Source organism: Zea mays, chromosome 4 (assembly GCF_902167145.1).
Source record: "Zea mays cultivar B73 chromosome 4, Zm-B73-REFERENCE-NAM-5.0, whole genome shotgun sequence".
Lineage (NCBI taxonomy): Eukaryota > Viridiplantae > Streptophyta > Magnoliopsida > Poales > Poaceae > Zea > Zea mays.
The window spans coordinates 65,095,757-65,167,845 of NC_050099.1; the positions used below are offsets into that span (position 1 = coordinate 65,095,757).

General features: G+C 45.6%; 2 protein-coding genes and 4 long non-coding RNA genes across 7 annotated transcripts; 3 read left to right on the forward strand and 3 right to left on the reverse strand.

Moving 5' to 3' along the window:
- The first annotated feature begins 942 nt into the window (after positions 1-942).
- On the forward strand, positions 943-6,483 carry LOC100281178 (uncharacterized). The gene is made up of 2 exons (NM_001154097.2): positions 943-1,941; positions 5,566-6,483. Exons 1-2 carry the CDS (start codon positions 999-1,001, stop codon positions 6,300-6,302), a joined length of 1,680 nt encoding a protein of 559 aa, NP_001147569.1. The 5' UTR covers positions 943-998; the 3' UTR covers positions 6,303-6,483.
- A 16,507-nt stretch (positions 6,484-22,990) lies between these two features.
- On the reverse strand, positions 22,991-25,754 carry LOC103632495 (uncharacterized). Of its 2 annotated transcripts, XR_002269106.2 has the most exons (4): positions 24,169-25,754; positions 23,788-23,868; positions 23,480-23,692; positions 22,991-23,381 (listed from the first exon to the last, which is right to left on the reverse strand). It is a non-coding gene; the product is annotated as an uncharacterized lncRNA (long non-coding RNA). The 2 variants fall into 2 exon arrangements; XR_004857751.1 differs by having other exon boundaries at positions 23,008-23,381; positions 23,480-23,868.
- A 1,849-nt stretch (positions 25,755-27,603) lies between these two features.
- On the reverse strand, positions 27,604-29,430 carry LOC103655317 (inosine triphosphate pyrophosphatase). Its single transcript, XM_008682095.4, has 8 exons — positions 29,425-29,430; positions 29,207-29,275; positions 29,038-29,101; positions 28,946-28,955; positions 28,737-28,768; positions 28,538-28,650; positions 28,089-28,165; positions 27,604-28,005 (listed from the first exon to the last, which is right to left on the reverse strand). Exons 1-8 carry the CDS (start codon positions 29,428-29,430, stop codon positions 27,885-27,887), a joined length of 492 nt encoding a protein of 163 aa, XP_008680317.2. The 3' UTR covers positions 27,604-27,884.
- Positions 29,431-36,997: 7,567 nt separating this feature from the next.
- On the forward strand, positions 36,998-39,281 carry LOC109945519 (uncharacterized). The gene is made up of 3 exons (XR_002268725.3): positions 36,998-37,123; positions 38,101-38,279; positions 38,446-39,281. It is a non-coding gene; the product is annotated as an uncharacterized lncRNA (long non-coding RNA).
- A 98-nt stretch (positions 39,282-39,379) lies between these two features.
- LOC118476912 (uncharacterized) lies at positions 39,380-41,590 on the forward strand. The gene is made up of 3 exons (XR_004857752.1): positions 39,380-39,799; positions 41,154-41,341; positions 41,428-41,590. It is a non-coding gene; the product is annotated as an uncharacterized lncRNA (long non-coding RNA).
- Positions 41,591-50,303: 8,713 nt separating this feature from the next.
- LOC103632930 (uncharacterized) lies at positions 50,304-50,801 on the reverse strand. The gene is made up of 3 exons (XR_556225.2): positions 50,716-50,801; positions 50,502-50,627; positions 50,304-50,390 (listed from the first exon to the last, which is right to left on the reverse strand). It is a non-coding gene; the product is annotated as an uncharacterized lncRNA (long non-coding RNA).
- Positions 50,802-72,089: the final 21,288 nt, after the last annotated feature.

Consider the following 72,089-nt stretch of genomic DNA (forward strand, 5'->3'; position numbering starts at 1 on the left):
CATGTGTGTGTTATAGGGCTTTCAGAGACCTCCCGTTTCAGTTGCCACACCTGGAGATGTGTCTGGTCAAGACAACACATCGACTTCTTGGGTGAACAGCCTTTTCAACACCCAGAGTCCAGCCGGAGGAAGTGGTTATAACTCCAACCAACCAGGTAACGGATATGTGTGACAGTTCGTCAAATGTGTTTGATTTGGAACTATGTCAGTGTCCATGTCAAAGACTATGTGTCAAACTATGTCAGTGTTTAATTTGGAACTGTATGTTGATGTAAAAGACTTGGTACAACTATTTGGGACTATGTGTTCGTGAATGTGAGGTGATGTTTGAGAATTTGAATACTTATGTGAACTGATGTATGTGAATGTAAATGTGAATGTGAATATGTTGTTGTATATGAAATATGTGTATATATGTGGTTGTATGAAATCTGTGTATATATATGGTTGTATATGAATACTTATGTGTATATGTGGTTGTAAATGTTAGAAATTTACAAAAACAGGATTTTTTGCCACTGCTGAGTATCATTATGTTCGACGGCTAAGCCGTTGGACATGAGGTTGTATTATGTTCGACGCCTTAGTGGGGGCCGTCGGATATAAGAGGAGTGGGCTCCACTCACGGCCGGTAATACTGTTACAGAGGTTAAATGCCGATGGCCTCTTCGGACCGTCGAAAATAGACTTATTTCCGATCCGTTACGATCGAGGACAGGTATCGTTAAAAATAAGTTTGGGCCGTTAGAAATAGACTATTTTCGACAGCTTCACACTTGCTTTGGCCGTCGTAAATCTACGGCTTTATTGTACTGCGTTACTAGTACTCAGCTGTCACAAGCTGGAACACGTTTCGACAGCCTTTTCGTCGTCTTTTTTCCGGACGTGGTGATAAGCCGATCGATTATGGTTATAAAGCCCATCACCCGAGCAGGAACCCACACCACACCACCGCCGACACACTCTCGCTCGCTCTCGCTAGCTAGCGGGAAACTACTATGGCGTGGGCGTCTCCGCGCGGCACAGCACCTCAGCTCCTCCTCGTGCTGTCGCTGCTGCTGGCCGCTGCCAGTGCCTCCCTGCTTCCCCTGAGCAATAATGCGCCCCCGCCGAGACTTCCGCCGGCGGCGAAGGCAAGGGAGGGCGGCGCCTCGGTGTCGGCGGGGCTGCTCTCCACGCTGCGCGAGGCGCTGGACGCGGTCAAGGACGTCACATCCATCATCTCGTCGTTCCCCATCGGCGGCATCCTCGGGGACGGCGGCGGCGACCTCCGCCTGTCGTCCGCCGTCGCCGACTGCCTCGACCTCCTCGACCTCTCCTCCGACGAGATGTCGTGGTCCATGTCCATGTCCACCGACTCGAGCGGGGCGGGCGGCGGCCGCCTCGGCACCGGCGACGCCCGGTCCGACCTGCAGTCCTGGCTGAGCGGCGCGCTCGGGAACCAGGACACCTGCAAGGAAGGCCTGGACGCGACCGGCTCCGTGCTGGGCTCGCTGGTTGCCGCGGGGCTGGACGCCGTCACGTCGCTTCTGGCCGACGGCCTCGGCCAGGTCGCCGGCGGCGACGACGCGACCGCTCCGGCGTCGTCGTTGCCGCCCTCCTCCTCCCGCCGCGGCGCCGCCCCGCCGCGGTGGCTGCGCGCGAGGGAGCGGCGGCTGCTGCAGATGCCTGTGGGGCCCGGAGGCCTGGCGGTGGACGCCGTGGTGGCGCAGGACGGGAGCGGCAACTTCACGACGGTGGGCGCGGCCGTGGAGGCGGCGCCCGCGCAGAGCGCGGCGCGGTACGTGGTGTACGTGAGGAAGGGCGTGTACAGGGAGACGGTGGAGGTGAAGAAGAAGAAGTGGAACCTGATGCTGGTCGGCGACGGCATGGGCGCCACGGTCATCTCCGGCCGCCGCAGCTACGGCGACGGCTACACCACCTATCGCAGCGCCACCGTCGGTGAGCGCACCGTGTCTACTAACTGTTCCTCCCCCTCCTCCCTCATGCACTCCAAATAAAAATAACTAAAAATTTCATGAAAACTAAGGGGGTGTTTGGTTTATAGGGACTAAACTTTAGTCCCTCCACTTAATTCCATTTTAGTTCATAAATTGTTAAATAGGGAAACTAAAATAGAGTTTTAGTTTCTATATTTAGTAATTTAGGGACTAAAATAGAATTAAGTGGAGGGACTAAAAATTAGTCCCTAGAAACCAAACACCCCCTAACTCGACCACGTTTGGAGCGAGAGTCCATTTAAACGTTAGACAGTCGTTTGAAAACACGCTCAGCAGGACCGACTTGATGGCTACTCCACGAATTGAATACGCGAATAATGCAATGCAATCCGTTTAATTCTTCTCCTGGGATGAGCTCACTACAGTAAAGCTTACACATTATCAGCTTTAAGTAACTGTTTACTACAGTACTAGGCGTATATGGCAACGTAGAAATACGGTCAAGATGTCATCATTGCATTGCACAGCGGTATATATATTGCTACGACCGACCGTACGCTGCGGTGCACGTCAGGTGTCACAGATCACCACCTGCAAGCAGTACCACGGGTCGGTGCGCGCGGTACCAACCCAACCGCGAGAGTGTGGTGCTGACCGCGCCGTGCCAGTACCAAACATTGATCCATAGAGATTAGGGAAGCTCCCAGCCCGGCGGCCGATCCAGTGCCAAATTCGATATAGAGGTCCTATTCACACACAAATATATATAATTATACATATATCATCGAATATTTGACGTATAAAAATTATTATGCACTGTTTTAAAGTTTATAAGATAACAGATATAAAATATAGCAAAAACACTTATTTGTTATATGATATCATTAAAAATATCTTCTAACATTTTGTGATACAAGTGCATCGCTTATATCATCGAGATCAATCTTATCCAACAATTTTTTTCGATTTAACCTCTCTTGAGTTATTGTTGACTATAAATAGTTCATATTTTTTTATTTTAAAAAGCTTCTCTCTACCAAGCAACCATCATATGTATAGTTTATAATACTCTCTCTATATTAAAATAAAATTTGTTTTGCTTCTTTAGTGGATTTATCATCATCAATATAAACATAAAATTAAGAGTTAAACCAAATATTATTTTGAAACGGATGAAGTATTCATAAGTAATTGAGACATTAGTTCAACAATATAAACGAGACTAGTCGATAACTCGATAACACATCGTTTTTTGAGTATTTATGTCTATTATAGATAGATTTAAAAAAATACTAGCGTCCAGTAGCTAGGGGACTCTTTTTTAGGGGCCCGGTACGGCCACACCCACGACACCCCTCAGGGCCGGCCTTGGAAGCTCCATGCATGCATGGTTTCGAAACTCGGAGGTCCTTTCCATTCCAGCCTTCGAGAGGGAGCCTCTCTGGCCTGGCCGGCACGTACGTACGGGCTTGAACGTATAGCAGAAGTAGTTTACATACACAGGGGGTGTTTGGTTGCTCCTGCTAAAGTTTAGCCCGGGTCATATCAAGCGTTTGGCTTTTAAATAGGAGTATGAAATATAGACCCAACCAACTGAACTAGATTCGTCTCGTCTTTTAATCTTCGGCTGACAAATTAGTTTTATAATCCGACTACATTTAATACCCGGAACGGAGGTTTAAACATTCGATGAGACAGGGGCTAAATTTTAGCGGGGTGTAACCAAACACCCCCATATACTTGCCGGAGGAGTTGATGCAGTGTCACGTTGTTTTTAGTTACCACCTGATGACTCGTGAGCCCTGTCATGCACCGTCTCGCCCGCACACGGGCAGCTGCGGCGCACGCAGTTCCCGCCGTGCTGCTGTAGCTAGCTAGGTGCAACTGTGCGAGTACGGCCGGCGACCCGGAAAGGGAAGGAAGGCTCCACGAACAACTGTGCCACTGGCCCACTGTGCAGCAGTGCAGTGTATACATTGAAGCCCCGCCACCATCCCCACCCCCCGGCCCCGCCTAACGTGCAGCATTAACACTGACCGGACGACCAGTTCTGGATTTCAGAGTGGTTGGGACGCTATGCCATGCATGCATGCACGAGTTTAAATGAACCCGGCACCTCCCGTATCCAACTGTCCATGGCTCTCCAATCTCCATGCATGAGCTGGGGCTACGGTGGGCCCGGTTGCTCGGCTTGCCGCGGAGACTGCGCATAGTTTCCGCCTCTCCGGTCAAGGGCCAGCCGGCACCCTACCATCCTATCGGGCACGGGCACAAGCCATCTGCTGAGTGCTGAGGGGCCCAAGAGCTTTGAGAGGACGAGGATTCACATCATCCATCGTCTGGCGTCTTCTTGCCAGCCGCGGATCGACCGTCATCCTCTCCAGGACAGTCCGGAGTCCGGACGACCGCACCGACGCAACAATGATACGTACTCTATCATCTTCCTGCACAAAAAGATGCCGTTGCTGCACTGCTGTGCTGCTTGCCTCGCCTGCTTCTCGAGCCTGCGTCAGCTGGGCGCCAATATAATTCCTGAGGGTTGGCTAGCACTGGCAGCACAGCAGCATGCATGTGCAGGCGCTGCTAGTCTCTGTCTGTCTCTCGCGTGATCGCGTCTCGCCCTCTGAGCTCGGCTCGGAATCCCGTCGTCCAGTGTCCAGTCTCGGCTGTCGGCGGCTCTCTGGTTCTTGGAATTCAGTCAGCATGCATGACCGAATTAAGGGGTGTTTGGTTCTGTGGACTAAAGTTTAGCCCGGGTCACATCAAGCGTTTGACTTTCAAATAGGAGAGTATAAAATATAGACCCAACCAACTGTACTAGATTCGTCTCACTTTTTAATCTTCGACTGAGAAATTAGTTTTATAATCCGACTATATTTAATACCCCGAACGGAGGTTCAAACATTCGATGTGATAGGGGCTAAATTTTAGCAGGGGCAAACCAAACACCCCTTTAATTTAGCGTCCTTGTCCATATGACCTGTGTGGGCCCCTTCGTCTTTCCTGTCAGACGAGATCCATTCGATCGCCTCACTCACTGCCTGTTCTGTACTGTGATGCGTACTCGAGGCCAGGGGTGGCAGGCACCCACAGCCACAGGTGCCGGCCGAGAGCAGAGCACATGCGCATGCATGGCATGGCATGGGGACTCTGAGGGCATTTGTCGACGACCTGCCTACTACTTACTTAGGGCTTGTTCGGTTACACCAATCCAGAGGGGGATTAGAGGGGTTTAAATCCCCGCATAGTCATTTTTGACTAGGAGGGGATTTAATCCCCTCCAATCCCCCTCTGGATTACTGTAATCGAACATGCCCTTAGGGGGTGTTTGGTTCTGTGGACTAAAGTTTAGCACGGATCACATTAAGCGTTTGACTTTCAAATAGGAGTATGAAATATAGACCCAACCAACTGTACTAGATTCGTCTCACTTTTTAATCTTCGGCTGAGAAATTAGTTTTATAATTCGACTACATTTAATATCTCGAACGGAGGTTCAAACATTCGATGTGATAGAGACTAAATTTTAGCAGGGGCAAACCAAACACCCCCTTACTGTACCTGTGCAGCTGTGCCCCTGTGCCAACCATCAATCAATCTGACGCAATTCCGATCGGTTTTGCAGCTGTGAACGGCAAGGGCTTCATCGCGCGGGACCTGACGTTCGAGAACACGGCGGGGCCGGCGAAGCACCAGGCCGTGGCGCTGCGGTGCGACTCGGACCTCTCCGTCTTCTACCGCTGCGCCTTCGAGGGGTACCAGGACACGCTGTACGCGCACTCGCTGCGCCAGTTCTACCGCGACTGCCGCGTCGCGGGCACCGTCGACTTCGTCTTCGGCAACGCCGCCGCCGTGTTCCAGGACTGCGCGCTCCTCGCGCGCCGCCCGCTGCCCGGCCAGAAGAACTCCGTCACCGCGCAGGGCCGCCTCGACGCCAACATGACCACGGGCTTCGCCTTCCAGTTCTGCAACGTCTCCGCCCACCCCGACCTCCTCCTGCAGCAGCAGCAGCAGCAGGCCCAGTCCAGCAACAGCAACGGGACCGCGACCACGCAGACGTACCTCGGCCGGCCCTGGAAGCCCTACTCCCGGGTGGTGTTCATGCAGTCGTACATCGGCGACGTGGTGCGCCCCGAGGGCTGGCTCGCGTGGGACGGGGACTTCGCGCTCGACACGCTCTACTACGGGGAGTACGCCAACACCGGCCCCGGCGCCACCGTCGCCGCGCGGGTCAAGTGGCCCGGCTTCCACGTTATGACCAGCCCCACCGAGGCCGGCAACTTCACCGTCGCGCAGTTCATCGAGGGCAACATGTGGTTGCCGCCCACCGGCGTCAAGTACACCGCCGGACTCACGTCCTGATCCTCTCTTCAAACCCTGATGGATGTAGGCTTTAGTACGTACGTGTACGTAGTATTTGCAACCTTATACTCCTAGCACTTTATATGCTAGCACAATAGTCCTACTACATGCATGGTACCTCGTATCTGTGGAGGAGAATGTAAGGTGGGTTGATTAGTTGTTTGATTGGGCCTTTTTAAACAAAAGTACTATGTGGAAATGGCCGAGATTTAAGTCTGTTTGGTTCGTGGCTAACTACGCCACACTTTGCCTAAGGTTAGTCGTTCAAATTGAAAAACTAGAGTCTGTTTGGTTTGTTACCTAAGACGCCATAACGTGCCTCTGCCTAACCTTAGTTCTTCAATTCGAGCGACTAAGGTTAGGCAGATTATGGCGCCTTAGCTAGAAAACCAAACAGGGCTCTAACCTTAGGCAGAAAAGTTAGGTAAAGTGTGGCAAGTTAGACAGGAAACCAAACATACCCTAAAATCATCATATGTTCTAGAACTTGTGACTTCATTCATGTGCTACCTGACTGATAGACAAGCCGAAACTGAGAATGGACAAAGCTTGTCTGAAAAAAGACTGAAAATCTGAAACGGCCTGACCAGGGAGAGCTTGTAGCCAAATCCCCTGTTTTCCAGGCTACTACAAGTTGTGATGAAGTCCTGCGGTCTGTAAAGTTCTTCCTGCGTCAGCAAACCAGTTCTTCAGTTTCCAAAAAAAAGTTTTTTCCACCCTAGGTATCTCCTAGCCTTTTTACTACTTTTTTCAACTCATAATATGTTACACTGAAGAAGAATTCCTATACATCAACACATGTCAGTCTGACAGCATACAAATCAATACAAACAAGTGTACAAATGATGCACTGTATAGGGATTATGGTCAGCATCACAGCACCTTGTCTTGTCCCCGTGGATCAACATGCTCCCAACAACGAGAGGACAGGTATCCCCTCCCTCTGGCCACGGCCGACGGGCGACTCCCCTCGGAGCCACCGGACGCTAACCCTCCCCTGTTGTGGACCCGCAACACTCGGTGTAGGTGCACCATACACGATAAAATGTTAGATAGTGAACTGCAGCGTCTCGTTAAGTGTATCTCGTCCAACTATATGGCAATGTATTTATAGGGCAACCGGAGTAGATAGATCTAAGTACAGTTATATCCCTGTTAACTGCTATATTCCTAGAATACGCTATGCAACGGGGTATTTAGGCCTCGTTTGGCAAAGCTCTGCTCCATGATTCTCTAGCTCCGAGAGCTAATTCTTTAATAGAGTGATTCCAAATGATTCTCAAGTAGAAGTAAATCTATTTGACGAAAACCGTTTGATAAATTGTGTGTGAAGTGATTCCTAAGGGGTTGGAGTGTGGGGAGCAGGTTGGGAGCAGCGGGAAGCAGGTTTTTTTAGCTCTCACTCTCTAGTACAAAATGAATACTAGATTCACTTCACTCTCGCTATGGAGCAACTCAGTTTTTAGTCGTTTGGCTTTATAGAAGTGATTCTCGCTGGGAGCAGAGATGTGAGAGCTCTGTCAAACGCCCCCCTTACAGCTTGACACCTCAAAGTCAAATGCACCAAAACATCCATACGCCCTCTAGACCGACTGGTGGTCCCAACAAGGTGAACCCACAACCTTATGGTGGGCCCGCGGCTTTTGCCTCCGTTCAGGGTGTCGCTTATCCGAACGTCTTTATCTCCGTGGGCGGCGATAGCGAGTGCCCTCCGCACCACACGATCCTAAACGAAGGGCGTCGATGGATAAGTCTTCGGCCTTGAGATATCGCCGCCCTGGCTTGTGTATTGGACTCTTGCATGATTTTAGTAAGTCTTCATTGAGTCTTCTAGTGTATTTTTGAGGTGTTGCTCCCCTGACTTAGTCCAAGTCTACACTGCATCTTTTGAACTATGAACATAAATACTAGCAAATACATTAGTGCAAAGGTTATATGTTGATCATCAAACACCAAAATCACTAATCAAATAGACCAAGATCCATTTTCCTTACACATAACACTACCTCTGATCCTCATATGAAGTCTAGCATTCGCGTGAGCATATAAAGCTACCTTGTTTTCATATCCTTATTTCATTTCGCATAGATATATTTTTAAAGTTATATATTGTACTTGTTTAAGTTTTGAATTGCAAGCTGTTTAGATAGTTATAGAAGTACGAAAATGACATGGGTGGTGCCGGTGTTTGGACCATGGGTCGTTACCCAACTAGTAAATTATGCTGCATGACCGAACTCTAGATGGTGTGCGAGTAGACACAAGCAATTATTCTGGTTCGGGCAACACAAGGCCCTACTTCCAAAAGAGGGAGATGAGACTTATATTACTCGCACCGAGGTGCCTGTAGTAGGGGTTTACAAACACAGTGGGAGAGGAGAAGTCTCCAAGTCCCTAGAGATGGTTGAGCCAAGTGCCAATATCTAAGACAAAGTGGAGAGTGAACGTCTGCCCACATGTTCTCCTGGTTTTCTCTCCCTGTCTCTTGGAGGGACCACTACCCTATTTATACATGAAGGGGAGTGTCCGCAGTGAAGCTGGGTGTTGTATCCGAAGGAGAGATGTATTGGCGTCTGCAAGCCGACGTGACGGTGAACTGTGTTGTTGACTTGCGCCTGCTGATTTCCCGTAGAGAGCCGAGACAGAGACCGAGGGGTTGTCCGTACGCCTGAGCCCTCGAGGGAGAGGCTTCCCATGCCGTAGTTGTTGTAACAGCGCTGGGGTATGGGCTAAAGGCTGCTTACGGGGTGCGTCAGCATCCTAACATGGGATGACGCCAAGATTCCCTGCTGTGCTTATCGAGATCAGAGCACCTGCTCCGTCGAGGCGGAAATCTTCCTGAGGTGTTAGCCAAAACCGTCCCTTGACGTGCGCCACAGTTGAGTGGAGTGGCTGTCTGCGGGATTCACGGCGTAGTAGGTGGCCAAGACTGAGCTCGGGCGAGGCGAAGAATTCGCCCGAGGGTCGAACTTGACGTCGGGTGAGGCGGAGAAATCACCCGAAGGCTGGACCCGGGGTCGGGCGAGGCGGAGAGGTTGTGCCATCGGACTGAATACTGCTTCGGGCGAGGCGGAGAGATTGCGCCGGAGGGTCAGTCTGCTCGGCTTGTCGTATTAGGTGTCCCATCGGAGGGTGGTAGGCGGCGTGTACTGTAGACGTAATCATGTTGTTGCACCAGACATGATCGCCGTCTTGTCAGTCATTGTGCTCTGCTGCCGCAGCGTGGGTTGGCACACACATTAAATGCGCATGTTCTCTTCCTGTTTTCGGGTGTCCCTGTCTTATCTGCCTGAGGATGGCTCGGGCGAGACAGACTGAGTGGCAGTGACCTTGGGCGAGGCGGAGTCCTGCCCGAGGTGGGAGAATATCGAGGAGATGTCTCGGTTTCTATAGGTAGCTCGGTTGTCACCTTCGGGAGTTTCGTCCTTATTTCTCTGGGTGCGTTTGCTCGGGGAATAATTTAGGTATCCCTAATTATTACCTCCGACATGTGGTAAGTGGTAATAGCAAGCTTGACCTGTCACCAACAATCAAACTTACATATTTAAAAAAAAACTATCAAAAAATTAGACATGGTTTGAAGCTTATCAAAAAATCGGGTCACATATACATCATGTGCTGGCTATTATGAGGGGCTGTGGGCTCATTCCCATGGGAGATTCAAAAAAAAAAGTAGCTCAAGTTGAATCAGTTCATGTTTAGAGAGGTCTACCATCTTCTATGTGGAGTGGTGAATCTTAGGATCCACCTCAATAGAGGTGTAGGTTGCCAACAAGCAACCAAACCTTAGAGAGAGAAAAAAAATTCAGTTTGTCCCTTTCCCTCACATTGGTTTGGTATATCGACACTTGCATTTACATGTGTGTTATCTGCTAGCATAGCCAGGTCTCTGCGGAAGCGCGTTGTTGAATGACGAGAGGTGGACATGATCAAGACTCCAACGGAAGACCGCCCTAACCTGCGGTCTGCGGATATGCCACAACCCAAGCAAATCTCCATGATAAAACTCCATGATCATCGTTTCTGAAACCGTGATAAAACTTGTTGTCCAGCTCGGTTGGTTGTCCTCCGTGTCGTCACGGCCACCCACATGAGACACATGGGTATCAAATTAATACGATAGCTACCGCGCGAAAGAGATGGCAAAGCACAAGAGCAGAGGCTGCTGCAAGGGAAACATCAGTACAGTGCTGCGTTTTAATTACACCGAAAGAATTTATCTATAACTTGCTGCCTAGCTCATATCCATATGGGTCTATAACTCTCTCTCTCTCTATATATACACGTTCCTGAAAGAAAAAGACATGGGTCTATCATGCATGTACTGAATCGAGAACGTTCCATGCACTCTCAAATATATATGAAACACACCTCCTACGTACGTCCTACTACCACTACCAGTCTACCACCGCCCGTCATTTGTGTCGTCTGGGCGCCTGCATCAGCTGCACGTGTGTGTGTGGTAGGCCGGGCCGGGGCATAGCGCCGGGCAGAAGCAGAACGCTTCGGCGCCGCAAGCTGCGGTCCAGGAAAAACAGACGACTTTTTTTTCTTCTGTTTGGGGATGCGCCTGATTGCATGATTCGTGGATGGTAGCTGTGGTCGGCCCGCCTGAATGTGACCTTCGTCACGCAGCAGTCACGCGATCCATCCATATATATATATATATACTAGGTGAATACCCGTGCGTTGCAACAAGACCACTACATTGCAACCTTTAAGCACAAGGGATTTGCCACTTACAACGAGGCCAAAAGCTCCAATGTCCGGGAACAATTCAGAAGAGGCGAAAATCATAATGCAGAGTCCTTCAGACGGGCAACAGATTATTGGCATCATTGGTAAGTACCAAATGTCACAACACAACAATGTAGCAACAGAGAATACAGACCTGAGTCCTGAGGATGGTATCCTTGTCCACCTTGGCCTTTAGACTTTGTCATGGACGGTGCAGTCGTAGTGTGAGTTGGATTGTCCCAGCTGTTCCTCTCGGGCTTCGCAGCCGACCTGCTCCCCAGATCAATCATCTTGGAGATACCAGCCACCAGCACCCTAACCTTCTTCATGGCGGTGCCTTCCCTAGACAGTCGGCGTGAGCTAGGCGATGGGGACGCCTGGGATTCAGTGGGCACGGGCGACGGCGTGGGAGAATTTGTCACCACCTCAGCTCACCCTCCTCCTCTAGTGCTGCGCTTGTTGGGGCGAAGGCGAAGACGTCACCCTCCGCTCGAAGTCTTCGCTGCAGCCGCTGGTCTGGCAGAGACAAAACAGGCACAGACACCCTTCGCTTGATCGGCACCAGATGAAGACCGGCGACGACGTCATCCCACAGTGCGGCCTCGTCCAGCTCAGAGGCCCACGTGCGATCCGGCCCATCGTAACGGGCCCTGCGTGGCCGCCGCGCGTTACAGGCCTAATTTGTAAAGGCATCCCTGTAATTACAGTCTGTAACCCCGCTTTATGTGAATATTCTGGGGATAACCTAGGTAGCTGAGGGCACATGCGTCCTTAGCACAAGGCGCTGGGCGCTCAGGTACCTATAAATACCCCCGCATAGTGCCCGTGAGGGGCCAGATTAACAGAGCTATTGCCTTCTAGCACGTAACCCTGTTATCATCACTGTTCACCCTTGTTGGCCACCTTGCGACTGAGAGCAAGTGCCAACATTTGGCGCCCACCGTTCGTGATACGAGAAAACCACCCGCGATGGCACCCAAGAGAGCTAACCCGAAGGCTGACGAGGTTGCGAAGGCAGCACTGCTCGCCGCAAGAAAGGGCAAGACCCTCGCCCTCACCCAATCCACCCACCAAGAGGCCACTGAAGACAATGTTCCCCGCACCTGCGAAGACGACACTTTCCGCACCTGCGGCCCTGAAGGACAATCGCAGCCACCCCCAGACTTCGCCCGCTGGAAGGCGCGGACCTCACCGAGGATGGTGAAGTCCTCGGCGTCTCAGCGGAAGAACAACTACAGCTGCGCGCCCTGCGCCTCAAGAACCGCAATCTCCAGAGGCAGAAAGAGATACTGGAGGCCAAGCGCTAGCGTGTGTCCGCACTAGCCAAAGTGCGGCAAATGATACGCGACGAAGAGCAGAAGGCCCAAGACCTCGAGCGGGAGATCGCGCTAATGCAGCGCGAAGGCCACCATGGCCTGCAGCAAGGACCACCCCTCCAGCAGCGCGCACAACTGGAAGACACGCGCGAAGGCCACCTCGGCCTACAGCATGGGCCACCCCTGCAACACCGAGCACAACCGGAAGACCCGCGTTTCCCCTAGCGCGACCACACCTTCCAGCACGTCGCGCCATTCCAAGGGGTCAACTATCTCGACGAGCAAAGTCCCCTGGCGCCACACCTGCAAGTGACGCCTTGGCCAGCTAACTTCCGAGCAGGGACCTATCCCAAGTACAACGGCAGCATCGACCCGGCGCAATACATAATGAGTTATCAGGTCGCCGTTGCATCCGCCGGAGGAGACGACGCCACAATGGCGAAGTCTTTCATCATTGCCCTAGAGGGCCCAGCTCTCACCTGGTTCACCAGATTGCCTCCGCTGTCCATTGATTCCTGGCGCAGTCTCAGGGACAAGTTTCTGCTCAACTTCCAAGGGTACCGCCCAGACACTGACGCCTTGGCCGAGCTCTCGCTTTGCAAACAGCTGGAAAAGGAGACTCTGCGGGAGTATTACCGCAAATTTTTAACACTCAAGTCACAGCTGCCCTCCGTTGATGATCAGATCGCTATCCACTACGCCATCAGTGGCCTTCGTGCCGGCGTCCTCTACAGCCACTGTATCAGAGATCCACCCAAGAACCTCCAGGAGCTATATCAGCTCTTTGAAAAATATGCCAAATCCGAAGAGCTCCACCAGCGCAAGGTTGAGTCGCAGCGGAAACCCAAAGATGCCCCACAGTCCAGCCGCACGTGGACGAGGACTCCGCAGCCAGACTCCGGTCGAGACGGCCGCAATCAGCAGCAAGTGCACAACATCGCCAACCAGCATCCCGCTGCTGACCCCCTCGCCGCCAGGAATATCCCCCCAGGGCCGCGGAAATGGAACTCGTGGCAGGGGCCGAGGGCGTGCGCAGCCGCCGCGCCGATTCTACTGCCTTTTCCACGGCGAAGACTGCGCCCACCAAACTAAAGACTGCCCCGAAACGAAGGCCACCAGAGACAGAATGGCACGGGCACAGCCAGCCGACAACCCCAGAATTGTCGCGCACAATTACCAGCAACCCCTTCCACCATATATCAACGCTCCCGCCCCGCATCCACCGCACCACGCTTACCAACACCATCAGGAAGTACAAATCGTACCTCCTCCACCCCCACCACCACACCAGCAACATCAAAACATCCCCCATGCCCCAAAGCAGGAAGACTTCGCCGATCAACCATATCGCGGAGTCATTCACATGATAACTGGGGGGTCCAGCACGGACTTCGACACTAAGCGGCAGAAGCGGGACCACTACCGCAACATCAACCATGTCGCCGTCACTGGCCCAGTCGTGCAGACAAAGTGGTCCCACATACCGCTGACCTTCGACGCACGAGACGTCGACCTCCGCAGCGCCCCCCACATCGACGCTATGGTTATCAATTGCAGCGTGGCAGGCTGAGACCTACACAAAGTCCTAGTCGACAACGGCAGTCAGGCGGACATCATATTCCTCCACGCCTTCGACCGCATGGGCATAAGCCACAGCCTGCTCAAGCCTTCGGACAACCCGTTGTATGGCTTCGGCGGCAAGGGCACCTTTCCCGTCGGCAAAATAGAGTTGCCCCTCTCCTTCGGTGTAGCACCCAATGCCCGAAGTGAGCAAGTAACTTTCGATATCGTGGATATGGTATATCCATACAACGCCATCATGGGCCGAGGCTCCATCAATAAGTTCGAAGCCGCCATTCACGGACTGTACCTATGTATGAAGATACCAGGTCCGCTAGGCGCCATTACGGTCTACGGCAACCAGCAGACGACACGCAACATAGAGCGGGACTTCATGCCCGGTCAGAGAAACATGCACTGCCTCACGGCCCAGCGCGAGCTCCCTGCGCCCGCCAGCTCAACCGATAAACAGCACGACAAGGCACAGCTGCAGAGCCAAGACGGGACCAAGACTGTCCCCCTCGATCAAGCCACGCCCAAGCAGACAGTCATTATCAGCGAAGACCTCACCTCGCATGAAGAAGAGAGACTCCTCTGCTGCCTGTCCAAGAATAAAGATGTCTTCGCCTAGTCCGCCCTCGACCTGGTCGGAGTCAGCTGATCCATAATTGAGCACAGCTTGGGAATTGACCCTTCGGTGCGACCAAAAAAGCAGAGGCTTCGCAAAATGTCCGACGAAAAGACAGAGGCCGCCAAGGCGGAGGTGCACCGCCTCCTAGAGGCTAAATTCATCGAGCCAGTGGCTTACCCCACGTGGCTCTCCAATGTTGTAATGGTGCAGAAAAAAAAGCGGGAAAATGGCGAATGTGTATAGACTTCACCAGTCTCAACAAGGCCTGCCCAAAGGACAATTTCCCATTGCCGCGGATCGACAAAATAGTCGATAGCGCGACCGGATGCGAGGTCATGTCACTCCTCGACTGCTTCTCCGGTTATCACCAGATATACATGAAGGAGGAAGACAAGGCTAGCACCAGCTTTATAACACCCTTCGGCACATATTGCTTCATCAGAATGCCGGAGGGACTCAAGAACGCTGGGTCCACCTTCTCCAGACTCACCAAAACAGTACTCGAAGGGCAGGTTGGCAGAAATATATTTACATATGTGGACGACATCGTCGTCGCCAGCAAGAACAAGGAAGACCATCTCGCCGACCTCGCCGAGACATTCGCGAACATGCGAGACGCACGACTCCGCCTAAACCCGGAAAAGTGCGTCTTCGGCGTTCGCCAGGGCAAAATATTGGGCTACCTGGTATCACACCGCGGCATCGAGGCCAACCCAACCAAGATCCAGGCCATCGTAGACATGTCGCCTCCGCAGTCCGCCAGGGACGTCCAGCGTCTGACGGGCAGATTGGCCGCTCTCAACAGATTCATCTCCAGGTCCACCGAGCGAAGCCTCCCCTTCCTCAAAACACTCCGCGGTGCAAAGGACTTCGCCTGGGGACTAGAGCAAGCAGCGGCCTTCGCCTCACTAAAACAGTACCTGTCGGAGCTGGCCATCCTCACAAGCCCCGACTCCTCGCTCCCCCTATTGCTCTACGTCGCGGCTTCGCCGCATGCTGTCAGCGCGGCACTAGTGCAGGAGCAGACAGTTGAGGGCGTGGTCAGGCAGTGCCCTGTTTACTATGTCTCCGAGGTACTGACATCGTCCAAGTGCAACATGACAGAGCTGGAGAAGATTGCCTACGCAGTCGTTATGTCTTCGCGCAAACTGCGCCACTACTTTGAAGCATTCAAGGTCCGAGTCACCTCAGACAGGGGACTCGGCGAATTATTCAGAAACCCGGAGGCATTGGTGAGGATTGCCAAGTGGGCAGCCGAACTATCCGGCTACCACATCAGCTTCGAGCCCAGGACAACCATCAAGTCACAAGTCCTGGCAGACTTCGTCGTCGACTGGACTGGGCCAATAACTCAACCAGACCCGTCCACAGAGAAGGTTTGGACGATCCATTGCGACGGCGCATGGTGCCATGCGGGGGCAGGCGTCGCTGCAGTCGTTACCTCGCCAGCCGGGGTCAAGCACAGATATGCAGCACGCCTCAGCTTCGCTCTGGAATCCGACAAGTGCACAAACAATATAGCAGAATATGAAGCAGTATCCTCGGCCTCCGCAAGCTAAGGGCCCTCGGAGTCACCACTTGTATCATCAAAACAGACTCCAAGATAGTTGCCGGCCAGGTCGAGAAAGACTATGCAGCAAGGGACCCCGCACTTATGCAATACCTCGCGGCCATCCGAAGTCTCGAGAGACAATTCAAGGGATTCACCTTGCAGCATGTGGATAGGGCCAAGAACGAGGAGGCCGACGCATTGGCCAAGGCCGCCGCCAGGGGCGAGTCCTTGCCCTCCGACGTGTTCTTTCATACCATCGGCACGCCAACCGTCCGGAGCCCCGAAGGGCTCCAAATAACTAATGACAGCGAGGGCCACCACATAGTCAACCTAATCATGACCGAGGACTGGCGGGCACCAATAACCCTGTTCCTACAGGGGTACTATCATCCAACCGACGTCAGCGAGGCCAAGCGCCTCAGACATCGAAGCCGGGACTTCGCACTGATTGAAGGCCAACTCTACAAGAAAGGGGTCAGTCAGCCAATGCTTAAGTGCGTCACCGAAACCGAAGGCATGCAGATCCTACGAGAAGTCCACAGCGGCACGTGCGGCTCACACGCAGGGCCAAGGGCCCTAGCTGCCAAGGTGATCCGCCAGGGTTTTTACTGGCCCACAATGATCTGCGCCGCAAATCGGGTCACAAGGTCCTGCGAAGCCTGCCAGAAGTTTTCTCCTCGGTCAGATAGCCCCTCGCAGTATACAAAGCTGATCGCCCATACATGGCCTCTCCAGCGCTGGGGCCTAGACATTGTCGGGCCCCTGCCCACCGCTCAGGGGAACCTTAAGTTCGCCTTCGTCACCGTCGAGTACGTCACCAAATGGATCGAGGCGAGGGCTGTTTCCACAATAACATCAAAGACTGCCCAAAGATTCTTCTGGCAAAACATTGTTTGCCGCTTCGGAGTACCGTCCGAACTAACAGTGGACAACGACAAGCAGTTTGACAGCCAAGACTTCAAGGATTTTTGTTTCTCCATTGGCACCAAGCTTGCCTTTGCCTCAGTTTATCATCCGCAGTCCAACGGGGTCGTGGAACGCGCCAATGGGAAAATCTTCACAGCTGTCAAGAAGATGTTCCTTGATGAAAAAAAGGGCAGATGGACCGATTTGTTACCTGAGGCAGTCTGGGCACTAAACACGACTGAATGCAGGGCGACTGGGTTTACTCCCTTCCGCCTTCTATACGGATCGGAGGCCATGACCCCGCAAGAAATAAAGCATGGGTCCCCGCGAACAATTCCGTCAGCCGTCCCCGACGTGGACGAGCCAACTTCAAAGGATCTCATTGACGGAGACCGAGTCTTCGCCCTACAGGCCCTAAACAAATACCAAGCCCAGACCAAAGCATGGCGCGACCACACGGTCATCCCGAGGGAGTTCAGCGAAGGGGACCTTGTACTCGTCCGAACAGCTCGGACGGAGTCCAAGGGCAAGCTGGAGCCCAAGTGGGAGGGCCCCTTTATAGTCAAGACAAAAGCTTCCCCCAGCGCTTACAGGCTCACAACGCCAAACGGCGAGGACCTGGAGCACTCCTGGAACATCGACAACCTCCGCAAATTTTTTGTTTGACTCATCAGGGCTGATTTCGCCCTTGTAATTCGCAAAAACAATCTTGTACCGGCCCGCACTCTTTTCCTCCCGGGGGGTGAGGTTTTTAACGAGGCGGAGCCATGTAATATATGTGTGAAAAATCCCCCGCAAAAACATGCGTCGAAAAAAGACCGCGACGACGGTCTTCGACATTCGACCAATACGAGGTCACCGCGAGGCTAAGCGCTAGCCACCCTCGCGTGCGACAAATCCGCGCAGAAGTCGCCTAAGGGTGCAACCGGACTAGCACAACAAGTGCGAAAAAACCGAAGTCTACCGCGAAGACTATCCGCGCAGAAGTCGCCTAAGGGTGCAGCCGGACTAGCACAACAAGTGCGAAAAAACCGAAGTCTACCGCGAAGACTATCCGCGCAGAAGTCGCCTAAGGGTGCAGCCGGACTAGCACAACAAGTGCGAAAAAACCGAAGTCTACCGCGAAGACTATCCGCGCAGAAGTCGCCTAAGGGTGCAGCCGGACTAGCACAACAAGTGCGAAAAAACCGAAGTCTACCGCGAAGACTATCCGCGCAGAAGTCGCCTAAGGGTGCAGCCGGACTAGCACAACAAGTGCGAAAAACCGAAGTCTACCGCGAAGACTATCCGCGCAGAAGTCGCCTAAGGGTGCAGCCGGACTAGCACAACAGGTGCGAAAAAACCGAAGTCTACCGCGAAGACTATCCGTGCAGAAGTCGCCTAAGGGTGCAGCCGGACTAGCACAACAAAAGCAGAAACGACAACATCAAACCGTCCGCGCCAAGACCGACTATAATCGCACCAGCACAGCATAACAAAACACACAAGACAAAGTACACAACGCCTTCGCAGGCATAGACAAGCGAGGGCACACAACTTCATCATACAAGCCTTTACACATATACAAGCGAGGGCATCACACTCTACATCGGCTCAACCTTAGGAATAATTCCCATCTCCCTATAATTAAATAACATTATCCTAAGCTCCTCACCCGCAAAAAGACTTCGCAGCTCCCCTTCCCCTGTACTCGCGGCGGCCGGCAAAGACAACAGTTCCTGCCGACCAGCCCTATTCACACGAAGCCGAGCCCCCTCCGCCCCACTAACCCTACGCTTCGCAACCGCCCTTCGTCGTCGGCGCCCGGTGCTAGGACCTGGCACATCTTGTGCGTCCGCGGCGTGTGGCGAAGCCTCCACCGCAGCCACATCCAAGGCCGCAAAATAATCCAAGTCCTCCTCCGACGACTCCTCAGTCCACTCAACCGAGCTCCCAGAGTCAGCAAAATCAAAAAACTCAGATGCAGATCCACCACATTCATTACCATCTTCCGCGGTCGAAGCCGCCAAAAATTTAGTAGTGGCGGTTGCGTGCGTAGGCCCAAAATCTTGAACCTGCGCAGCAACCAAAATTCAGCAACATATCCAAAATTCCCCAACCCTCTACACCGACTACGCCACCAGCGAAGGCCCTGACGCTGTGGGAGCCTCCGCCGTCGGCTCCGCCGTTGCTTCCGCCGTTGTTCCCGCCACCACCGTCCCGGGATCTTCAACATTCGGCGCAGCAGCTGCGGGGGCATCAGGCGCGCCTTCGGCGACCTTTGGGGGCAGGTCTTCGCCGGCCGCACCGGAGGCAGGGGCATCCGGTGCGTCTTCCGCAGTATCCGGGGCCGGCTCCAGGGCGACCCCAGACACGGCCTCCGCTGGGGTCGGCTCTGGGTCAGCCAGCGCGCTGTTCAACGCCCCGAAGTCATCCACCCGCTCGCCACGTGCCGCCTAAGACAAAACACACAAAATTAAGCAAACACACGCACAACCCACATCCAACAAGCGCCAAACAAACGAAAGCGTTACCTGAGCCCTCGCCGTCGCAGCCCGCTCCCTGACCACCTCGCGACCATGCGGACCCCACATCCGGTCGTAGATGGCCGCGGCGGATTCCTTCACTACGGGGTCTTCAACCTTATAGATATCTCGCTCAAAATCCTCATCGGCCTGGTCGAAGACCTCGAAGTGCCGGCACCCTTCGCGAGAGAGCGCGTTCATCGCCCCCTCGCAGGTGACCAGGGAGGCGTACGACATAAACCCCTCCACGACAGTGGGGAGTGCCTGCAGCTCCTCCTGCACCCATTCCAGACAGCAAAGTCCGGGCTCTCGGTCCGGCACTTCGAAGTCACCGGTCCGCGCACCCAGCTCACGATATGTATCCATAAGCTGCGTGCGCGTCCGTTCGGCCTCCGCGCGCGTCGTGGCCTCGGCCCGCTCCACGCGGCTCTCTAGGGCGATGAGCCGCTCCTGCAGCTGCTCGGCGCGCTCCCTGGCAAGATTGCCCTCCGCCCGTGCCAGACTGGCCTCCGCCTGCGCAGCCTGCGCCTTGACGAGGGCCTCGTTGGTCTCCCTCCTCTCCCCCGCCAATTGGCGCCGGAGGTCAGCCTTCTCTCCCTCCAGCGCAGCCACCTTGTCCGACAGCTTGCGGCACTTGCTGTCGGCGGCCGATTTCTCTCGGACGGCGTCAGCATGTTGTGTCCGAAGTCTCTCGACTTCGGCAGACACAACTGCCGTGAGGGCCCCCGACGCCGTGCGGTTGGCGAAGTCAGCCACCTGCACAACACACATAAGACCGCGGCCCCGGCAAATAATAATAAAAAAAACAACAAAGTCTGGCTCAGCGGACCTGACTCAGCGACTCCGCCACCTCCCTCAGCCGGCGGGACACGAGCAACTCCGTCGTCGAAGTAACCCAACCGCTGCATATCTTGCACGCGGACCGACGACATCCGCGACACGCCAAAATCAACAGAATCACCGGCGCGCAACTCCTCCGCCATCGAACTACTCAGCGTCTCCTCAGACGAGGCGGCGGCCAGCGGCGAGGGATCGGCCGGCGGCGTAGCGGCAGCGGAAGAAGAGGAGGTCGGCATCGCTACGTACCGTCGGCGGCGGCGGGCGGTCTGCTTCACCCGAGCCAGATCTCCGGCGAACAAGAGCACGGTGGGCATACGAGCAGCAAGACGGCGGGCGGCTAGGGTTTTCGCGGAGCGCGGAAAGTGAAGTTCAAAAAGCGCCGACCCCCGCCCCCTTTTATAGGCGGCGCGCGGCTCTTCGGGAAACCCGCAATCCAACAGGGCGCGGCGCTTCGGGAAACCCGCAATCCAACAGTACGCCGTCAATCAACGGTCACATCAAAAACCCCCGCGGAACCACTTCGAGCGAGGGCAGCGTCTCCGCCATCTAGCGACGTCTTTGGCACCAGATGACTTTGTCGAACTGGTCCCTCGGAGGGCAAATGTTGGGGCGAAGGCGAAGACGTCACCCTCCGCTCGAAGTCTTCGCTGCAGCCGCTGGTCTGGCAGAGACAAAACAGGCACGGACACCCTTCGCTTGATCGGCACCAGACGAAGACCGGCGACGACGTCATCCCACAGTGCGGCCTCGTCCAGCTCAGAGGCCCACGTGCGATCCGGCCCATCGTAACGGGCCCTGCGTGGCCGCCGCGCGTTATGGGCCTAATTTGTAAAGGCATCCCTGTAATTACAGTCTGTAACCCCGCTTTATGTGAATATTCTGGGGATAACCTAGGTAGCTGAGGGCACATGCGTCCTTAGCACAAGGCGCTGGGCGCTCAGGTACCTATAAATACCCCCGCATAGTGCCCGTGAGGGGCCAGATTAACAGAGCTATTGCCTTCTAGCACGTAACCCTGTTATCATCACTGTTCACCCTTGTTGGCCACCTTGCGACTGAGAGCAAGTGCCAACAGCGCTCGAGCCCCCGGCTTCGGCAATCAGCGGCGGGGCCAGGACGCGACGTTGGGTGGGGGAGTAGCGCTGGGGTGGGATTCTGGATTAGAGATGGTGCAGGAGCAGGAGAGGAGGCTGAGAGAGCCGTTATGGGAGGAGATGCCGGAGGAGTTATCGTGGGAAGAGATGTCGGGGGACGACCGTGGTGGTCCTTGAGGGGATGACGACGCACGCGGGGGCTGAGAAGACAGACGGGCGCGACGTTTCAGGGGGGAGGAAGGAGGCGCAACGGCGAGCACAGGTGAGGGCCAGGCTGGGGTTGGCAAGGATGGGACGTGGAAGCCGTGAATGGCGGGCGTTGGGAGATGGCAGGGGCGATGGTGAAGCAATGTGGGCGCCCACGTTACGTCCTTATAGAGTAGTAGATATTTTATATAATCGTTGTGCACTAACATTTTATCAAATATTTTGTATACGGTTGCAACGCACGGACAGATACCTAGTATATATATTATTCCGCTCATGTGTTCTCTCTACCGCGGAGCATATATATATATATATAGTGTTGATCTGTGATTGTGAAAGAGACCTAGCAATGGAGAATGTATGTACCGACGAAGCAAGTGGAGTCATCACTAAGTAAAGAAGCTAGATTTATGTTACAACTTGCAACGATGATGCCGAAGTAGGGTGAGCCGAAACGAATGCCACACTTCACTTTTCCAACTAACTGTCAAAATATCATCTCTCACACACACTGAACAATCAAAATTTCCTAGTAATCTTGAATCGCGTGAAGCTTTTAGTTCAGGTAGTTCTCAGAAGCGACCTCGCGACACAAAATTCTATTAAAAAACAGCGACCAGAGAAGAATCCCAAGGCAACCTGGAAAATGGTTCATGCTCAGAGAGCCACGGTCAACGGAGGTCCTCAATTTGCATACTCACAATCCAAGTCTACTTCTGAAGAATCTTCATAAGCCCTTGCTCCGTCACTTGTATTGATCCATTGTATAAACGAGAGCATCATCGTGTTTATGGGTTACTGCCACACAAATACATTACGCTCATGCCTCATGATATTTTACACAATTCTGCTTCACGTGACAAACATTTCTTAACAACTACTAATGAGGTCACAATATTGGAGGAGGCTGGTGATCAATCCTAGTGGCAAGCTTAGTTTAAACGAACTGTCGCGTCAAAGCAGAATTCTTTCCCTGGCTCAAATGCTGCTTCAAGTTCTTCGTAGCTCTGCTGAACACTCTACCAACTTGATGCAGTCAGGCCCTCCTGTAATACTTATATGAGAAACAGGTAAACATGTGTAAATAAATACATGCCTAATAACTGCAGCTTGGTACGACGCTTCCAATGTTTCATGACCAGAAATGACTACAACAATAGTAATATGCTAATTGAGTTGATTTTTATCCCCACAAAAGTTGGCAGCACCACATAATACTGAACCCCATATAAAATAGCCTCTCAGAAGCATAACCAACAATTTTACATTTAGATTCAGAGAATTCCAGAATAACAGATACCTTTCGAACATACTCAGCAACCGTGCTATTTATAATTTTCATTATGCCCGTGCGTTGCAACGACACATTATTTATTAAAAAATGTTAGAGCATAACAATTACATGAAACTAAAATGTTCAGATTAGAACTACACTGATTGTTCGCGTAGTGACCCACTAAGTCTAACAACACCTTGAGGGCAGTAATTGGGCGTCATTTTCTGCACCTGTTGCGAGATCATGCATGTGCACCTCAGGGGCATCGTCAGGATCATCAAATTGATAATGTATGGATAGAAAGAAAAACAATAGAAATAGCTAGAACAAAAGATATACAATAATATTAAACTGGATCTAGTCATGGGTATCCAAATGGAACCTCAAAGCAAGTGATTGTTAAGAACATGTCTCCAGGTCTCCAGGTGGATAAGTTCATCTTCAAAATCACCAAAACTTCAGTTGAGAGTAATGGAGGAAGCATTAGAAGGCAACAGATTACAATGGTAACAGAAGTAGGGAAATTTAAATCAGTTGATAATTAATGAACTAACCTCATCCTGTCTTTAGCCAAAAGACCATCCAAAGCTGCAAAGTCTTGAACCATGCCCTAAAGAACAGTGAGCTATCCACCTGGTATCAAATGAAACTCAAGGGCGTATGCTGAAGCAATTGTTGTTAGTAACACGCAAAAACAGTGATTTGATTATACTTACCATGCATGATGAAGAACCAAATTCAAGAAGTTCCATACAGAAACATGTTGCCTGGGACATCATATCATGTTAGGAAAATTTCAAAACTATCTAGATGACCACAACATGTCTGGCAGTCTAGAATATGTGTCACAAACTCCTCTCACCTTGACCAAGGATAAGAACTGAATCCTTGGAGATAGATACAATGTCCTCAACTCTTTCGCTTGTAAAGATTGCTTCAATAGCTGCGCAAGACATAATTAGATTCAACTGATGCAAGGTCATTATGGTCTACACGTTATACAATATAATTAACTAAAAATGAGTTTAACACAACAGCCAATGGAAAACATCTGTGAACTGACAGTTCATTTTATTTAACAGGTTAGCATGAGCCAAATGAAAAGTAAAACAATGCAAATTACGCACAATAGACAATTTCACTTATACATCACGTAAATTTATAATTTGTGCTCAAATTAAGCTAAGAATAAGATACTTTAAAGACAATATGTATGATTGAAGAGCTAGGGGAATGCCACAACCTGAAAGCTTGATAGGTGCTAACTCTCTTTCTCCAGTAACGTCTCCATTATCACCGTTAGGGGATTCAGTCTCAACTGCGGACATAACATGTACAGTATGTCCACCATCTGAAACCCAAAAAAATTGTGTCTCTGCACAAACACTCTGAACATATTTATTAATGAATTAAACCATAATGTGAAATAAGACAGCAAATTCCATTAAAAAGAAGTACACGAATGCATACACGCTCAAGGCTTAAAAGAACATGTCTCCAGGTCCATTGCTTCACATCTGGGTTCTGGTGCTCTCTGTTTTCACATATATTATGATCCACATCCTAGTGTTCATGAGAGTTGTTCCAAGATTTGTGTCCGAGAAAAAATTTGTTCCAAAACGGCTGAAAGATGTGGCGCGGTCTGTGGAGCGTTGGATCCTATCCAGGTGTGGTGTTCACAGGAGCCAAAAGAACAGCTCTCACGAGAAAGATCTAGAGGAAGCTCGCAAGTTCACTCTGGTGCTTGTGACTTTCGCTGCAACTGTGGCATACCAAGCAGGGTTGAGTCCACCGGGTAGTTTTTGGGCTGAAAATGATGAGAACAAAACTCCAGCTACATCTATGCTTCGCTCTGGAAACCTTCCTCGATATAATTCCAACAATAGAAGGGGTCCTAGCAAATAGAAAAACAATAGAAATAGTAGCCAAGGAGTAGAGCCATCAGCGCATAATCACAGAAGAGATATTCTTGCAACCATGTTCTGATGATCAAGAGTCAATGAACTCGCCAATAGATCCAAGAAAACTGGTGTCAGGATCAAGAGATCTAGAATCTGGTGGAAGGAAGGGAGGGGGAGGTGCAGGTGCTGACCTGGAGTTCTAGAGCTTAGGGGTGGACTTCTTCTCGATGCCAAGGACACCGACAACGGCTTGCCCTTGTGGATGGCCCTAGAGGGCATAATCGACCTGGAATTGGTGGCCGTGGCGGCCACCTCCTCCATCTCCTTGATCCAACGCTTCATCGTCCATCTCCTGCAGTTGCACACGCGAGGGGTCTCGCTCACTGGGAATCGACACACGAGTTGGAGATCTGGAGCGGGTGCTTGCTTGGAGGGGGAGACGGGGGAGGAGTCGGGAAAGGCTAGGGGACGGGACTGACCTGCTCCTTTGCCATGGGGGCCGCCATCAGATCGACAAGCGCAGCGACCTCGTGCGGGAGGCGCTGCGATGCTGGCGATAGGGGTCCGGACGGGCGTGGGGATGATGACGCAGTGGAGGTCGTGGCGGGCGTCGAGCAGGATGACGAGGACGGGGGTGGGCATGACGACACGGCGGAGGTCGCGAACGCCGACCGAAGACAGCTTGGGCTCCATGCCGCACCGGTAGATATGGACTGAGGGGCGGGGGACTACGACGGGCATCACACGGGCGGGGAAGAGACGCCTATGACGGGGCGGGGGCGCGCACGGAATCGGCGGCGAGGGCGACACGCGCGGGGTGTGATTCGCGGGAGCGAGGAAGACGCGCACGGAGGCAAAAAAAAATCGCGGGCGGGGGCACGGAGCCGTGGTGGACGCCCTCCGTCCACCCTTAAGGATTAGTAGAGATATACTAGGTGAGCGCCCGTGCATTGCAACGGGAACATATAATACAACGATAACTTATATAAAAATATGTATTATAAAGTTTTGTAATTTATTTATAATCCTAGCCATGCATAAATTACTTATATACGCTTGTGAAACTTGGATGGAGGTAGTATTTGATTTCCTATTTACTTGTCATTCTTTCATAGTGATGTGAAACTTGGATGCATATTATAGTGATGTTTGTCAATCCGTATCAATATTTTATACTAATTTTAACTCCATGGCAACACACATGCACATACATAGTTACTTCTATATATACCCACCCATTCAATGGGTCTAAGTGACCCTAGAGTACATAAGGGTGCTAACAAAAAGAATCTGATACATTATGGTTCAGTATAACAACGACAAGATAGTCACAGAGAGCCCTGAGATACCTCACTCGCTAATAGAAAGAGACCCCTGTATGCGAGGAGACCTGCCAACACTGGGGCTTGCACTCCTTGATCTGGTGTCCGCTGGTAAACGTGACAAAGATCATACATCCAACAACAAATGTTTATTTTGCAAAATACCCTCCCACCTCTTCTTACCTGCCTCTGCAAATTTCATAGGAAGCCCCCTGGGCGTGTTACCTAGCCTAGCAGCGTGTTTCTTCTACCTTTCCCTATCGAACTGGCAGGGAAGCGCCGCCACCGTTCGAGCAGGAAAGTGCAGCTCGCCGCCACTGGCACGTCGCCATCAGCTGCCATCTTTCGGGATCCACTTGCCACCGTCCGGGCGCTGCTTGCCGCGACTGGGCGGGCACAGCTCTCCGTCATTGGACAGGCACAACATGCCGCGACTGGCTAGGCACAACGCGCCACCACCTTTGTGTGCTGCGGTGCCGCCAGAGGGCCTCACCTCGTCTCCAAATGCATGCCTAGAAGAAGAGTTGCAGGCGACGTCGAGTTACAGAATTTGTATAACATACACAGAGGAAATATTGAAATAATCCTGTATTCAGTTATGAATTTTGGTGTCGTTGATGTTAGCTCTGAAAACTGTAGGTCCTTGTTCATGTTGTAACTAAATATCCGCTCTGAAAACTGATATACATGTTTATGTTGTAACTGAATTTCAGTTTTCCATTGAGAAATAACAGACACAATAATATGTACTCAAGAATATAAGCTTCTAATAGTTACAATATAAGGCAGTTGTTACATGAAGGCAAATCCAGCTTAGTTGAAATCAAATATTTCTAACGTGAAAGCAAAAGAACATTCTGATTTATAACTTAAACGAAAACAAAGATATAACTGTATTTTTAGAGTGTACCAATTTTCATAAAACAACATCAAAAAAATGTGGAGATTGTCACGTAAGCACGGGTATAATAACCCCAATCCTCAGTTAGCCGATTACCCCCACATGACCTGGTGTCGACTTCATCTGAATCCCTCACCGAATGTCTAATGTTTTTCAGCTCTAGGACCTACGACATCGGCGAAACCGGTGCTTTCAAAGGATAGGGATAGGGATGCCTCTCAGAGACGGTAAACACTCAAAAGCTTAAAACCTTGCTAAATTTTGACGGTTGAGTTTTGCTAAGATCATTGGCCTTCCTCTACAGGAAGTCCATGAGAACACCCGAGTTGAGCAGCCGCGCGGAGGACTTGTTCGAGATAGAGGACGTCCAGCTCGCAATCGGCAGTTGCAAGATCGATCCAGAGAGTGCTTCTGGCAGTGAGAAGCATGGGCACCCGTTCTTGCGTAGATCATCTCTTGGAAGGCCGATGCGGCAGGCCAGGGAACGAGTCACCACCTACAAGGAGATGCCTCTCCATGTTAAACTCAGGAGGGCCTAGAGATTGTCGGGTTTTTAGGCAACGATTCTTTGGTGTATTCTGCAGCTACTCAAATGCAGATAGTGTGTAGTATCTCTCCGTGTGAAAATCTTGTGTACGTTTGGCTTATCGACATTGATACTGGTGAAGGGTGTTGTGTAATCTATTTATCCTGTTTGTGATTCTAGTGTTGACCCAGTGAAGAAATGTCGCAACTCGCAAGTATAATAGGGCACTAGACAAGTATGCACTAAAAGTAGTAGTTCAGTTTACATTCTAGAATGACAGTTCATTTGTCTAGGAATCCAAGTCAAACTTTAAGCTGAGTCGTCGCTCTGAACTGTATAGCTAGCAGATGCGAAGTGTTCTTTCACCAGAGCAAGAGCTTTCCCTCTATGAGATATTTGGTTCTTCACTGACTTGGGCATCTCAGCATATCTGCATTACATGAAATGCAATCAGTGTGAAGAAAGGATGCGGGAGAAGTAGGAACTGTTAGGAAAATTGCGTTCGATACTCACGTTTGTTCAAAACCATCTGGCTGGAACACAGGATCCCACCCAAAATCGTTAGGGCCTCTAGCAGGCACGATCTTTCCCTGCACAATGAGAACTAGTCTCAAAACATGATATTCCAAAAATAAATATGTTGCAGCATTCATCAAAGTGGTATGGTACAATCAAAATACTTCCTCCTACTGTAACCAAGGCAATCATGCGCACAAAATTTGGAACAAGGCTAAACAAGGCTAAACAATCATTGTTTCTCTCTTTATGCTCCAATAGATAAAATTGTACACATGTTACCGAATTGTTCCACTGGTTTGCTACTAAAACGAAATTAAGTTAGTAAAAGATACTCCCAAGATACAGTTTGCTAACAGCAACACTGTAGCAGGGATTTTAGTAAATCAGTTCATCCACAGCTGCATCGGACTTCAGAACTCCACAAACAGAAAATGGCATCTTACCGCAGTTTTGCCAACAAATGTGATTGGTTCCTCTCCATGTCCAAGAGCAAGAGAGAAGATGCACATAGCGAACACTGATTTATCTTCATAAGAGTTTAACAGATTATTTAAACCTATAAACAAAAGGTGCACGAGGTTATTTAGTCAAAACATAAAATAACTAGGAGCACAAGAGTCGAGAATTAGTTGGCTCTATAACCTTCATGCCCAATCTTCTCAAGAAACCACTTTCTGTTCATTCATGTATGCAAGATATCCAAATAAACAACAGATACATTAGTAATGGCATTGAAGACTTCAACATTAAGAATTAAGATGCAGTCTGTTATGTTGGTCAAGGATGTTTATTAAGTGTGACTTGGGGATAAAATTGTACAGTTAGAATGCTTGAGCAATATAAGGACTTACATGTAGGGTCCTGCAGCAGAAAGATGTGCATGTCAAATTCTGCATAACAGATTTACAATAACTCAATGAGAAGAACAACACAAATAAATCACCTGGTAGGCCTTTGAGCGCATTAAAACATAAGCAGGTGTCCTCCACCAGTACATGCCCATTCACCTATATGAAGAGCATGATGGATGATTTTAACCAGAGTACCAGACCCAAAAGCTACTTCATTGGATATATATCCCAATATGCGGGCAGTCCGAAACATGGAAGTACCTGAGATGCAGCGATTCGTGCTTTCTCTTTGGATATGTACTCTGGCTCCCCTTGCAGTTCAGGCACTGCCTAATTCAAATTCCACCGACAATATGTACAAAGAGATCTTAAGTTTTGTGTTAAGAAAGAAAATAATAGCAATACATGAAATAATATAAAATAATTGTTTACATATTTTGCAAAAACAAGGCCATTGTTTGCATATTCCGAATATCAACCATCATCAGATGTTCGGCTCCTGGATGTTGAACCTGGTCAATTCCTAATTCATTATGACATCCGAAAAAATTGAGGTTTCAAATGGTTGTTAACAAAACACATAGCATATTACTAACCTTGACAGCAACATATGTCTTTGATAATTTAAGCTTTGCTCGATGCACCTAATAAATATGAAGCAAAATAAAACTTCCAAAATATCTAAACAATTAGTAAGAAAATAAGTGATCTGGTACCAGTACGTATGTGATGTTATGTTACAAAGAAGCAAACAACATTTGCACAGACCTAAAATTGGCAGGCCGTAGGAGGTAGAAAGTACAGATGTTACCCTGCTGCCTAGATTACACAGGTGAAGGGAGACACCTTAGCACGAACCTGTGCAATAGAAGCAGACCCAACAGGCTCGACATCGAAGAATTCAAACATGTCATCGAAGTTCTTCCCCAACTGTTTCTCCACAACATTTCTAACCACATCAAATGGCGTGGATGGGGTTTGATCACATAGTGTAACAAGTCTTGGTAATGAAGAACGATTGTTCAGCAGTAGAGGGAACTCCGATGCTAGCATGGCTCAAGCGGAGATGCAAGGTAGGCTACTCGCTGACTGTGCTGGTCGTCAAGGCGGCGACGTTCCGGCTGCCGCTGTCGGGGCTCGTGCCCATCTCACAGAAGTCCTCGCTATGAGTATCAAGTTAATTCTGGAGTACCACCAAGAACTTAGTGGCGACGTTCAAAATTCCAGCTTGCTATAACCATATCATCATATAGAAGGAATACATTGATCCTAGAAAAATGCCAAACACTTGATGAATTAGTTATATACTTCAGTTCTCACACATAAGAAACAATGAAAGGGAGTACATTGATCTGTCAAAATATGGATCAACACAGAAACAAAGTACATGTGCCATTGGTAGTCTTACAATGCAGACCATACAAGCAAACATTAAAAATGCATCCATACATATATGTTTTTCTAATTTTGGATAAAAATGGAAACGATGCTTACCAGAACTATAGAAATGTGCATATATGTTTTTCTAATCACAGGTCAAGCTACGTTCTGTGTGGGGATGCAAATGCACCCCCTAAAAATGTCTGATAGGGACTCTTGGGTAGTTACAACAACCAATCTGGTTCTGTAAAACATGAAATTATATTATGTGTGAGAGAAAACAAACAATTTGTGTTTCTAACTTTAATCCATGGCACTGATCATGTCTTAGCTTACTACTATCCACCAAGAAGAGAGATTGGAAAGAGGGCAAGCACTCAGAAATGAAGGTCGGGGTAGTGAAACCCGCTGCGGTGGCCAAGGTAGTGCTCCACCAGCTCATCGTGAATCTTCCTCACCACCAAACCAAGTATCAAGGATTCCGAGATAAGCCTCTCACAGAAAGTAGGAAAGGCGAGAGGGAAGCGACGACACCATACCGTGGGGTTGTAGTCCATGAGGTGAGCGCAGTTACATTAGCCCTATCAATAGCTCTATCATTACCTCTTCAAAATTATACACATCACTCTTAACAGTATAAATGACGTGCAACCTCTAGGCACTTGGGCCAAATGATCTGAATACTTCAGTTGAAACTTGTAGTGCTAGGTCAATCAGTTAAATTATGGACCTGTAGATAACTCTGTGAAGTTGCAGTGCTGCATTTGAAGTTGCATATTAAGGGGTTGGTAATAGGTTGTATTTAGTATTGCTCTTGACATTCAGAAAATTGGCTCTAGTGACTTCAGATTGTTGTACTGTATCAAGATTCTCTACATTTCTATTTGCCATAGAAGTAACATAGTCATTAGTAGCAGGAGCTAATGTTACCTTGCTTTCATCATCATGGATTCTAAAAATAAAGGAAAATAAAAGAAGAATGAACGTGCTTATGCACAATTGCAATCATTGATGCAGAAATTGGATGCTCAATTTTTTACAGCTGGTCCTGATATTTGGACGTATATTTTAGGCTCTCTGTTCTATAAGCTAGCAAAATCTTATTGATCATCTTAGCACCAATCCAATCAGGCCCATGTGCATATGTTTTTTTCTGGAGAACTATCAGAAGAGCTTGATTTTGTAAAAGAGATAATTACATAAATGCATTAATGTCTATATAACAAGGAAACCATGTGTCGACTCAAAACTTCTCTGCTTCTCCACCAATAATTCATAGTGCGTATGTGTTATTTTTCTAAAGAACTACCAACAGTCTGAAGAATTGTCATGAGAGCTTAAAGTTTGTAAAATAAACGAAGTTGATCATTACAGTGATGCATTGACGTGCGTGTGTATACCAAATAATTCATCTTTTGACTCAAAAAATCCCTACTTCTCCACCAATGCAATGCAATGCAAGGATTCCTATCGGTATCTCTCGAACATGTATGAAAATATATCAAACAAATTTTACTTCACATCGACCAAACGAGTTAAAATTAATTAGCTAATAACCTTATAACATACTCTGCTCTGAAAATTTAGGGTTAACCACCAAACCACACATAATTTAATGTTTACAAATAAACAAAAAATATATTTGTAAGCTAGACGCTGCTCTCCACGCCCCTCTTTCCCGCTTTGTGGCAACACACAAGTAGATACCTAGTATTTATATATGTCTTTAGTCAGAGTTTTAGAAAATAATTAATCAAGACACGAGATTTGTATTGTTTGGGGAAAAGAGTGGGACGGAGGGAGTACCTGAAGCTGAAATGCTCCTTCATCGTCCAGAGACTAGACGACCTGCAGCTTTCTTTCGGACTCAACGGAACGGAGCCTTCCCCACCTTCTCGGTAGGCAATCATGCTGCAAGCCGAGATGCAGACAAAGCAGCCTTAACTAAAGACGAAAAGGATTAGCTGAGCAGTTGTAGTAGTATGTCAGTTCTAATAAAGAGTTTTATGATGATTTGCTCAACTATTAGCAGCTCCACGATGGGAAAAGGCAGCTATTTAGTTGGTTGGGAGACAGCACGAGCCCCACCACCCCGCCGGCTCCGGTCCGATGCCACCGCCGGCCTGCCCCCGCACATGTGCCCCTCGACGCTCCACTCACGCGAGGGTGTACGGCGGTATTTTTCCTTCGGGGCTGTGCTTTCCCGACGAAGAATGGCAAGAGGCGAGGGCCGAGGTGAAACCAAACAAAAAGGGGTGGGGAGTGGGACACTGCCGCCGTGATCATTCATCCGGACGTCCGATCTCGATTTTTTTTGCTATACTGTTCATCTCCTACCGCTGGCGCTACTGCTACCTCGATTGGCAACTATCAAATAGCAAATACATAAACCGAAACACGAAATGGAGGAGCAAGGTGCGCCAACCTACCTGCTCCTTCTCCAAGTTGGTCGACCCATCGTTCCCAATCATTGTCGCGTCTCTCCTGTAGAGGATAGACCAAATCAACAGAATAGAAACTCAGAACAACACATCAGGAGTGGAGTTGAGAATCAGCACGGGAAATAGAACCTCATGGGCGAAGAAACCAGGGATCCCTGAGATTCGTGACGCTGAGATTCGATGTCGCGACAAGCAGCCATGCCTCCGCCCCACTCGACATGACCAAGGCGCACGAACTGCCAAAAAAAGATCAGGAGGTCAGGAAAACCCTAGTCGGCGGCGGCTGTCCTTTCTCTTCGTCGCATCGGGGCCAAGGTCGAGGCGTTGGGAGGGGGCGAGGCGGAGTTGGAGGCGAGGCACGCGAGGTTGAGGTCGGCAGCGGTTCCAGTGTCATCGGGGCCAGAGTCAACGTCGGGTGGGGGCGAGGCCGAGGTGGAGGCAAGGCGCGTGAGGTTGGAGGACAGCAGCCGATGGGGCAGTGGAAGCTTACCGACAGAGGGAAATGGAGGCTCGCCGGCGGGGATGAGAGCCGTCGCGTGACTGCCTGCGGGATGAGAGCCGCCGCGCGAGCGCGACTGCCTGCGGGATAACGTCTCTAGGGTTTTTCTTAGATGGACCTTATACAATTTAATTGATAGATGGGCCTCATACGTTAACTAAATAACACAACACACGCAGGTTACCGCGGCGCAAATATATTGTACCATATCGGCCAGCCAAAGGTTGAGGTAGCAACTTATAAACCTTCCTGCTACAGAGGAAGCAGTTAGCTTGTGTAATCAGCTCGTGGTATTGTCAACATGTGTTGAATTTTTGCGCGGGCGGATGAGGCAGTGTGAGGAGGGCGCGGCTAGCAGGTTAGTGTGGCGATGGATGATCCAGATTGAACAACAGCGATGGACGATCCAGATTGAACGAAGGCAGAACGGCAGGCTACCCTTACAGCCTTAATAAGTAGTAGATATATATATAGTTTATATATTAAGGGCCATGGGCTTCCAATAACTAGAGGAAGCCTAGGTCGAACGGTGTAATTCGGTCGAGCCGAACCAGATCCGAACGTCTATAAAACAGGATCCAGAGTGCTAGGGTTCAGTTTTTTACGCTCCACCCCGATTCATTAGCGACGCCGCGTGCGACGACGTCGGTTGCCCAGAGCGTGCGCAGCGGTGGACCCCTAGTCGGTGGCCGCAGCTCCATGACCTCGACGCGCGGTGGCGGAGGTTCCTCGATCCGGAGTAGATGCGGTGGTTCCCAGGTCAGTAGGCGGCTCCCTGATCCAGAGGCCGAGCGACAGCGGGGCCCTTGTGTGGGCAAGCGGCGGCGTCCCCGAGGCCCCGAGGAGGCGGCACTTCCAAGGCCGGCGAGCAAGCGGCGCCCGTCGACGTGCGAGTAGCGACGGTGACGCATGAGGCGCGAGGTTCGAGCGAGCGGCGTCATGGAAGGCGCGAGATGCGTGCAACGATGATCGCGCGTGACATCCTCCGATCCAGTGCAGTTTCGACGGCCCGAGTGACGACATACATTTGTGCTTGTGTCATCGACGACGTCCTCCGGCCACTACCTCCTTCGATTCGTGTTTTCTTTTCGATTATTGTGTTTTATGCCTACCACATGTATTATTTACGCTAAAAACTGTACGATTTTATGCTTGAACACGGAGTTTGTATATCAGTTTATTGCATGCATATTGGAAAGGCAATTCCTTGATTTATGTTGTTCGTAATTTGCGCGCATGCAATGGAAACTCCAACGATTTTACCATAATTTTTGGATCAATATAAAAATAGAAACTGCATGCATGCGGCTGCCATGTTTTTCGAATCTGTCATAAAAATAGGATCGTAATAACAACCTACTAGAGCTATCAACCTCTCACATTGACTCAGTATTTACGCTTATAATTGAGAGATTTTATGCTAAAAAATTAAGGTTTTTACGCTCCACCGGAGATGCGTCCACCAGTGAACAACATGCCAGATTTTTTACGCACTGTAACGGATTGCGTAAATACCTACACCGTGTAGTATAATTTGTATCAGTATATATCATAAACTAGTTCTAATGCGTTTAGCTGCATGGGTGTTGGAGGGATCCTATATTTATGAAGGAAATAAAACATTAAATGCAATTTTTTGTTTCTATGCATGCAATTCATTTCCTTTCATTGCATATTCTTTTCCATCATAAATTCGTGTGCATGCAGCTGGTAATAGATTTTTACGCAGTATACCCAATTGCATAATTATCTACACACTGTAGCATATTTTGTATCAATATATCATAAAATGATCATTACGAGTCTAGCTGCATGGCTGTTGCAGCAATCCTAAATTTATGGAGGAAATAAAGCATTTAAAATAGAAACTGCCACACATATCTTTCCTAAATTTACGCGCATGCAAGGAACATGTTGACTCATGCATGCATTTTGCCATAAATTTTGAATTTGTATAAAAATAGAAACCTCATGCATGCGGCTGCCATGTTTTTCGGATCTGCCATAAAAATAGGATCGTAATAACAACCAACCAGAGCTATCAACCTCTTACATTGGCTAAGTATTTATGCTTATAATTGAGAGATTTTATATTCAAAACTTAAGGTTTTTACGCTCCAACCTGGAGATGCGTCCACCAGTGAGCAACATGCTAGATTTTTTTACGCAGTGTACCGAATTGCATAAATACCTATACCGTGTAGTATAATTAGTATAAGTATATATCATAAACTAGTTCTAATGTGTTTAGCTGCATGTTTGTTGGAGGGATTCTATATTTATGAAGCAAATTAAACATTAAATACAATTTTTTGTTTCTATGCATGCAATTCATTTCCTTTCATTGCACATTTTTTCCATCATAAATTCGTGTGCATGCATCTGATAACAGATTTTTACGCAGTATACCGAATTGCATAATTATCTACACAGTGTAGCATATTTAGTCTCAGTATATATCATAAAATGGTCCTTACGCGTCTAGCTGCATGGCTGTTGCAGCGATCCTAAATTTATGGAGGAAATTAAACATTTAAAAATAGAAACCATCACACATATCTTTTCTAAATTTACGCGCATGCATTGAATCGTGTTTGACTTATGCTTGCATTCCTTTTTTTACGCTAACAGACGTGGGGCAGGTGGCACACCCGATAGCCTGGTTGGGCGCGCTGGGTTGAACCAGTTTGCAGGGGTAGTTGGCCTAGGCTTTCTTTAACTATTGGAAGCTTAGGACTATATATATATATATCTACTACTTATTAAGATAGCAAGGGTAGCCTACCGTTCTGCCATCTATCGATCTGCACCGTCGGTCCGTTCTATTAGCAACACCTTCCGTCGGATGCCGCCCTCCGCAATCAGCCAATCACCGCAGAGCCTCCGCGCCCTCTCCCCTGCGAACAACTTTCGCTCACACCGTTGGATGTCGCGCCAGCCATCAGCCGCGTCCCTCCGCACAACCACCAGATCCATTTGTGCGTTCACATCTTCTCCCTCTTCTCCCTGGCAACTGCTTCCGTCATCTCCACCATCGTCCCCACGTTCTCCTCCCTCTGCCTCTCGCTCTGCGCACATCCCATGCCCACGCCGAGCGCTTGCGCCTCACCACCCCCATCGCAGCCGCAGCCATGGCGGCGTCGATGACCTCCCCCGACTTTCTCGCCGTGGGCGCCGTCCTAGGGAAGCCCACAATGCTCGTGGGGAGTGGCCGAGAAGATCTTCCCTCGCCGTCCCGTTCTCTTGCCTCCCCACCATCGGCATCGAGGTCTACTACTTTCTCGTTGGCTAGGGCGAGCAGTGCTCTAGCACCTGTCACCATCACCGACATCAGCCTCGCCGCAGACGACAAGACCGACGAGCTGTTCGCCAAAATCTCCCTCAGGCTAGGCCCCCCATACTGCCTTCTTCAGTTTCCTTCACTCTTGGTGTCCACCATACTGCCTTCTTCAGTTTCCTTCACTCTTGGTGTCTTAGACTCTCGGCTCGGTGGAACGCATTGCGACCGATTCGATCCATCCTCTTCGGCAGCCGTCCACTCTCTCCACGGCTCCATCGCTAGACTAGAGAGAGAAACCCTGGTACCCGTGTTCCTTTTCATCCCCCATTTCTCCGAGTTTTCGAGCCCATCACCGAGCATCGAGTCCAAGGAAGCGGAGCCGGCGGAGAAGGGGAGATTTGATTTTCCCGTCGGGTGCCTAGGGAGCAGGAGGGATGCAGCGGTGAGGGGGGGGGGGGTGGGCACACGTGGGCAGGGATGGGGAAGACGGCCCAGGCGGCCGCGGCGCACGCCGCGCTCTTCTGCTTCATTCTCCTCCTCGCGCTCAGGGTCGACGGACGCACCGCATACTCCTGGTGGTACGCGCTCAAAACCCTAACCTCCTCGTCCCTCTGACCCGGCTCTCGTCCCTCCCGCCCCGCCTCAGTTCGACCTGATTAGTTTGGTTTCTACGAGCTGGGAGGCTTCAAATTGTGTTGCGTGGTGATTTTTGGGATAGCGCTCCCCTGCGATGGAGATGTAGTTTTGGGATTGGGCGATTCCTATGCTTGACTTTTCGAGTATTGTGTGCGATTCAGGGTTATCTGTCGTGTAATTCAGCTACCTGTCTGGGGCTCAGATGAATGTTGACAATTTTTGGTAGTGTTCAATTGATGCCCGTTCAGTGACCCAGTTATAATCGAGCTGATTCTGGTTAGCATTTCCTTCGTGTCCACCATACATTATAAGTACTTGATTGTGTATATGGAAAGCTACCATGACCATATGGATCGGTATAAAGCTTACTGTCTTGTGATGTTTTGGATTAGACTTTTGACTGCATTATGATAGAAAACAAAAACAAATTTCAGTTTTAGGGATTGAAATTTGTTGCTATTTTTAACTACATTTCCTTGCTACTGATGTGTAATGTTTTTATTATTTTGATACTCATGTGTTGACAATCCAGTTGATGATTTCTTTCTTGCTGGCTGGAATCGGACTGACTTCTTGCTGGCACATGGACTTTAGATTCCCATCGTCTAGGGCTAGATTAACTATCCAGCTATAGATAATTTTTGTAACCTTAAATATAAAAGGAAGACAAGCAGTCTGGCCTAGAGCCTTGGAATAAACTTTGCATTATCTTAAATCACTGGCTAGCTGCTTTATTCATTAGTTTTCGGCTTCATATGCTGTTGCAATGCCTGAATTCCTTATAAATAGTCATATGATTGTTCTTTGCTGTAACTTATGTGCAGTTAATGGAATTCACTTTTACCCTGTCTGGTGATGGTGCCTTTTAGCACATTAAAGTCGAGTATGAGGTCCCTTTACTAACGTTTCACGTTTTCAGGGTGCAATTGTAGATTGAGGATGATGTCAGAACTCAGAAGCTTCAGCTTACATGCTTATTGCTATCGGAAACTCGTCAATGTAAATTTCAGTGTAACTGGGCAGATGGGTAAATTTCAGTGTAATACCATGAGACTATAGATTACTACCTGACTCAAAGCAACTTAGGTCGGGAATCAGGTAATGATATTTAGACTCATTAAATAACTTTATCGTTATTGACACTACTATTGTTTTTTGAATTTTAGTAACTTATGTGTACCATATACGGTGATCTGATTAGTGTCACCTGATGAGCTGTGTTTCGCGACAATAATGTCATGTTGGCTTTGATAACTTTTTTTAGGGCTCTCAAGCTTGCTGAACACGAAGGGCGAGGAGGGGTGTGCACCTTTTTACTCTCCGACAACTCTCTCTCTAATCATTGACATCCTGCTTGAGCGAGGTATGACAATTGCAGTTCCTAATGCTTTTATTAAGTTTCGACATGCCATTGCATTTAGACAAACAATTATGCATTAATTAGAGCTCCTTGAAATTTAAAATTTTGTCAAGTCATTTCTATTTGTTAATGGTCAATTTCAGAATTTATCCAAGCTTTTACCTCTGTTCTTAACTGTAAGTTGATTTGGCTTGTTCAGGGATATAGCTTTTGCTATGCATCTATATTACACTATCTCTAGATACATAGTAAACCTACGTTCAGTGCTTTAATTTAGTTTTCAAATTTCTTTTGCACCTTCAATTCATAGTGAGACATCGAGTTATAGTTCTAGCAAACTCTCTGTATGACTGCACCTAAACATTTTTATTTGAAGGTTATTTCATATTCATTTTCAGCTTGCAGTTTATAAATGGTCTTTGGATTCCCTGGTAGCCAAGGTTACTGAAGGGTAATAGAACATCTTGACCAACAGATTTGTAATATTTACTCTGTTTGGTTATCAATGTTTACTTGCTATTTAAGTTTTGTTTGATCGTCAACTTTTTCTCAATGTTTGATTGTCAACTTTTTCTATACCAGAATCGATGTATAATCGTGTGAAATTGTATTAAAGGAGTGCACATGTATCTGCTGAAGTTTTTAGAAGTTGATAGTTTTATATACTTTATTGTTATGACAAAATTGTTGTATTCATAAAGAAATTTGTCAGTGTATTGCTACCAAAATCCACTATTAAGTTTGAGAGGTATCTGATGGATGAGGTGAGATCTTAAAGGCACTACTATATGTTTCTCTAATTGTTAATTTTAGTAGGATATAATCTCACCTCATTGTTATTGTCCATGTTAGATTCTATCGATCGATGCTGATGTTAGTGAAGTTGAGTTTGGGAAGAAGGTAAGTGTTGGCACCGATCCAGGCGCCAATGAGAAGGGCAAGTCGTTGTGCCTAGCAGACACCCTCCGCGCGCACCGCGGCTGTGATAGACACTGGATCCAGGCATGCCACGTTCGTCTACCTGCACGGAGAATCCGCTAATGGCAGATGCAAGTCCTCCACCTAGATCTATTATCGAGGAAGGACATAGAGATTTGACGATGTGTTCGTTTTAATGGTAGGACGGCATGACAGGCGACGAAATCCAGTCATCTCCTAAGGGAGTGACGTTGTACGATGGCCACTGCGGGTGGTGGAGCTGGGCGTCGTTCTCGCCGCGGCGCACGTGATCCAGGACCGCCATGTCGCGACGCACGAGGTAGAACACAGCTTCCTGGAGCTCCACCAGGGGTTCCTTGACATGGCACTCCTCCCCTTCTTTCTCTCCCCTCGATCGACCTTCTCAGCGTGAACAAGTGATTTGTTGTTTCTGTATGGATGGGGCCACGACCCAAGACATAGCCACCCTTTCGCTGTGTTAAGATGATGGATGCATACACTCAGGGAAGCTCGCTCCTGTTGCCCTCCTATGAACTCCCTAACTTCTATTTATTTATGTGGGGATAACTAACTAGGAGTAACTAATAACTATCTATCATGGTTGTCAACTGATGTAGACAAACTAAGAGGAATCGACTGACTGTGTATCGATTATGTCTAATTTGAGTTTTCGTCGTCATTGATTTTGTGTGTTTGGTGTCTCTTGCTAGACAAGATGTATTGACAGAATTATGAACTTTCTAGGATGATGAAACAATGGTTGCATTGATTCACTTTAGTTTGTAGTATTTGTGTTGCTGCTGCGTACTTCGATTTGATCATAGGATATATTTCTAGCAAATGATTTCTTGTAGGGTATCATAGGATATATTTCTTGTGTGAAAGGTCTTGATAGTTCAGGGCTCAGTTCTTCTACGGTGATAAGCTTACTGATATTCTATACATTTACTTTGTTGATGTTACTTCTAGGCATATCTATTGTTTGTTGGTCGAGTTAAATTTGGTGCGCGAAGGTGTCAGTAAATATTTATATGTGTTTTCATCTCAATGAACTCCGATATATAACCTGGTTAACTTCACAAGCATATAGATTGGAATTTGTCCTAGATCACTAATTGGTTAATGATTGAGCTTTTAAATAATTAATTAATCCTTGATATATTTTTTAAAGTTGTATTCTCGGCGGTCATCAAGGAATGATCAGACTGAAAGGCAAACAATTATCATACACTGTATTAAATGAGAGCAATTGAGATTAAAGTTAGTTTTTCTAGGAGTGTATTGAATCACTGCGTAGCTTTCCAAAGGCTAGGATAGACTTATTTCTGAGCAAAAATATATATACAGTCATTGTAAGTAACCATTTGGTCATTGAATTTGGAATTTGATCATGTGGAACATTTTAGGATATTTGCCAAGCATATACCTACTTAAACAAAAAGGTCTACACATTTGTACAACTGTTAACCAACTATTTTCTGCAATATTGTGTATTGCCAGAGCTGATCATTCAGTATAAGCTCATCTGTAATTTTCTTTGCTTATTTTCCTAGAACAAGCAGGAGAACCACACCTCATTGTATTAGAGGAGAATATGCTTCACTTGTTGTTTTGTTTTATTTTTTAATGCATGTTCTTGCTAACTAATACTGACTTGTATATTGTTTTGCTAGACCTGCTTTGTGCCAAGACAAAGGTTGCCAAAGTTTGACTTGCATCTCCAGGTCGCAGCGACAAAGAAAGGTGGGCGATACGGTGACGACGCGGGAGCACAACCACCAGGTGCAATTGTTCCACCTACTACTCTCCATTCCTGCAGAGCACAACCTTTAGGTGTAGCGGTCCAGACTACTACTAAATAGTAATACATTTTACCAATCGTTTACAATTTTGAATGATGAGCTCCCTAATTTTCTAAATGTTGACTGATAAATAGTAATATACTAGGTATGTATGGTATTGATTTGGGGACAATAGTGGGACTGGAGCTTGACGTCGACATCGTGGCGACGAACGCAACGACAAAGAAGGTGAACACTACATTTATCTCGTTTTGTAGGACATTGAGTTGTCCAAAGAAATAAATGATTCATTTAGGCAATCATCTCGAGCTAGGACAAGGCTTCCCTCCAGCATTGAAATAAGTGGCCATGTGCTTACAATAGGGTAAATATTTTTTTTGCAACATTGCTTTGATACTAGCTCTTGTTACAACATGTTCATAGCTTTGGAGACTTGATCTCATTCATGTGCTCTAGAGTCCTAGCATGACAAGCTGGCTTTTTGATGTTGTTGGTCATGTTTGTGTAGTTCTGATAAAATATATTTGCTTTACAGCTATTGGCCTACATATCTACCAATGGACGTGTATCGGGTTAGTGTATGGCCTTGGTGGTGGTAGTAAATATTTTACTATCAGTCCGAGTATTTAAATCAATGGCTTTAACATTTGTTCATGCCATGCAACTTAGCTTAAAAATGGTTCGACGTTTCTAGCTCCTTATACTCAGTGTTCAAATCTCATGTCATGCAGAGTGACTTCTACTTTCTTCTTATCACATCAAATTAATTAATGCATTATGGAGCTACTAAATGGTACCAATAGGAATCTTTCACCATGTTAGGTATAGGCATCTTTCACCATGTTAGGTACAGAGGAAACAATTAGTGCTTCCCTTTGCCCTAGAATGCTAGCACTGCAGTTTTTTATGCTTTGAAAAAAACCAGCCATCACACTACTAAATACTAATAATCATAGCTGCTTACCAGTAAATTTAGAAATTTATAATATGAGGCGTAGTGATAAGTTTGTTAGACAGAATGACCATCGCTTTTGTTTTTATGTAGAAATGCTCAAATGCATTATAAAAGCAAAGTAATGTACTCTTGGTTTTCTAGATATGACATGTTGTTTGACTAATAGATGTCTTGCTTCCTGTTTTGTTATTTCTTTTGTTATAGCCTGTAATAATAGTTGGAAAACTTTAACAATTTCAAGGTTCCAGTTAATTTGCATGTTGGTTATTTCATTGACCAAACAAACCTTTTCCTTGCAGGAAGACAGTCCTGACTTATTTACTAATGAAGAAAAAATCGATGAAGTAGAATCAATGGATATAGGATTGCTGCTGACTCGTCTTCTAAGCATGGTGAAGTTGACATATCACATTAGCAATGAACTATCAGGGCAGTGATCATGATTTTGTACACTACTTTGGTGTATCATTGCCTAATAAAGTATCCACAAACTCATGAGCCTTTTTTCTGGTTCCAGCTGCAGACCCCAAAGAAGAACCTGTAGTTCTAGCAAATAAGTCTAAATGTTCACCAGAGCAGGGGCAACACAGGATCTAACGCCCATTCTATGTTGCTGAAGTCGAAGCACCTGTGCTCACAATCGAAAAGCATGGAACAAGAAGGTATAGTTTCTTATCCCCCCCATTCGACCTAACATAATTCCTTGGCTTCTGTATTCTCACTAAAGCAAAAATATGTCTTTGCATGTACTCGTCAAAGCTGATAATTAGTTTCCTTGTTGTCTTATTGATTGGTCCTCTTGATTTCCTTCTTTTGCCGAACCTTTTTAATTGTTGTGGAAGGAGTTTTTTGCACGGGATTGTATACTTATGCTTTATGCAAAATCTTTAGCGGGGTTAGATTACTTGGCCAATTTAACCAATAGTTTGGCACTTGTGGGTTTTAGTACTAGAATGGTTCACCAAAAACAAAGGAGACACATTCTTGCACGTTAATTAACCCGATCCGGTACACAGAGCGAGCATCTCGCTGCAACAGCGACTTGGCGAGCCGGTGCTTTAGGAGCTGCTCGATTGGGTCCTGGCGACCTAGGTCTTCTGGTCCCAGCAGCAAGCCAAGCTCGCCTAAGAAACTCTCTTTGCTGAGGCTCACTTGCTCACCTAATAACTTGACGATGATCCTGGCTGATGGCCTTCTCTAAGGCTGTTGCAGCCTTTGTATAAAGTTAGTAAGTCAGCCAATCTCTTCATAGGAGGTTTAAGAAAGATATATTATAAAAAAGAATGCATATATAAGGTACATGAGGCATTGATCGATTTGTCGTAATATCTACTCAACACCTGATATTCTTTAAGCCAGATTTATTATTAAATAAATAGCTAAGGAGATACTTGGTTACTGACTGTAATGTTTAGTAGAGCTACACACCTGAGAGAAGTGGTGTCTTGCATTCATTGAATTTTGAACTAAAACGAATACTTGTCCTTAAAAAAACTATTTGCTGAACTTATGCAGTCTATTTCATGAGTTAAATTGTGAGTTTTTGTTTCTGTCCGTGATACGTGTCCTAATGTTGATAATAGCATAAAATGGAATATCTCTTTCTTTTTGTTTACATCACCATATTCTCCAGATGTGTGATTGTTAATGTTTTATAAGCTAAACATTGTGTTTGACATCATAGTGAATGATTGGCTATACTCCAACCTTGCAGGCTGGAATTAACTGAGAGGAGAAAATTTGAATGTGCATGAGATATCTTATTGATTACAACTACTAAAGGAGAAGTTTACTTTTTTCTTACCATAGTACTAATACACTTATTCATATGATTTATTTGTATCTATTGAAATTTTATGTTTTTCAGCAATGTAGGCTACTGGCAGTTTTGGTGACTGCAACAGCCAGCAATGGTCTAATGCCATCAAGGGGGTGTCAAGCAAGGCGTTCATGGTATTTAGTCCTTATTGTTTATGTGGTCGTAGATTGCTATGCGTAACAATGATCGCTTCTATGCCGCTGCAAGCAAACATCAACGGTGTGTGAGGAGGTTCTATCATGCCTACCAAATTTGTAAGAAGGCTCTTCTGATATTCCTAGATCCCTGGCCCACTATTGTTTATTTTAAAAATTTTATTGGCACACTAAGGTCTAACACAACAACACCCTCTGTCAACTATTAACAAATTCATGGTGGGATGACGATGGTGTGAACTGCAAAGAAGCATGTGGCCCAACTTCTAGATCCAGTGGTGCCAAACCTCAATCAACATTGTTCAGGATGTTGTCAGCCATATTCAGCAATAGTAGCAACCCACGACTAATTTGGCTGCCCCAAAAAACATCAGCAAAAACATCAGGTGGCATGAGTAGGGAAGATACAAAAATGTACGTGGCCTGGTTAGCTGTGAGCATTCCAAAGTCATCATATATGTGAGACACCATGGATTGGATTTGCAAGTGAACAAAAAAACTCTAGAATTTGATGGTTCTTTCATCTCAATCCTTCTATCTAATGGCAAAATTGATTTGTTTTAGAAATATTGATGCTTGCCTGCATTATCTATCTAATGGCAAAATTGATTTGTTTTAGAAATATTGATGCTTGCCTGCATTATCTCTATGATGACTTTGCATGATCAAAATTTTGTTGTGTTTCCTGCATTCCGTAGCTTGTTGGTGATTCATGTACAAGAGACATCCAGTTTCCACCGTTTTCACGGGCGTCGTGCGTCAACCAGCTCCTCACATTTAAATGGTAAAAAAACAAATTATGCACAAACGAAGGATTCAAACATTATTATTGGTTCCAAATCCATATTCGCACACACCTAGACAACAAGATGAGTATAAATAGAAACCGTGGCAACGCACATGCATTTAACTAGTGTATATATATATATATTATATATATAGGGAAGAGATAATGGAAGCCCTGGGCTTCCGTTAGTGGACGAAGCCCCAGCCAGGAGGCCGATCGGGTCGCGGTCGGCCCACTGGACGCCAGCTTGCGTCAGCCATGCATAGGATAGCAACGTATCCCGGCTGAGACGCTGCAACCGATATACGCACACATAAGGTATGTGGAAATGTTCGTAACTCATGCATAAATGGAAAAGTTTCTGCCACGAATCACGAGAACGAATATTTGCATGTGCATGCCGGTTTACGATTGCATAACGCTGTGAGACATGATAGCGTAAACCATGCAACATTTAAAATCTCCAACCGGTTTGAGATAAGGAAAGACGTGCTCTTCATGCGCGTAAATAAAGGCGCAGTTACGGGAGGAAACAAATACAAGGTTACAGCCGCTCGTCCACGTTCGCTCGTCCACGTCTTTATCTGAGGTATTGGCGGCGGTTAGCGGCGGCGGAAGTGAGAGGTATGGCCGGCGGCGAGAAAATGTCCAGCACCGGAGCTGGCGATGACATGCCACCTGTAACATCTGTGCATACGCCAGCAGGTACGTCTATTTCAATGGACATGCATCCTGTAGCGTCTGCGATTGCCCCATACACAGAGGGTGTCTCCGTTACTCCCCCGGCAGCATTGAGGGCACCTGGACATATCGATGAGCACACAAAAACGGCAGATGTGGTCGGCACAGAGAAGCACATCCCCATGAGACATATTGGCCCGCATGAACAGGACACACCTCATATTCTTCAGAGCCATGTAAGTTCTCCCAAATATGATACTCTTATTTTCTTACATACTTCTTTGTAATGTTGTACATATACCATGTAAAATTTAGACGCTATTGAATAGTAAATGTTAAATTTCTGTGCGCAGCCGGACAATATTGATATAAGATTGATACCTAAAGTCGTTATGACATTTAGTAACGTGGACGAGGTGTATAATTTTTATAGTGAATATGCATACGAGGTTGGATTTCCGTTGAAGAAATATAGGGAGCGGAAGAATTGTAAATGGTTGAATTGTTCAATGGAAGGAAAGAATGCTGAAAGGGTAGCTGGAAATCCAAGGATACGTAACACATGTTCGAAACGAACACAATGCAAAGCTGGGATGAAACTTAAAAAAATCTACGATGATGCTAAAGAGAATGTTATTTCCATTCGGATTGATCTGGTAAACTATGAGCATAATCATGAATTTTTGAAGAAAGATACAGAAAAAGGGCAATTACAATGCAACAAAACACATGATCGTGAATATATGGAGTTCCTTAGTGCGATGCAAGAAAGCAGGATTCCACAACATTGCATTATGGATTTTGTTACAGAAATGCATGGTGGCCCAGAAAACGTTCCAATAACCATGCAGGACATGAGTAACCTGTAAGTGTATTATGCATTGACAATAATTGTATTTTATATTACAGAAACAATCGTAATGTGTTGAGTTAGATATAGTGCATAATCATTACATTTTTTGACAGGAAAAAAGCATGGCAAAGGGAAAGAAATGCAAATGATGTGTCGAAGCTGTTATCTTTTTTTTCATTATGCAAGAAAGATAATCCACAAATTTTTTTCAGACTTTCAACTGGACAAAGAAGGGAAAATTTTAAGCATATTTTGGTCCCATGCTAGCCAGCAAGCTGAGTACATTGATTTTGGTGATGCAGTTACATTTGATACTACACATAAGACTAATATGTACGATAAGCCATTAGGCATGTTTGTTGGCTTGAACCACCACCTACAATGCACAATATTTGGGTTTGCTTTACTAGGAGACGAGACAGTTGATACATTCGAGTGGGTCTTCAATACGTTCAAAACATGCATGGGATGTGACGGACCACGAGTGATGTTGACAGGTATGTTGCAATAGATGGCTCATATTAATTATGGCACGTACTATATGATATCATATTGGCTTGCATAATGTTATGTAAATTTATCTATTTCAGATCAAGACCCTGCTATGCCAATCGCACTAGGCAGAGTATTCCCAAACACAATTCATCGATTGTGTTTGTGGCATGTGCAAAACAGGTATATGCCCCACTTGAATGAATTGTATGCAAGATTTGAGGAGATGGATTTCAAAACAAGGTTCCAATCTATAATACATCATCTGTTGAATGAAATGGAGTTCAAGGCTGCCTGGCAAATGATGGTAAATGATTTCTAGCTACACGAGAACAACACCCTTGCCAAATTATATGAAATACACAAAGATTGGGTACCTGCATTTTTCAAAGGAGACTATTGTGGTCTTATGGTCTCTACACAACGAAGCGAGAGCATGAACAAGTTGGTGAAGAGTGCCCACGTGGATGCAAACACACCGCTTCATCAATTTGCAAAGCAAATGATGAAGCTCCTGCATAGTAGGAAGATGAAAGAGGCCAAAGAGGCACTAGGATGCATGGTAAGTGAAAAACATATGTTTTATGCTATTAAAAACAAAACGGTATTAATACTATATTGTGTAATTTGTAGGGTCAAAAGGATACAACTACATTATATATGTTTGAAATAAGAGTTGCAAGGGCATACACTAGAGCTGTGATGACAAGGTTCCAGGAGACAGTAAAATATGCAACTGCATACCGAATAGACCGTGATACAGAGGGTGATGAACATGATTGGGTGGTGAAACATACTACAAGATCAAATAAAATTGTTTGGGGTCAACACCAATTCAAAATAAGGGCTGATGTGGATGCCGGAAAGTATTCATGTGAGTGCAAGCATTGGGAGCATACATGTATGTTATACTAAACGATTATTTCTATATAAAATTCTAAATTATTACGAATACATAGCTGTTTGCAATTAATATATGACATAATGTATGTTTAATCAATTATAGGTCTATTTTGTGTTCATCTTGTACGCGCTTTCATGCATCTACAAATTGAAAGGATCCTGAGTGAGTATATTTTGCAACGATACACATACTCCGCGCATCAAGATGTGGCTTTTTCAAGAGACGATAGAAATTTGAAAGGAAAAGATGGAGAAACTAGATCATATAGACAGAAGATGTTGCTTAAAAAAGCAATGAAAGTAGTACACCATGCGAGTCTGTCTAAAGCTGGGAATGATAAAGCCCTAGAGATGATGGACGAATTATTAGGGTTATTGATGCGTGTGGAGCCTGATATAGGTACTGGTGAGAGTTGTGGCACAAGTTCTTGCAATGACATCCAGGTACGCACATCGCGTTGTTATGAATTTTGCATAATTACTTGTCGATAATGATCCATGATTGTAATGATGATATAGGTCGAAGCGTATGAAACAGACGAAATGGCTATAGACAACTTACGCAAATTAGATGATGGGAACGAGGTATGGAACAAATCTTTATAATGTATTACATATGCTGCTCTATAACATTTGTGTCTTCACTGGACTTTGCTTTATTTCACAGGAAATTTTAATGGGGTCTAATACAAATGAATGCAATACTAAGGATGATCAATGTAATATGCCGGTATTAACATTGGAACATAACACTGACATTCGGCTGGTTGATAGTAGTTCTACGGATGTGGAAGCTAGAAAGGTAATAACATTGCTACAATATATGATGAAATACGTGAATATAAAAACTGACTTAATATCTTTGTTTTGTAGAAACTGGAATTTCATATGGAAGGTGTAAACTTAGCAAGACCAGATAAGGCCAAGCCTAAGGGAAGAACAATCAAAAGTAGTGAGCAACAAGTTTTTAAATTGGGTGCGAAAGGAGCTAAGAAGATGAGCAGGAAGTGCCAGAAATGTGGCATAGCTGATGGTCACAACAACCGTATGTGTTTAACTGTCGAGGATAATAGGGTTCGATTGGCTAACCTATCTGGACGTAAGCGAGGACGGCCTCCTGGTTCAAGGAACAAAATCATAGCTGCAGCCCCACAATGGAATGAGACATCAACGTCGAAAAAACAAACGGTGGATGTCGGAGATGATGATTCATCTCGTAGAGAGTAGAAGACCATAAGATAAAAATATATCTGGATGTAAATGTGATTCCTGTGTTTATTTCACAAAGTCCAGAAAGTATCATAAATATACTTGCAAACTAGCATAAACGTATGTGTCATTTGTCATAAGCTATTAATAGGTCTGTAGCAAACTAAGTGTACATAGACTTAGCATACATGTATGTGAAAAAATGCATAACACTGCGTTGTGTAATGCATAAGATGGTTAGACTATGAACCATGACTGTACAAAAAATGAGCCTGTTTCCAGTATATAACGCTGATATTTGTATCATACACTTGAGACAAAACTAGAATAATGTATGGGCATAGAATGATGACTATTGTATCATAAGTGTATGGGCAAACATGCATAAGACCCGCAATAAGTATATCGTAAACTTCGGACAAAACAGGCATACTTCGAGGTTATTGACAGCACAAAATTGTACAGGAATCTGGCAGAATCAAATGCAAGAAACACACATTACTATCAAACACATTTGGTACAATATTCCAGTTTAGAGGTTAGCTGATCCCCAAAGTTGTCATTGACATAAACTAAGAAACATCTACGGTCTTTGCCCATATTATACACACATGACTGATCTGAAGTTTAGGGAACCATTGTATACAAAATTTATTACATGTCCAAACTAAACTACATCCATTAGACCTTGAATCTTTGGATGTCTTCGAGCAGCGATAATGCTTTGTTCTTCGGGTGGAATGTGATATAATGCAGCGCAAGAGACCATATCTCACTAGTGTTGCCCTGAAATACAAAAACATTGAGTTAGTTATACCTCTGTTCCATATGTTGCCTTGTGCCAACTATAGAATTAACTGGTAAATTTGTACGTACTGCTTCTATGTCTGACCGCAAAGATCCTTCGTCGCATTGATAAAAGAGAATGTAACCCATAACATAAAACCCACAGTCATTGGATCCTGCTGCCATGTTAGGACAATTTGGGCACAAGTCAATTGTGAAGTTACCAAATTTGGGAAAGCATGTCCTGGGCCGTACATGTTGTATTGCTTTGTTTAATCTACTCATAATAACCTTAGCCCATGGTAACTTTCTGCAACCTGAGCCCAAATGTGCAAAATGATAGTCCTTCCATGTAGTACCACCAAGTGTTGCCCCATATGGGTTGGAATCTAAAATATGAATGCACTTCTTGACCTTATTGACAACATACAATGTCCAATGCCCCCTGCTTACCATGGGAACCATGATCTGACCATGTTAAAAAAGCATAAAATGAACAATGTAAATTACAAAATCATAACAATGTGATATGTTCCATTTAAAAGAAATTATGTTTGGATTATGAAATACGACTGTTACCGCTTTGCATTGGTCCAATTCATCTGTCTCAGGCAATGAATTGTCTAGAAGTGTGTGGAGTACAGATTCATCAAAAGGTTGAGGGTTGCGACTGTGTCGTTCCTGTTCCTCAAAGTTGAGTAGTGACTGCAATAAACGATATAAATGGAGTGAGTATACTTGGGTTCATCCAATTAGTATATGAATATGGTGTATGTATGTTACGATAATTTACCCCAACATTAACATCAAGAATCAAACTGTTCGAACTCATGGAAGTCTGCTGATTTTTTGCATCATCAAAAACACATTGGATGAAACATTGCATGAATACATTGTCGAGACACTTCCCATCGGCAAAAGATTCATATATATCAGAACATGTCGCTGAATATTCACCATAATCTATTATGGTCCTGGGGAATTTTTGATATCAATTAGAGAGGTCGCGTAAAACTACCAGCATATAAACAGATTTTGATTTAGTATGTACTTCATACCTGTTGGTGTCAGATTGCAGACCACACAAATATTCGTGTAGAGCTAACACAGTTTGCATCTCCGAATCAAGAGAAGCCTGACCAACCTGTGGAGTGTTTGTAGCTGGATCAGTTCAACAGAAACCTAAAAATATATATGAAAATATACATAAAAATCTGTGAACAGTTTTGACAACTATAATGAAAACGAAAATTACTGAGCTGACATAAAGTGGAATAAACGTATGTGGAATCAAGTGTCATAAACTGGCATAAAATTAATGAGCTGACATTACTGATACAAATCAAGAGTCATAAATATGCTTGCAAACTGGCATAAATGTATGTGTAATTTATCATAAGCAGCTAACAGTTATGTAAAAACTGAATACACATCTACTTAGCATACATGTATGTGCAAATATGCATAACACTGATTTGTATGATGCATAAACTAGTTAGACTGTGAAGCATGACTGTACAAAATCTGTGAACAGTTTTGACAACTACAATGAAAATGAAAATTACTGAGCTGACATGTTCAGATGGAGTCTGATCAAAGCATGGACCACTGTCGGGCAGGTCTGTTTCTGCCGCTTGTTGGACGCCGCCAGTAGACTAACAATCATGATATAAATGGATTAGAAATTTAGTAAACTGCTAATAATAATATAGAAAAACCACGAGGGGATGTACTCATACCTTGATTTGCGGAGTCGCATCAAATATCGGTGCGTCAGGTTCCATATGTGGTGTTGCTTTAGGAGTGACGTTTGTGTTGGTCGGCATGTTCTTGCCACCGTCACCATGTTTACCCTGAAAAAATTGTAATGGTTATATGCTATTTAAAGAAAACGATGAATACAACCCTAGAATGAAAAATACAATTAATAAGAAAAACATTACCACTGGGGTTGTAGGTGTTTTGTTCTGTTTCGTTATATTTGTATGAACCAGTGGATCAATATCAGCTTCATCGGGGCAACTTTCTAATAGTACACGAATATGTTGTTCCTTAACAGTAATTCATGTACCTGTGTGTCTTTAAACTGCGTATCCTGCTGGGAAAATGGAGTAGACATATCGGGTACAGTTGGGGGGGCCGGACACGTACATCCTTCTGTACGTGTCATGTAAACAAAAAAACATTGTTTAAAATAATGGCATCAAAACGATATCGACAAATGATTGCATAACTTTTTTATATTGACGTAAAAACATTAAACTGACTAACCTGCTGTCTGGGGAAGAATATCATCTGATTTTGAATTTGTTTTCTGCACATCATAACCATCTTCATTGTCCCCCGACTCAGCACGGAGGACCTCATCAATTAACTCGCCAAAAACATCAGATAGATTGTATTGTTTCTCAACAATCTGCTGAAGAGTCTGTTTAATAACTGAACACGCCTTACCAACCTCCGTATCAAAATGTGACAACTTCTCTATGAAACCCAGGCGGTGGCAGGATGGAAGCTGATTCAGCTTGCTTGATATCAAAATCCCTGATGAGCGGGAGTTCGATGTGAATTGTGTGCTGTCCAGATGGGTCAGGACGAGGTACATCAAAAGTGTTTGTCCTGGTCTTATGCTGTTGTAAATTGAAAAATATTAAGTAAATATATAGCATATCACTGAATATTATGTTGAAATTCTATGACAAAAAAATATATAAATAGAATCATGCCTTGAATTGTGCTTCAACGGGTGGTACAACTGTGTAGCAGGTCTCTGTGGAGCTTCGGAACTAAAAAAAGGCGTGAAAGATGGAGTAAAACTTATACACACATATTAAATTGATAAATGTGATTCATATGTTTAATGGACAATGCAAAAAAGCATCATAAATATGCTTACAAACTGGCATAAAGGTATGTGAACGTTATCATATGCATGTAAAAAAATGATTGACACATAAAAAAATACCGAACAATGTCCAAATGGTTCTTCTCCTTTGCGTATCTTGCCCTTGTCAGCTCTTGTCAGTGCTTGAATAATACTCCTATCAAAATATTTGATTCGTGGTGTTCCACGTTTGTTCTGAGGTGCCGCTGAGTCATGAAGATGATCCAAATAATACAGCTGCAAAAATCATAACATGAGTCATTGTGAGACATAACAAAAGCATCATCTACGTGTATATGGATTTTGCATACAAGATTATGGCTACATATAACAGACAAAAAAAGGATATGCTTACAAGAATGACGATGGAACATCCGTAAATGGTTGTAGAAACGTTCGTAACGCTCCTAGTATGCCACTTCTTGGCAGCTTGGCATAAATCATTGAAAATAAGCTGGCACCAGTCCATCTGGTCGAAACGATCCATCTCCTCAGTTAAAAGAACCTCATGGTTGGTTATTCCCCAACTGGCAGTAGGGAACAACAACCTATTGAACAGTATCAGGAAAAAGGATCTGATGCTTAAATCATCGTCAGACCCTTTCCTCAGACGATCTTGAAGAGCTGCAACCCCAAAATCTTCTTTCGATAAACCAAGTTCAGCTCTTAAATTGTTGGCAGCAACAGCTTCATCGATGCCCAATGCAGTTCCTCCACCAGCATTTGGTAACCCCAAAATAAGGTGCACCGTATCCTTTGTAATTTTCAGCTCCTTCCCTGGGCCAGCTCGAATTGTCATGTCATTGTGGTCGAGCTTTTCCATCAGCCAAGCTAAATGTGATCTGCTGCCGAGTGCGTCAAGTCTGATATCAAGAATTCTCGAAAATCCCCTCCGTGCAATTGCTTGGCGCTGTCTGTCATTTAATATCTGGATGCTTACTAATACATCTTGGGGGTTGCATCTCACGTTAAGCCTCTGCTGAAAAAAAGTATACAATGAATATCGTAAATATTTACATCTGCATAATCGCAACTCAATGTTTAACTAAAACCTCAACACAACATCATTTCACGCATAAAATGATATATTGCCATAGACCATAAATCTCTAACCTGTCGGGGGGGGTCCACTACTTTCCTCCGCTTTGTGACTACCTTCTTCAAGACTTTCCCAGGACTGTCGTCGAAGTTACGCTTCTTGGATAATGGCATAAAGTCATCGTCCTCATCAGCAGCCTGCCTTGTTTCGTGTCTAACAGTCTCCGCCGGAACACGGGGTATGTCAACGCTAAAGCACTCTTGAGTAGACTGGATTATAATCCGTTTTGGATTAGAAGGAGGTCGGTCTACGTTCTTCATGTCTGATGTTCCTGCCAAATCCAACAACACATATACATAAAATACGTAAAGGATCAATAAAAAGATAAGCGCAAGGCAATTCAGTTCAGTTCATGACCATGCATTCCATTAGATCCCAAAAAAATCATGCAGCAGCACTACTAAAATTGTAAATTGCATAATTCTGTCAACAAAGCAGCATAACACAGTATTGTAAATTGCATAAACGTGTGAGACTTAATGGATCAATAAAAAATCTACTCATATGCGACATCCAATTAATGTATAACCTGGTTATTTCGTGCGTGCTGACCCAAATTGAACAGCGAGATGTTTATGGCATAACATATTGATGTATGTATCATACTTCTGTCAACAAAGCAGCATAACACAGTATTGTAAATTGCATAAACGTGTGAGACATTGAATAGTATAAATTTGTGTCTCCGTTTAACAATAAATCTATGCTGAATTGGTTTTTGACAAATCAAGCAATTGGCAAAATAATAAGGTGAAACCTATTTACGATTCAGATTGTGTAAATATACAAATGTAAGAGTTAAAGGTTGATGACTTACCGGAATGTGGATGTGCCTGGAGGCCGACCGATTTCGGGACCCCTATGCAGGGGACAACCCAAGGCGACGCGCGGCTGGGTCAAATGCGTAGGGGACTCGACGTTGGGGACGGAGCTCGCGACGACGTAGGGGACTCGGCGTTCGGCCGCCGTGGTGGAGAAGATCGAGGTCTCGGTCTCTGCGGAGGAGAAGAACGAATGGGCGGCACAACCGCCTCTGTGATTCCGGGTCCCTTCCCGGAGAGGAAGAATAAGGCGACGACGTCTCTGCGGCGGAGAAGGCGAGTCCGGGTCTCTGCGGGGGAGAAGGAGAATGCGACGGTGGTGGAACGACGGGGGGGAGAATCTCTGTGTATTCGGCGGCCGCGGAAGAGAAGAAGCTCACGACGGCGATTAGTCTAGGGTTCGACGGGCGCGGAGGAGAAGAAGCAGCCGACGACGATTTAGCTAGGGTTCGGCCGCCGCGAGCGTCATGGGAGAGAGGTGAGCTGAAAAAATGAGTGCTCGGTTCCTGGATTCGTGGGCCTGATAGACGTAAGCTGCCCAGATTGCGGGGACACGATCTTTTCGTGGGCCCGGATGCCGCGAAACATGCGCACACCAAAAGTGTGTAAAACGTAACAAGATTGAGCATAACACGTAGTTATAATTGACATAACTAGGTGGTAAAGTGAGCCAAAAAAGCCTGCGCGCCTGGTCAGTACGGTGCGGTCAGCGCACCTGGTCGGTTTCTGGTCGGGGCTTCCATTAGTTAGAGAGAGCCCAGAGCTCTAAATACTATATATATATATATATATATATATATATATATATATATATATATATATATATATATATATATATATATATATATATATATATATATATATATATATATATATAGCTTTACGTCTGGATGCTGATGGGGTCGCTCATCAGACCGATACCTCTTCTCGTCCCAACGACGATAGATAGATGTGCAAAAAGGTTAAGAATTTCACCCTGAATGATATAAAAAAATTATAGGAGTCAATTTAAAAACATAGGAAGTTTGATCTAGTGGATGGAATTGGATTGTTTTATATGAACACACGCGAGTAGCTAATTATTATGCCAATCATTCAGATCTAGAAATAAAGTCAGTTACCCAAGTACAAAGCAACTTCGTTTCCTTTCAAAATGGCCACAAAATCTGAAAAGAGCCAGCTTTGAAGTAACACTATCATGTCAGTTTCTAAAAAGGACCAGTGAGATACCCGTGCATCAGTGGTGCCAAATCAAATGTAATTGTAAAATCACAGGTATGCATACAAAGATAAGGGAACATACTCACGCCAAGCATGAATAACACTTAAGCGGACCGCTAGGGCCTAGGGTTATTGATCAGCAGCACAACTAATGTTGAATTGACAGAATTGTATATCTATCTGCAAGAGTTCAAGCAATATTATTTTGCACCGGAACCCGCGATCTATTTATCCACGTCAAATAAGGAAAGAATTTGGCGGGACTAATTACTAGGAGACTGGAGACTAGGTCGGATGGAGGCTAGCATTGGTAGACAATTGACGCATAACGTTGCGACGGCATACAATCGCAGAAATGGAGCTTTCGTACATAATTGTGGCTATCCTTCTCTTTTGGCAGGCTATTTAGGAATACAAAAGGATATTGTATAGATAAATTGGATCTAAATACCTTACTCATAAGTGTATGTATAGTGAAAATGTGTTCCAATAGAAGGTGTTTTAACAGTAGATAGATGCATACAGGGAATTGGTACAATGGATGCCCCAGTAGACAAATCTTCTAAACCATATCTTACAATGGAGAATTTTGCAACCATGACACCCCCTTCGGCAGGCTTCAGACTATTGGCACCGCGATCGTCGCAATTGAAATCGTGGCATTATAATCTCGCCCGTTTTGAAGATTTAGCATCGCGCTGGATTAATGGTCATTACCATTTCTCGTGTGCCCGTCGTGCCCTCGCTCTGTTATTTTCGTTACTTCCCTGGTCGCCGTCTCCTTCCAGCGTATTCCATTCTCCCTTTCCTCTTTCTCGCCCTGGTCGCCGTCTTCCTCCCTTGGCTCTGTTCGTCGCGCACTGCGGTGCCTGCCTGCCCTGTCCTTCACCAGATCTCGCCCTTCCGTGCTAATTTAGTTCCGCCTAGGGCGGATCCTGTGCCCGTGGTCCATTCCTGCCCCTCCGATGCTGGTGAGATCTCCTATCTTCTGTAACCCTAGGATTTGCAGATAAGGATTCCGGCATGGAATCTGCCGCTGAGCTATGTGCCCAGAACTTCTCCGCGGCGGTTGATGCAGCCCGTGACACATTGAGTGCTTCTGCTGCCACCTGTGTGGTTGCTGGTGATCTCTGCGCCACAGCATCATTAGGTAACCATGTGGTTTCTACGCTTGATGTTCTTGAATCCGCTGTGGAGGCAGAAAAAGTGCTATGTGTTCTTATCAACAAGCGAGTGCAACAGTCGTTTGTGCTTAGGAGACATTGGCCAAATACTATGAGGTTTGTATTCTAAAACTTTTACTTAGCCAATGCTTGAGATATCTGCGCCATGTGCTTTGTAGCAGCCCTATGATGGAATTGTAGAAACCTGAGTGCTGTTTTTAGGCTTCTGATACATGTGAGGTGATATATTTGCTTTGCCCTGTGATGGAATTGTAGAAACCTGAGTGCTGTTTTCAGGCTTGTGATACATGTGAGGTGATATATTTGCTTTGCCCTATGATGTTTTCTTTGAAAATATTGAACTGACTACACTAGGTCTTTTTGTGAAAATTAGCTGAGGGCATCAGGCTGTTTGCTACTGTTTCATTGAAAATATTGAACTGAGGCTTGTGATAATGTGAGATGATCTAGTTGCTAAGCCCTATGATGTTTTCTTTCAAAATAGTGAATTGTATACTACACTTGGTTTTTTTGCTGAAAAATAACTGAGGAAATATGGATGTTTGTGGTGACAGTGCATAGTTGAAGATGCCAGTTCATATGCCTGTTATATTCATTTGAGGGCCTCAGTCTGTTTGTTGCTGTTTCATTGAAAATATTGAACTGAGGCTTGTGATAATGTGAGATGATCTAGTTGCTTAGCCCTATGATGTTTTCTTTCAAAATAGTGAACTGTATACTACACTTGGTTGTTTTGCTGAAAAATAACTAAGGGCATATGGATGTTTATGGTGACAGTGCATAGTTGAAGATGCCAGTTCATATGCCTGTTATATTCATTTGAGGGCCTTAGGCTGTTTGTTGCTGTTTCATTGAAAATATTGAACTGAGGCTTGTGATAATGTGAGATGATCTAGTTGCTTTGCCCGATGATGTTTTCTTTCAAAATAGTGAACTATATACTACACTTCGTTTTTTTGTTGAAAAATTACTGAGGGCATATGGCTGTTTGGAGGCTTCAAATTATTGGCACCGCGATCGTCGGAATTGGATATATGCTGTCTGGAGGCTGTTTGGAGGGCATATGGATTTTTTTTGTTTGAGTGCATATGTGAGCTGAGTTTGAGGGCATATGGCTGTTTCAAAACTATTGATTGAGATGAGATAGTTGATTTGCCCTATGATGATTTCTTTGAAATTATTGAACTGTATACTACATATGATGTTTTTTAAAAAACAGCTGAGGGCATATGCTGTCTTGTTCTGTTCATATGTTGTTCTGTTCTTGAGCCCAGTTATCAGTTCATTTGGTAGATGGATGTTTGTCTCAGGCATCAGGCTGAGGGCATCTGGCTGACGGCATCAGGCTGTTTGCTGCTGTGCTGTTCTGTTCATATCCTCTCAGTTCATTTGGCAGATGGTTGTTTGTCTTTCCAGTGCAGCAGAAGGTTTCCTCATATGCCTGTCCATGTTAACAGCTTAACAAAAATCTTGCACATTCCATAGTCTGATGTTATTTATATTTTTTTGCAGATGAACAAAAAACTTGCACATGCACTCAAATATGCCATGTCTCAAATGAGTGATACAACTAAGAAACTACAAGATACTGCCTCTTTCTGCTACACAGATGAGGATGCTGTAGATGGTTTCATGATGACTCAAGTAGCTCGTTCAATGGACGAGTTAGCTGAAATACTAGAAGTAACTTCAATTGACTGCCAGGTTTCGATGATGGATCCAACTGCTATATTATAAGATGGCTATGGAAGTGAAGACAGTGCGGTGGGAGGACGTATTCCGTGATCGAGAAATTATGAATCAACCTTTAGAAGCGGAGATGCTAGGTGAGCACTGTGCTAAGTGGGGGCTTAGTTTCAATGAGATCTAGGATAGATCAGTGTAACATTGTCTTGAGTACTTCTTTTGTGTTCAGTTAGCTGGACAAGTATTGTAATGCGTGAGTTGGAAATTGTAAGACATGACATCATGAACTACCTGTTGGTTGTTATTTGTTCTGAAATGCTATGAACTACATACTACCTGTTGGTTGTTATTTGTTATGTGTTCTCTAATTGCGTTCTATTGTGTGTTCTCTAATTGTAAGAGAGTTCATGACAATTATGAAAGAGAGTTCATGACAAAATTTTTAACTAGAACAAATGCCATAATGTCATACAAATGTCATAGAAATGCCATAGTTGCATACAAATGTCATACAAATGCCATAGTTGCATACAAATGTCATACAAATGTCATAGTTCCATACAAACACCATAATGCCATAAGAACAAAAAAGTTCACCACATTACTCAAACATTCTTCTTCCTAGGTGTGATCTTTTTAACTAGAACTCGAACTACACGTTCTTCTGGTGGCGAAGAAGGTCTTTCAACAACATCTTCAAAAGCTGGTGTCATTGCCACCACGTCTTCACTCTCGTGGACAAATGGCTGTGATGACTCAGGTACATCTTTCGGGAACCAGCCTTTAGTAGAATTTTTCCTAGGCCTTCGCTTCCTATTTTACAGAAATTAGTAAATATCATAAAATAGCCAGTTGCACAAATAATATAACACATAACCATCTATTACCTTTTCTTTGTGTCATTTAATGGACATTTGTAGCTTGCTTTCCTGTTCCCTAGTTCACCACAGTTTGGACACTTGAACTTGCCCCGAATGCTTTTCTTACCATTGTCATTGTTAGTTTTCTTTTTTCCATTACCTCCCTTAAGGCATCCTTTCAACCTATTTTTTCTCTATCGACCCACAGTGTGTTTTCCAATTGGAGCACCCACTTCTTTTGCGAAAGGAACTTCTGGCCAAAATGATTTGTCACCGATAGGTGGAACCACCCTTGAGTACGCTGTGGTGAAATTAGCTACAGAGTAGTAATCATCGACAAAATCCTCCATCTTGACATCCCTAAATTCTTGAGCTGTTATCAAGCACAATGCATGGGTACATGGTTTGCCCGTGTGCTGCCACTCTTTGCAAGAACATTCCCGCAGCTGAGCATTGACAATGTGCTTCGAATGCACATCATTGTTGTCCCTTACCTCTGCAATGTAGTTGTCAGCTTTACGTACTGATAAATGACCTAAACCTCTTGTTCTGGCGTGTAGGATATGCAGAACCAACGGTAAAATCTGTCCTTGCAACTTTTGTGCAATCCTCCTCCTCCTGTGAAACATCTCCATAATTTCCTCCCTTATCATGTCAGCCAAATCACATACAGGCAGATCCTTCCAATCCTTAATCCAATTGTTGAAAACCTTAGCAATGTTGTTAGTCACGTAGTCACACTTGATGTCCATATTGAAGCCACTTCGGTACCAAAGACAGTCATGATGCTCATTTAGCCAACTGCTGACCCTAGGGATTTCTTGGATGCTGCTAAAATAGTGGTCGAAGACCTCTCTCCTACAAGCTCTAGCAGTTGGATACATGTACTCAGACCCACCAAACTACTTTATGTAGTTTTGTATCAGATGCCTGAAACACTCCCTTTTTCGGCATACGGGAAGACATTGTTCATAGCATTTTTAAGACCTTTGCAAGCATCTGAACACAATGCTAACAAAGGCAGATCCCCATAACCTTGTGCAACTGATGAATTTTTTAGTATTTTCTGCCTCAAAAAATTCATATGCAACTGGATACATCCAATTGTGCCCATCGACACCTATGGCACAACAAAGGTGACCATTCCACCTTCCATTAAGAGCTGTGGAGTCAACACTTAGGTATGGTCAGCACCCACCCTTGAAACCAGAAATGCATGGACCGAGCGCACAAAAAAATCGACTGAAGAAAGGACGACCCTCATCCATTTTTACATCAAGCTCAATGACACTATCCGGTGACTTTTGCATAACTGCTTCTCTCCAATGCCATAGTAGCTGAAAGCTCTCTTCCCAACTACCAAATAATTCCTTCAAAGCTTTCTCTTTCCCGTGCCAAACTGTGTCATATGCAATTGTACAACCAAAAGTGTCCTGCAATGTAGTTTGTAGCTCCTTAGCACCCATATGAGGCTTCTTCATTAGTAATGGAAGCGCATGTGCCGCAACCCAAGCTCCTGTAGGTGTAGTTTTCTTACGTCTACCACTCGAAGTACAAGTATGTTTGTCATTCAAGACAATTGCCTGAAAAATTAGTCAAAGTGTCAAATAGAATTTAACCACGAATATAAAGGTACATATTAAGTAAAACAACTATATTCTCGGCTTACTTGAATTGTTGGACCCCTTTCATCTCTGGTCTAGCATGAATGCTCCAAGGGCAATCAGGCCCTTTACAATACCCTCTAAATCTAGTCTTATTGGTTGCCTCAATTCCAAGCTCAAATTCTTTATTTATGGCGTATTGTCTAATTGCAAGTCTTAAATGGTGCATTGTTGCATACAAGCTGCCAGGCTCCATTACTGGATTGTTCATATCATATATGGTCCTAGTCTCATCAAGCACTAAATCAGAACACGGAATGCCTGCTCCCAATTCATCTTCACATGGAATGCTATTTCCAAAACATGAAGCAATTGAATCATCTTCCCTTCCATCATCTTGATTATCTAGTCCAAGCTGAAAATATAGTCCTTGTTCACTAGTAACATCATTTCTTCCTTCTTCGTTGTTGGTTTCTTCCACCATTATTGAATCCCAATCGATATGCATTCCATGGCCACTCCCCTATTCACCAAAATAGTTGTAATATAATATATAACTACTAAATTGCATACAATAAATTCGAAGCACTAACCACTATAGGTTGTGTGCCAATACAAGTCAATGCCCACTCTTGTTCTTCGACAATGCATGTGGTCGTTTCGTCCATGGCGGGAACTGCCTCATCGTTCGTAGTATTATTCATTGTACACTGCACAAACAATAAGCTAAATGGGTGCTCAGCTCTAGTCAGCTAAATCTGGTGAATGGCAGGGCAAGCAGGCACCGCAGTGCGCAGAGACGACGAAATGGGTGCCCGGCATACTAGAGCTTACTAGAGTCGGTGACGCGGGGCGGCGAGGGAACCGCGAGGAAATGGGCCTCGCCGCAGGATCCGGTGAAGGGCAGGGCAGGCGCAGGATCCGGAAACGACCCTGGGCGGAACTAAATCAGCAGGGAATAGCGAGATCTGGTGAATGGCAGGGCAGGCAAGCACCGCAGTGCGCGGAGATGACGAACAGAGCCGAGGGAGGAAGACGACGGCCAGGGAAAGAAGGAAGGGAGAATGGAATAGAGAATGGAATATGGTAGAAGAAGATGGCGGCCAGGGATGTAACGGAGCGAGGGCACGACGGGCACACGAGAAATGGTAATGACCATTAATCCAGCGCGATGCTAAATCTTCAAAACGAGCGAGATTATAATGCCACGATTTCAATTGCGACGATCGCGGTGCCAATAGTCTGAAGCCCACCGAAGGGGGTGCCATGGTTGCAAAATTCTCCTTCCAACGACAACCCTATAGTCTCCTGAACGCACCCTTCAAAAAACACAAACGTAGATCCCTCATTGTGATAATTTCTAATTATATTAACAGAATAAAATATAATTAACACTGGACCGGAAAAAAATCTGCAACAATCAACATTAAAGCTTTTGTAAAGATGTAAGAGCACTTTGCATTATTTCAAAACAGAAACAAGATATATGGCCTACCGCCTACCTGTTCCTCGTTAGCAAAGGTAGTGTTCAAAGACACCAATCCAGTTTAGGGCGACATGCACATGACATCAGCTACAACAAGCTTCAAAAAAAATTTCCGAACAAAAAATGGTCAATAAACACTGGTAAGCCTACAACAAGACTGAAAAATATGTATCAAAATTCACTAAATTTCCCTATACATATAGGGTAGAAGAAACTTTGATTGTCCATGATGAATATAGTCAGGATGAAATAATATAATAGAAGACCATTAAATAAAAAATGGTGGTAAGAAACATAAATGGGGTAACAAAAACATATATACCGTGAAATGTATATACCCGTGTAGGTTTTGGAACTTGACATCCTTTAGCAGCAAAGGTTTATTCTGCCGAAAAGGAAGGCCAAGAACCATCCGGATGAGCAAAATAATAATGGTTGGGATGTCAAAAAACAGGATGACATCAACCATATTGAAGAGTAGGATGATAAGTCATACCTCTATCAAATGATCGGAAGATAGCTCCAGGGTGACCATTGGTAGATAGTCATTGCCATTGCTGATATTTATTACATAAATATGCATTTCAGCTAAATATAAAAGATATGTGTTTTGAGAAGTCCAAATTCTAAATAACTTCAGGCACATGGTACTGTGGTAGCATACCTAAAACCCATATTCTCTTTGTTGGACAAGTCTTCTTGTTCTGGGGCCTATGATGACATAAGGCGTGCTATTATTGTGAAGTTGAACCATAAAGTTGCAGTGGGAGAGCATATCATGCTGCTCTCAACAAACAAATCGATAGGATGTCAATGTTGCAGTGACAAACATCATTTCAAAGAAACAACCTTATAATTGTGGAAATTCAAAGTTTCAGGCAAAAAAGGACTTGGTAGTTGGCATTGAGTTGGTAACATTATGTTTTCAGTGAGGTCAAAGTGCACGACGACAATAAAATGAGAGAATTATCTATTCAACGTCATACATGAGTGCTTCTTTCTATGGCCATGAAAATTATAGCCTCACTTAATTGTGGATCTAACTTTTGTTCTTAATAACACTAATGTTAAATATTCCATAAAGAGTCTAATGAGTGCCATGTGAAAAGATGGGGTTGCACTTATGGTCTTCAATTCTGCATGTAACAGCTAGATCAGTAGTTGGTTTGCTTCCATATCCTTGTTGCTAAAGCTAACTAATAGGAAAGTAGTACTCCTATCTACTTTGAACATATGAACTGACAATTTGACACAAGTCCCTTAGATCACAGACCCAGACAGACAGGGAGCTGCAAATCTTACCATCATCCTTGGGGCCTTTGAATAGCACGGAATGCAGCTTGACCACTTGCATGAAGGGGAAGTAGATCAATAGTCGCTTGTTCGAATCGCTGGCGAGGTATAGCCCCTCGCCATCCCTCGAACATGCAAGATACAATCAAACATAATATATACAAATAAGAAAAATACACTTGAAACAATAGACGAACTACTATCAGCAGTTGCCCACTACTGACTTCTGTGGTGTGCAATCATGGTGCGCGTGTGAATATCAATAAAACCTTACAACCTCTTTAGCCTCTAATACAAATTTGTCTTACAACCTCTTTAACCTCTAATACAAATTGTGTCATTTGTCTTGAGTTCTCAGTTGGTAAGATAGACATTCCATTTTTAAAAATTAAGGTGGCATAACCTTTATTCAGATGAGTTTCATAGGAGGGAAAGGGAATCACAGAAGAAAGAACAAGTGGCTAGGATGACATGAACAGGACGCCGTGCACAACCTTCCTACTCAAACTTTGCCTTTTTTAATGACATGAATCAGTACAGAATTCGAAAGCCAACAACAGAGAACATAAGCCAAGGTGATGGCCCTTCTACTGAAATGCTTGAGGTGGGGATCATATTTCTTCTAGTAAAAAAGAACAAATCAACGCCCCCAAACTCTCTTGTATCCTCCAAGAAAGCTAGGGGAAGCTGAAGGTTTGATTTCTTTCAGATAAGAACAGATGCTCACTTATGTCGTGATTCGTGAACTCGTAAGGATCTAACAACACCAGCATCAGACGAGTTAAAGAAAGAATGAACAACACCATATTGTGATTGCCCAATTTGCCTTTCAAGTTCCTACGGACGACGACTCCACAGTGCTTGATGAGCCGACAACATGGTTTATTTACCAGTCAACCAGTACACAGTTGAAATTATGCATAACATAAAAAGACTACATGACACAAGATGGAGTCAAGAAAAGAAAATGAACCTTGAAGCTTTCATTACAAAAGCCTTTGTAGACCCCATAACATCCATCCACCAAGAATTTTCTACAAGCTTTTCATCGAGATGAATCGGCCAATCAGGATACATGTCGCCATCCTTGAAAAAGTTTACAACTCCATCATTAGCACCTTCTCGAAGTTCTCCACAATCAAAAATAATAATATCATTAGTCGGACGATCAGCTTCATCAACAAAAATATGCTCCATTGCTCGAACCACCCCATTCCTTTATTAGCCCTTCCAAAAACAACATGGTCCAGGTGACGTGTTCGGTTGGTAGTGATGAAAAACTGAGATCCATTTGTGTTGGGACCAACATTTGCCATTGACATTATCCCTTTTCTCTCATGCTTAAAGATAAAATTCTCATCCGCAAAATTCAATCCATATATTGATTGCACCCCAGCTCCACCACCACCAATTATATCTCCGCATTGCACTATAAAACCCATTACTATGCGATGAAAACATGAGCCCTAAAAGTAGCATTTTTGGTCCCAAGAACGAGCATGAGGGCGCACTTTCTCTTCAATGTTGTCCAGCTCCTCATCACTCCAGTCGGCGGCAAAACCCTCTGTGATCATGCCAGTGTCGTTCTCATCGAAGTGGGAGACCATTTGTCCTAAGGCAAGACCGCCCTCGTGGTATGCCCCTTTCAAGACCACATGTTCCACATGTCTGGGCAGCGCCCACAGTGGGTCGATCAGAGGCACCTGGGTCGGTGATGGAGGAGAAAGGTGGTCGCACATCACACCTGTGGCTAGGCGGAGCCCCTGCAACTCAGTGCCGTGCTCCTTCAGTGAAGTCTGCGCCTAAGCTAGCGCGTGAGAGCACCTAGAGGGGGGTGAATAGGTGAAAGGGAAATGTGCCTTTGGGCCATTTCTAAGTATTTTGGTGATTAAGTGTCCAACACAAGTGCCTAAGTGTTAAATTGTGCCAAGAACTCAAGAAGTGCAAATAAAGATTAAAGGTATGTTTCTAGACTTAGTACATTGTTTTGAAGACTAATGTATTGTGTCTAAGTGCTAGAAACAGGAGAAACAATTATGGAGAAGTTGGCTGTGTACAACCAAAAGACTGCTCGGTCTGGGTGCACCAGACAGTGTCCGGTGCGCCAGGCTGGCGTCTGTCAACTGGCTGCTCTCGGGACTTCGACGGCGGTGTACGGCTATAAATCACCGGACTGTCCGGTGGTGCACCGGACTGTCCGGTGAGCCAACAGTCGGCCGGGCCAACAGTCGGTCGCGTAATCCGCGCGCGACGCGTGGCAGAGCCAACGGTCAGAAGGGGGCACCGGACTGTCCGGTGTGCCAACGGCTCTGAATCTCCAACGGTCGGCTTCGCCAAAGAAGGAAAGAAATCCGCACCGGACAGTGTCCGGTGGTGCACCAGACTGTCCGGTGTGCCAGGCGACTGAAGGCAAGAATTGCCTTCCTGGAATGCTCTCAACGGCTCCTAGCTGCCTTGGGGCTATAAAAGGGACCCCTAGGCGCATGGAGGAGCACACCAAGCATTCTCTAAGCATTCCTAAGCACCAAGACTTCAATTCCGCGTATTCGATTCTTTGTGATAGCAACTAGAGCTCCATTTGAGTAGAGAACTCTTTGAGTTGTGTTGAGAGCTCGTGTTGTGACTTGTGTGCGTATTGTCGCTCTGATTTTGTGTCTTGTGTGTGTTGCTCATCCCTCCCTTACTCCGTGCTTCTTCGTGAACATCAAAGTGTAGGGCGAGAGGCTCCAAGTTGTGGAGATTCCTCGCGAGCGGGATATAGTAAGCAAAGCAAAACACCATGGTATTCAAGTGGGTCTTTGGACCGCTTGAGAGGGGTTGATTGCAACTCTCGTCCGTTGGGACACCACAACGTGGAGTAGGCAAGTTTTGTACTTGGACGAACCACAGGATAAACCACTGTGTCTATCTGTGTTGATCTTCTTATGGTTATCATGTCTTGCAAGAACTCCTCTCTAGCCACTTGGCTTTAATGTGCTAACTCCTAATCAAGTTTTGTGGCATTAAGTTTTTACAGGATCACCTATTCACCCCCCCTCTAGGTGCTCTCAATTGGTATCAGAGCCGTTCTCTTCAAGAAAGGGACTAATCGCCCGAAGAGATGGATCCTAAGGGCAAGGGGATGGTGGTCAATGATAAGGAGAAGGAGTCCTTAGTCAATGATCCAAAGGATGACAAGCCTACTGACTCAGGCTCGGGCCACAAAAGAAAAGACGGGAGGAAGAAGAAAACAAGGCGCATCAAGGAGATAGTCTACTACGACAGCGACGAATCTTCCTCTTCCCAAAAGGACGACGACAACGACTACGAGAAAAAGAAGACGGTTAATTCAAACTTTTCCTTTGATTATTCTCGTATTCCGCAAAGTTCCAATGCTCATTTGCTTTCCATTCCCCTCGGTAAACCCCCCCACTTTGATGGAGAGGACTACGAATTTTGGAGTCACAAAATGCGTAGCCACTTGTTCTCTCTCCATCCAAGTATATGGGAGATAGTAGAAAATGGAATGCACTTTGATAGTACGGATAGTCTCATGTTCATTAATGAGCAAATTCACAAAAATGCACAAGCTACTACTGTTCTTCTAGCTTCATTGTGCAGAGATGAATACCATAAGGTGAGCGGCTTGGATAACGCCAAGCAGATTTGGGACACCCTCAAAATCTCACATGAGGGGAACGACGTCACCATGCTCACCAAGATGGAGTTGGTGGAGGGCGAACTTGGGAGATTCGCAATGATCAGGGGCGAGGAGCCAACCCAAATGTACAACCGGCTCAAGACCCTCGTCAACAAAATAAGGAGCTATGGAAGCACGCGATGGACGGACCACGATGTCGTCCGCCTAATGCTAAGGTCTTTTACTGTCCTTGATCCACATCTTGTAAACAATATTCGTGAGAATCCTAGGTACACCAAGATGACGCCCGAGGAGATACTTGGAAAGTTTGTAAGCGGGCGGATGATGATCAAGGAGGCAAGATACGTTGACGATGCGTTGAACGGCTCAATCCACGAGCCTCAAACCGTTGCTCTCAAAGCAACGAGGAGCAAGGAAGTGCTACCTAGCAAGGTGGCACAAGTTGAGGCGGCGGGACTCAATGAGGAAGAGATGGCCCTCATCATTAAGCGTTTCAAGACGGCGCTAAGGGGTCACAAGGAGCTTCCCAACAAGACCAAGACGAAGGGGAAGCGCTCATGCTTCAAATGTGGTAAGATTGGTCATTTTATCGCTAATTGTCTCGATAATGATAGTGACCAGGAACAGGAGAAGAAGAGGGAAAAGAAGAAGGCTTACAAGAAGGCTAAGGGCGAGGCACACCTTGGAAAGGAGTGGGACTCGGATTGTTTGTCGTCCGACTCCGACAACGAAGGACTCGCCGCCACCGCCTTCAACAAGTCGGCCCTCTTCCCCAACGAGCATCACACCTGCCTCATGGCAAGGGAAAAGAAGGTAAGCACTCATAATACTAGTACTTACGCTTCCTCAAGTGATGAAGAATCTAGCGATGATGAAATAGACTATTCATGTTTATTCAAGGGCCTAGATAGAACTAAGGTTGATAAGATTAATGAATTAATTGATGCATTGAATGATAAGAATAGGTTATTAGAAAAGCAAGAGGATCTTTTGTATGAAGAACATGATAAGTTTGTAGAGGGACAAAAATCCCTTGCTTTAGAAATTAAAAGGAATGAAATGCTTTCTTGTGAATTGTCTACATGCCATAACTCTATTTCTAGCTTAAAGAGCATAAATGATGATTTGAATGCTAAGTTAGAAATAGCTAATAAATCAACATCTTGTGTAGAACATGTTGCAATTTGCAATAGGTGTAAAGATTTTAATGTTGATGCTTGTAGTGAACATCTAGTTTCAATTTCTAATTTGAATGATGAAGTGGCTAGTCTTAATGCCCAACTTAAGACTAGCAAGAGTGAATTTGACAAACTAAAATTTGCAAGGGATGCTTACACGATTGGTAGACACCCCTCAATTAAGGATGGTCTTGGCTTCAAGAGGGAAGTCAAGAACTTAACAAGCCATAAGGCTTCCATCTCCGCCAAGGAGAAAGGGAAGGCCCCTATGTCTAGCAGTACTCAAAAGAACCATGCTTTCATGTATCATGATAGGAGACATTCTAGGAATGTTTATAGAAGTTATGATGCTTTTGATTCTCATGCCATGATTGCTTCTAGTTCTTCTATTATGCATGATAGAAATTTGGCTAGGAAAAATGCTATGCCTAGAAGAAATGTTGTTCATGTTCCTAGGAAAGTAAACTATGAATCTTCTACAATTTTTCATACTTGCAATGCTTCCTTCACTATTTGTAGAAAGGATAAGAAGGTGATTGCTAGGAAGTTAGGGGCAAGATGCAAGGGAGATAAAACTTGCATTTGGGTCCCTAAGACAATTGTCACTAACCTTGTAGGACCCAACAAGAGTTGGGTACCTAAGACCCAAGCCTAAATTTGCCTTGCAGGTTTATGCATCCGGGGGATCAAGCTGGATTATCGATAGCGGATGCACAAACCACATGACAGGGGAGAAGAAGATGTTCTCTTCCTACGTCAAGGACAAAGACTCCCAAGACTCAATCATATTCGGTGACGGGAATCAAGGCAAGGTGAAAGGGTTAGGAATAAATTGCTATTTCATCCGAGCACTCCATTTCCAATGTGTTTTTAGTTGAGTCGCTTGGATATAACTTGTTGTCTGTTAGTGAACTTTGTAATATGGGATATAATTGTTTATTCACAAATGTAGATGTGTCTGTCTTTAGAAGAAGTGATGGTTCATTAGCTTTTAATGGTGTACTAGACGGCAAACTTTATTTAGTTGATTTTGCAAAAGAGGAGGCCGGTCTAGATGCATGCTTAATTGCTAAGACTAGCATGGGCTGGCTATGGCATCGCCGTTTAGCACATGTAGGAATGAAGAACCTTCACAAGCTTCTAAAGGGAGAACACGTGATAGGTCTAACTAATGTAACTTTCGAAAAATATAGACCTTGTGCAGCTTGTCAAGCAGGTAAACAGGTGGGAAGCTCTCATCATGCAAAAAATGTGATGACCACATCAAGACCTTTGGAGTTTCTTCATACGGACCTCTTCGGACCCGTCGCCTATCTAAGCATAGGAGGAAGTAAGTATGGCCTTGTTATATTTGATGATTTTTCCCGCTTCACTTGGGTATTCTTTTTGCAGGATAAATCTAAAACCCAAGGGACCCTCAAGCGCTTCCTAAGGAGAGCTCAAAATGAGTTTGAGCTCAAGGTGAAGAAGATAAGGAGCGACAACGGGTCCGAGTTCAAGAACCTTCAAGTGGAGGAGTACCTTGAGGAGGAAGGAATCAAGCACGAGTTCTCCGCTCCCTACACACCACAGCAAAATAGTGTGGTAGAGAGGAAGAACATGACGCTCATTGACATGGCGAGAACAATGCTTGGATAATTCAAGACACCCGAGCGCTTTTGGTCGGAAGCCGTGAACACGGCTTGCCACGCCATAAACTGGGTGTACCTTCATCGCCTCCTCAAGAAGACTTCGTATGAGCTTCTAACCGGTAACAAACCCAATGTGTCTTACTTTCGTGTATTTGGGAGCAAATGTTATATTCTAGTGAAGAAAGGTAGAAATTATAAGTTTGCTCCCAAAGCTGTAGAAGGGTTTTTGTTAGGTTATGACTCAAATACAAAGGCGTATAGGGTCTTCAACAAATCATCGGGTTTGGTTGAAGTCTCTAGCGACGTTGTATTTGATGAGACTAATGGCTCTCCAAGAGAGCAAGTTGTTGATCTTGATGATGTAGATGAAGAAGACGTTCCAACGGCCGTAATACACACCATGGCGATTGGAGATGTGCGGCCACAGGAACAAAAGGAGCAAGACCAACCTTCTTCCTCAACAATGGTGCATCCCCTAACTCAAGACGATGAACAGGTTCATCAAGAGGAGGCGTGTGATCAAGGGGGAGCACAAGATGATCATGTAATGGAGGAAGAAGCACAACTGGCACCTCCAACTCAAGTTCGAGCGACGATTCAAAGGGATCATCCCGTCGACCAGATTTTGGGTGATATTAGCAAGGGAGTAACTACTCGCTCTAGATTAGTTAATTTTTGTGAGCATTACTCTTTTGTCTCTTCTATTGAGCCTTTCAGGGTAGAAGAGGCCTTGCTAGATCCGGACTGGGTGTTGGCCATGCAGGAAGAGCTCAACAACTTCAAGAGAAATGAAGTTTGGACACTGGTGCCTCGTCCCAAGCAAAATGTTGTGGGAACCAAGTGGGTGTTCCACAACAAACAAGACGAGCACGGGGTGGTGACAAGGAACAAGGCACGATTTGTGGCAAAAGGTTATGCCCAAGTCGCAGGTTTGGACTTTGAGGAGACTTTTGCTCCTGTGGCTAGGCTAGAGTCAATTCGCATATTGTTAGCCTATGCTACTCACCATTCTTTCAGGTTGTTCCAAATGGATGTAAAGAGCGCCTTCCTCAACGGGCCAATCAAGGAGGAGGTGTACGTGGAGCAACCCCCTGGCTTCGAGGACGAACGGTACCCCGACCACGTATGTAAGCTCTCTAAGGCGCTCTATGGACTTAAGCAAGGCCCAAGAGCATGGTATGAATGCCTTAGAGACTTTTTAATTGCTAATGCTTTCAAGGTTGGGAAAGCCGATCCAACGTTATTCACTAAGACTTGTGATGGCGATCTTTTTGTGTGCCAAATTTATGTCGATGACATAATATTTGGTTCTACTAACCAAAAGTCTTGTGAAGAGTTTAGCAGGGTGATGACTCAGAAATTCGAGATGTCGATGATGGGTGAGTTAAGTTACTTCCTTGGGTTCCAAGTGAAGCAACTCAAGGATGGCACCTTCATCTCCCAAACGAAGTACACGCAAGACTTGCTCAAGAGGTTTGGAATGAAAGACGCCAAGCCCGCAAAGACACCAATGGGAACCGACAGACATGTCGACCTCAACAAAGGAGGTAAGTCCGTTGATCAAAAGTCATACCGGTCTA

What these genes read in the sequence shown, in the direction of transcription:
- LOC100281178 (NM_001154097.2), top strand. Translation starts at nt 999, where the DNA reads ATGGCGTGGGCGTCTCCGCGCGGCACAGCACCTCAGCTCCTCCTCGTG. An exon ending in CTATCGCAGCGCCACCGTCG is followed by an intron (nt 1,942 to 5,565) that starts GTGAGCGCACCG and finishes TCGGTTTTGCAG; the next exon opens with CTGTGAACGGCAAGGGCTTC.
- LOC103655317 (XM_008682095.4), bottom strand. An exon ending in TGAGAAGATTGGGCATGAAG is followed by an intron (nt 28,651 to 28,736) that starts GTTATAGAGCCA and finishes TTTTGTTTATAG; the next exon opens with GTTTAAATAATCTGTTAAAC. An exon ending in CCAGATGGTTTTGAACAAAC is followed by an intron (nt 28,006 to 28,088) that starts GTGAGTATCGAA and finishes CATGTAATGCAG; the next exon opens with ATATGCTGAGATGCCCAAGT.